We start from the raw sequence: 71,416 nt of genomic DNA on the forward strand, positions 1-71,416 counted from the left end.
AAAACCATTTGAATTTTATTTTTTTAAAAAACAAATTAAGTTTACACATAGCTGAATAGAGCATTTCAAAATCTATTGTTTTCTTGATGGATGAAATGCAGACTGCAAACATTCAAACATTCTTGTTATTCTGATACCATGATCTATGTGAAAAAATGTGCTACATTCATTTTTTAAACTGAAGCTGAGCATTTAGAGAGTTGAATTCACAATTAGTCTATGTCTTATCAGAGGGAAGTTATTTTCACTGTTCTGTGATATTTGTGAAGATTTCTTTATTGCTTTAATAGCAATATTTCTAAGACTATCTCATACTGTGTTTCTGTCTCATACTTTAATGTGGAACAATGATATTCTGAACACCGAAATCATACATGACTTATAACACTGCTGTGAGTCAAACAAAAAGATCACCTTTATTTAGTTTTAAGATTTAGATTTTAGATTTAGATTAAACATACATGTACTTTATCATATGTCATACATGTCAATGCTCTTCATCTTTTATGGGAGAGAGTTGATGTGTATAATGCCTACCTAATATAGAAGGGCCTTTCATAGGTTGGAGGTAGCAACAATTGATCACATGCTTTTACAAAAACAGTTGGAATAAAGAAATAAGAGTAATTTGAATTTAATTACATTAATATTTTTTCATGTAGTCTCAAATACTGTCATTATAAAAAAGTATACATTGATGGAGAGGTATAATCATATTCAATGTCTTTACTTCTTTCAAACATATAATTACCTAATTATTTTGAGTTTAGATTATTCTCTGTAATAACCACTCTGATTTAGAGTAATGTCTCAAAGTGTTATTACTTTAGTTCTTTCTAGGGTGATTCTTCTGATTTTAATTTAGACTTTAATTTTTTATTAAATATGTTCCTACATTTATTGAGCCTGTAGTTTCTTCCTAGCATAAACTCTGATGTTTTCTAGGGTATATATTTTGGATAAAGGTCTTTTTCACATTTATTACATTTATATGGGTTCTCTGCTATGGGAACTCTCTGTCAAGTAAGATTTATGCAACAGCTAAAGGCTTTGATAACTACTGTATATTTGTAAAAATGTTTTTTAACATAAATAATGTGGTGTTTTCTAAGGTATATATCTTGAGCAAATTTTTTTTCAAAATCATTACATGTATTAGATTTCTATCCAGTATTGATTTTCTAACGTTGAGTAGGGTGTGAGCACCAGTTTTGGGCATTGGCACATTCTTTATACTTGTGGGGTTTTTATCTGGGGTGAATTATCTGATACTAAGTAAGGTTTGAGCACCTGTTAAAGGCCTTGACACATTCTTTGCATTTGAAAGTTTTCACTCCAGTATGGAGTCTCTAATGTTGAGTAAGTTATGAGCCCCAGTTTAAAGCTTTGCCACATTCTCTACATTTAAAAAGTCTCTCTCCAGTATGAATTCTCTGATGTTGTGTAAAGTGTGCGTATTGGTTAAAGGCTTTGTGCGTTCTTTACATTTGAAGGGTTTCTCTCCAGTATGGATTTTCTGATGTTGTCTAAGATGTGAGTCCCAGGTAAAAGTTTTGCCACATTCTTTATATTTGAATGATTTCTCTCCAGTGTTGATTAGCTTATGTTTATTTAGATGTGATGATTGCCTAAAGATTATTATACATTTACTACATCTTTGTGAGTTCTCTCCAATGTTAATTATTTGATGTTGAGAAAGTTTTAAGAAGTGGCTAGAAGTTTTATTACCATATTCATTACAGTTGTCAGGCTTTTCTGGAATATGGATACTCTGATAAAAAATAAATTTTGAGGATCAATAAAATACTTTCTGACATTCATTACATTTATAATCATTTTCTAGAAAATAAGTACTCTGTTGCTTACTAATTTTTGAGTCATGGTTAAAGTTTTTCTGATTTTCATTACAAAAGATGGACTTCGAAAACTGATGTTGATATTTACTTACAGAAACACATGCTTCTGTAGAAGTAGCCAACATAAACTGAGCCTTCTTCTGTAATATTCTGTTTTTGATCTCCTCTCACAGTTAAAATTTTGTTATGAGTAGTTGTCTAATATTGGCTGTGTACATTATGACGTTCTTTTTGCCCTCCACCTTCACCCACACTTTCACAGTTTTCCCATAAGTGTTAATTTTTAAGGCCACAGCACCCATATCTTCCCAGTGTTGCTTTTTTAGAATGAATCTTCTATGCCTTGCTTGGATGAAAGTCCTTGGTTGTAGTAAGAATACATAGCCGGCCACGTGCAGTGGTGCACACCTGTAATCCCAGCACTTTGGGAGGCCGAGGCGGGTGGATCACCTGAGGTCAGGAGTTTGTGACCAACCTGACTAACATGATGAAACCCTATCTCTACTAAATACAAACAAATTTGCCAGGTATGGTGGCACATGCCTGTAATCCAAGCTACTTGGGAGGCTGAGACAGAAGAATTGCTTGTACCTGGGAGGCAAAGGTTGCAGTGAGCTGAGATCGTGCCATTGCACCCTAGCCTGGGCAACAAGAGTGAAACTCTGTCTCACAAAAAAAAAAAAAAAACAACACAACCAGGAAGGCCAGGTTTCTGTTGTTCTCTAACATCATATCCGTATACAAATTCCCTGGGCAGGGGCTAGGCATTTGCACTCTCTGGAGAGAATTCTACAGTCACATCTCTGAATATTGAGTCCCATGTCTCAGAGTCAGGGATGTCCTGGAGTCTTAGCTATATATCTTCCGATCCCAGCAGGTCACAAAACAATGGAGGCTGTGGCAGAATCACCTAGGCCTCCCAGAACAGTGAAGACCTAACCCCAAGCTCTGGCTGGAGCAAGAGGTGTGATCTTTTTAAAAATATGGCTTAAGTTATGGTATAGTGTCCTTTCATCCTGACGGCCTCTCTATTAACATTCCCTGTAGTACATGTCTACTAGTGAAAGACTTTCTCAGTTTTTATTTATCTGGGAATATCTTAATTTTTTCTTAATTTTGGGGCAATAGTTTTGCCAGATACAGAATTCATACTTGACTGTTTTTCCCCCACTGGACTTTAAATATTTTATCTTACTGCCTTGTAGCCTGCATGATTTCTGAAGAAAAATTGGCTGTTAATACTTTTGACTGTAACTGTCCTGTTCTTTGACTGTTACTACTGTTATATGTGATCAGATGCTTCTTTCTTTCTGCTTTCGAGATTTTCTCTTTTCTTTGGCTTTCAGCAATTTTATTATAGTGTGTCTTGATGTGTCTTACAATTCATCCTTCTTAGAGTTTGTTGATATTCTTGTATGTAGAGATTTGTGTCTTTCATCAAATTTGGGAAGCTTTTGGCTATTCTTTCTTCAAAAATTCTTTCTGTCCTTTTCTCCCTCTCCTATCCCTCTTGGAATCTCATTATGCATATGTTGGTATAGTTGGTATTGTCCTACTGGCTCTGCATATCTTTTTCACTTTTTTTGTTTTTACTCCTCAGATGAAATAATCTTAATTTGCCTATCTTCAGATAATACTGATACTTTCTTCTGTCTGACCAAATCTGTTGGTGAACACCTCTAGTGAAATTGCCTTTCTGTTATACTTTTTATCTCCAAAATTTCTATTTGGTTCTTTTTTAAAAATAATTTTTAATCACTTTATTGATATTTGCTGTTTGATGAGACATTGTTCTCCTGATTTCCATGAGTTCTTTTTCTACGAGTTCTTTTAGCCTTTTAGCATATTTAAGATAGTTCATTTAAAGTATTTTTCTCTTTCTTTCTTTCTTTCTTTCTTTCTTTCTTTCTTTCTTTCTTTCTTTCTTTCTTTCTTCCTTTCTTTCTTTCTTTTTTTTTTTTTGTGAGACAGGCCCTCCCTCAGTCACCCAGGCTGGAATGCAGTGGTGCCATCTCGACTTATCACAACTCTGCCTCCTGGGCTGAAGTGATGCTCCTGCCTCAGCCTCCTAAGTAGCTGGGACTACAAGCGTGAGCCACCATACCTGGCTAATTAGGTCTTTTTCTGATATGTCCAATGCCTAGGCTTTCTCAGGGAGGCTTCTACTAGTTTATTTTTTCCCCGTGAATGGCCAAACTTTCTTCTTCTTTTTTTTGTTTTTGCATGTCGCATAACTTTTTGTTATTAACTGGACATTTTGAACATTATAATGTAGTGACACTGGAAATCAGATTCCTCCCACCCCAGTATTGCTGTTGCTTATTGTGGGTTATTGTTATTTGTTTTATTATTAGTTTTCTGAACTATTTTTATAAAGTTCATATGTTATATGTGGTCAATGAAATCTATGTTCCATTAGCTTAGTGGTCAGCTAGTGTTGGAGTTTCATTAAATGACTTAGGCCAATAAAAGAAAAAACAAGAGAAAGATAGGACCACCATATCCTCCTAGTCTTTGCAGGTTGCCTCTGGGTTAGGTTACTCTTTGATGCTTGACTGGGCCATTTACAATTCTGCCTTAGCCTGTGAAAGGGAAATAAATCTTGGGGCCCCCAAATCACTAAGCTAAATGGGAAAGTCAAGCTGGGAACTGCTTAGGGCAAATCTGCCTCCCATTGTGTTCAAAGTCACCCCTCTGCTCACCGAAATAAATGCATATCTGATTGCCTCATTTGAAGAAGCTAATCAGAAACTCAAAAGAATACAACAATTTGTCCCTTATCTACCTATGCCCTGGAAGCCCCCTCACCGCTTTGAGGTGTCCCACCTTTCCTGACTGAACCAATGTACATCCTACACATATGGATTGATGTCTCATGTCTCCCTAAAATGTAGAAAACCAAGCTGTGCCCCTACCGTCTTGGACACATGTCATCAAGACCTCTTGAGGCTGTATCATGGGCACACGTCCTCAGCCTTGGGCACACGTCCTCAGCCTTGGGAAATTAACTTTCTAAATTAACTGAGACCTGTCTCAGATTTTCAGGGTTCACAGCCTTCACTTCCTATTTGCATAAAACCTGAAAACTCACCAGAGGTGAGAGCTTAAGGTCTTCTCAGGTCTTTTCAGAGCATGTGTGCAACCCTGGGCATCTACCTCTTCTCCTTGATCCCCCAGTATAGGTGGTAGCTTTTAAAATCCCTTATTCCCCCAGGCATCTCCTTTCCCAAGCCCTTCTTCCCTAAGTTTGGCCTGTTTATTGCTTGTCCTGAGTGTCATTCATTGCCCTAGTCTGCTGCAGCCAACACTTTTGCCTTCAAATGCTTTCAGCAGGCCACTACTTGGGAAGTTGCTCCAGTCCCGGGAAAGCTCTGAGTTGGGCAAAACAAAGGCAAGCCCTTGCACCAGTCCTTCAGGGAGCTACCAGACAGGCCGCTTGAAACCTACAACCACAGTTTTTTGAGAGTAAGGTTCATGTTTCTCCTTGTGGCATTAGCAATCTGAACTCAGGGTATGGGTTGCCATCTTCACAGTCATGTTGATCTGGAGAGTGGGATGTGGTAGGCAGGCAATTTAAATGCCATAGCACTCTCTTAAGGCAATTTAGCAGCTTATTTCTTTATTGAGCTTTTTGTAAGTAAGTTCTTGACTGGATTCCAGAGTTCTACAAAAGTTGATTTAGATAATTTTGCTTTATTCATGGATTTTGTGGAGAAATGGAGTCCTGGAATTCTCCACCATTTTCAGTAACATCACTTCTTTCTTTACCTTTTTGTATCCTTCATTGCATCTTTATAAATTCCTAAAGTTTTAAAAATTGTTTTATCTTTATCAGTAGGTTATTACATTGCATATTATTATTTGTTTTGTTTAAAAGCTGAATATTATGTAGCTACAGGTCGTCCCTGTCTTTGTATGTGATACTGTGCTTCGTATTTTGCCTGATGAAGGATATTCTGGAGTGGAAGTATTTTGGGGAGATTGATTTGGCCTTCACTATGTAAATATTGTTTGCATGCTTTAATTCAGGGTGAGTTAGCCTAGGGGATGCTCTTCTTTTTTTCTTTCTTTCTTTCTTTTTTTTTTTTTTTTGAGATGGAGTCTCACTCTGTTGCCCAGGCTGGAGTGCAGTGGTGCGATCTCGGCTTACCGCAACCTCTGCCTCCTTGGTTCAAGTGGTTCTCCTGCCTCAGCCTCCCGAGTAGTGGGGATTACAGGTGCCCGCCACCATGCCTGGCTAATTTTTGTATTTTTAGTGGAGACGAGGTTTTACCATGTTGGCCAGGCTGGTCTCGAACTCCTGACCTCAGTTGATCCACCTGCTTTGGCCTCCCAAAATGTTAGGATTACAGGTGTGAGCCACTGTGCCCAGCTGGGATGCTCATCTTTCTAGGTATGAATCAGCAGGTAGTTTTAAAACACCTGGTATGTGCAACATGGTGCCAACCCCCGAAGGGTATGTTGGTGTGGGAAGTTGGCCCCAGCTGATGCCTGTCTCAAATGTGAGATGATAAGGATGGGTGCAGAGGTAACTATCTGTGAACACAGAAATGGAGGGGAGAATTCCAATGCACTTTTGAAAGAGAATTAACAGACTATGGAAACTTGGATATGATGATAGACAATCAGGAATTGAAACCACCTCCCAGGATTTCAAGCCTCAAAAGTAGGGGGAAGAAGTGATTCTACTAAGAAAAACAATAGTTTTGAAAAATGACAATGCACAGCTGGATTTGCATTATATTACATGAACATCTCAGGGTCTGTTCTTCGTTAGGTTATTCCTCAATCAAGGCAAGAGTCTTAACTCTTCTCTCTGATTTTGGAGTCTTCCTCCTCAAATCTAGCTTGCATTCTACACTGTCAGAATGAAACCCATTTCGCTGCTTTTCTACAGGGCTACTTACTGCTTGGAGTACCTGGCTTCCCAGCCATTACCTCCCTGCCCAGTTATCTGCTCCCACCCTCCCCAGGTAGAGTCGGGGCAGTGTTCTTCTGCACTAACTTCACCAGCTATGGCTGGTGAAGTTTTCCTTTCCAGAGCCTCTCTGTCTCCCTGTTTCCTTTCTAAGTCCTGTAATTCCTTTGGGCCCTAGCTTGGGTCCTGCTTTTTCCATCAAGTCTCAACATTTCTATCTTCCTTTTCAGAATAGGAGTTGTATATGGGTGTGTAGGGGTGGAAAGGTGTTATACCTTTCCTTACCCATCATAAGGTTCACAGCTGATGGTCTTATAACAAAAGATGGATTAACAAGGGAAAAGCACAAAAAATTTATTTTATCAAAGTTCTTTTTGTTATTTTAGTATCTACTCTAAACGCTTTCATGTATTTGCTTCACTTGTCTATGCAGATATATTTTGTACGTAAGCAAAATTAAGATCTTTCTGTAAAATTTGTTTTGTAACCTGTTTTTGTTTTCCTTTTTTTTTTTTTTTGAACTTTTAGATTCAGTGGGTACATGTGGAGATGTATTACTAAGATATATTGCAGTGACGTTGAGGTATGGGGTGTGAATGATCCCATCAACCAGGTTTAATCAAAGTTTCATGTGACACAGGAGCCTTCAGAAACGAAGATCCAGAGACCCAGGGAAAACTGTCTACTTTTATGCTTAGGTTTGAAGAATGGATAGTCCTTGTAGGCATGTGATTGGACAATGGGTTTGACCTAATGGTAATAGACCTAGGTGAGGGATTAGGACCCAGCAAGGCCTGCCTGTTCAGATTCTTCTTGGCCTCTCTGTGCAGTATTCCTTCTTGCCAGGTATGAAGTAGGACCCTCTGGACTGAGGGTCTTCAAGGAAGAAGGGAAGAGTGGTCTTTCTACATCTTATGGCTTGCTCTCGGGGAGAGAAGTTTTAGTTTCTGCGACCTACCTTGGGGAGAGGAATTCTGGTTTCTATGACTTGCTTCAGGGAAGAAAGAGGGGTGGGAGACAGGAGGAGGGGAGAGAAGGTGAGAGCGACCTTGCTTCTGAAGCCCCTTCAGTCCCCTTCAGTTCAAAGTCCTCAGCATGCCAAGGTGACAGACTTTGCAGTGTTGTTTTCTGAGCTCCAACAAGTGCTTATTTGGAATTTTACCCATCAAAGGTCATATATTGTTGAAATTACCAGAATTTCAAAAATGTACAATCTGAATCAATTTCATCTTTCTTTCGTAAGTAACTTATTCATGCTCCAGAGTGGCATCTATAGGAAGAGTTTGTGCTTAAATTAATGAGGCAAAAGAAGTATATCCACTTGAAAATATTTCATGAAAATATTTCATTATTTAGCCATTTAAGTCAGAGGAGCTTCTAGCCAAAGTTTAGAAGTCTTTGCACTTAGACAACACCTGCACCCCCCACCTCTGCACCTAGGGCCCTCCCTGTGGTCTCCCCATCAGGCACGGCAGTGCAGAGCTAGCAAAGGGTACCATCTGGCAGGGCTTCTCCACCAGCCCTGCAGCCCTGTGGTGCTGCCTAGGGTCAGGTGCCCTCAAAGCTCCATCACTAAACTGCTCAGTGGGACTTACAGGCACTGCTTATGGGAAACAGTCTTCCACTGGATGTTTTATATTCAGAGATTCTTCAGGGGTAAATCTGACTGAAAGAGATATTTATTTTGAAAGCCAAGTTTCTCCAGAGGCTTGTCAGTGAAGCTTCAGAGTTCAAGGCTGCTGCATGTCAGTAAGATCAACTGTGTGCCTTTTGACACATTGGACTTAAGTAATCAGTCCACTGTGGAGTTTGGGGCTGGGAGTGGGCATTGGGACATTTCAAGCATAAGAGAGATGGGAACAGGCTGTGCGTAAGGGGGACTCAATTTGTGTTTATGATGGTAAATTAGGGCCAGGAAGTCCTTATGGGTTCAACTCTCAAAGTAATTATATCTTTGCTAAGATCTGCCAATTCTTTCTGAAGGGGGTAGATTGAAACTACAATTTTAACTCTTGATTGAATTGCTACTTCTTTTATCAGGTAAAATTCATTGCAAAAGTGAAGTCTTTTGGCTAGTTCTGCCCTGCCAGAGCCTTCCATTATTATCTTTTTCAGAAACATGCTGATGAATAAGGACCTTCACTGCAGCATAATAGTAATGTGAAATAACTGGAGAAGTTGAAAATATTTAACCACCGGGGAATGAATGGTTTAATAATTTATGGTACATCCTTATTATGAGATACTATTCAAGTATTAAAAAAATAAGGCCTGCTGGGCACAGTGGCTCACGCCTGTAATCCCAGCACTTTGGGAGACTGAGGTGGGCGGATCACGAGGTCAGGAGTTCAAGACCAGCCTGACCAACATGGTGAAACGCTGTCTCTACTAAAAATACAAAAATTAGCTGGTGTGGTGGCGCACACTTGTAATCCCAGCTACTTAGGAGGCTGAGGCAGGAGAATCGCTTGAACCCGGGAGGCAGAGGTTGCAGTGAGCTGAGATCACGCCATGGCACTCCAGCCTGGGTGATAGAGTGAGACTTCATCTCCAAAAAACAAAAAACAAAAAATCTATCTGTATTTAGGGATGTGAACAGAGGGCCATGATATATTATGGGGGGAAAAAAGCGAGATGCAAAATTATATGTGTATATGTATGTATATACCTGTATGTACCTATATATACATATGTATACATACCATAATCTATTTTTGTTTAGAAGAAAATCATATATGTGTAAATGGACTGCTTAATATTATTAACTAATATTTATTAAATTTGTATTGTGTGCTAACACTATGTCCAATACTTATCATACCTAAATGACCTCATTTAGTTCTCAAAATAACACTGTGAGGTAGGTAATTATTTAACCTGCTTTACAGCAGAAGAAACAGATTAGAGAGGTCGGGAGGCCTTCTCCAGGCTGCATGGGAGGTTACAGGCAAAAGTTGGACTCTAGTCCAGAAGCCTGCACTTCCATCCACCATGCTCTGTGCACTGCTTATTAACATTTACTTGCTAGAATATAAGGCATCCTAGTATTTTAGGTGGGGTCTTAAATGAAACTCATACTTGAGATGGGTTTTTAACGAGGTGCCTCTCAGATCCCTCCCTCACACCCTGAATTGGCATCCAGGCTGCCAAAGCCCCCTGCACACATATCTGTGTACAGGTCATCTCCCCACCCTGACGCCTTCCACCCCATGGTGCTGTTACTTATGGAATTCAGAAGGCAGCTACTGCTTTGTTTTCTGTCTTCCCGATAGCTCTAGGAACCTTGAAGAGTACCTACCTGCTACTTACACATCATCTTGTTCTCAAATCAAATGTGGAGCATAATTGTTATCATACAATTTTAACTGCTAGGGTCACCTAGTTCTACAGTTCAAATTAAACATTAGCTCATATTGCCTCTAGGTTTAAAACTAATGTACCCAGAAGAAATTTACTAAGGGCCAGCAATGTTGAAATAGCTTAAGTGCAAACAGAGGGGTCCTGTGTACTGGCAATGACAAGGCGATGTTGTCTAAAGTCCCTATTTGATTCCTCATTTGTCCATCCCTTCCCAGTGGCCTTTTCCTCTCTGAACTTTCAAGTCTTGTGCCTAAGCACTTCAGTTCACTCCTTGTTAAATGCCGTTGATTGGCTATGCATATGTAACATCCCTTGCTTCATTCCAGAAGAGGTTACTTCAATACTGTTTTAATTCTCTGAAGGGATGATGTTTGACTGGTCATCAGTTAGCAGAACTCAAGCTTTGGAGCACCAGAATGTGTGCCAGAAAAATTTTTTTGAAATGCTTGTATAATGAACTCAGAGAGGGGTTTGGTCACCAGAATTGTTAGGTGGGGCTATTGCCTCCTAACTTTTGCTTCCCACAGTCCAAGCTTTGATGCACAAGGTTATGGTTGATTACTTTTTATTGCATTCTAGTGGGAACTGGTTTCTCCACCCATCCTCATTCTCTGTGGTCTCAATTCCCCATTGTTCCTTGGGTCTGAGGATGCAGCTGGATCTGAGAGTGTGAGACGCTGTCATTTAGTACATGAACTAAAGATATAATCCTGTTTACTACTTTTTTTGGTCAAAGCAAAAATAATGCAAGAGTTATGTGAACACGATATTTATTACATGTATAGAACTGAATATGTAGATGTTTATCATCTGGAAGCTTTGGGAAACTGGACTTTGATAATTTCCATGTAATGAATCCATTTCTCAAAAGCATTTTTTTCTAAACACACACACACACACACACACACACACACACACACACACACACACACACTGTTCTCTGTAACCTCCCCAGATAGATACTTTTTAAAGACCTTGCTTGTTAAAATGCCTGCCAGCCTTTTAGAGAAGTTGACAGTTTAGGTGGTTTCTGTTAGCAGAAACACGTGGACTCAAAGCTTTTCCTCTAAAATGAATCTGTTGTGTAACACCACAGCTGGCTGAGAATACAGGTGCCTGCTCCTGCTCTCCCTGAGAAGGTAGAAGGGGAAGAGACCAATCCAGATGAGATGCAGGGGAGGAGGGGACACCCAACAGCAAAGGCACTGTTGCAATCTTAGCCTAAATCATATCTCTGAGACAGTTTCTTATTGCCTGCTTGTATCTCTGGGTGACCACAGACCCCCTGCTCTCCAAGGTGAGTTGTGAACTCTGGAGCACTACCGAGATTGGCTGAGAGCTGAAGGAGAGTCCCAAAGGAGCTTCAATTCTGCAGAACTCTACAGCCTTCTTTACCTTACCTTGACCAGGTGCTTAGAGTTTGGAAAGTCAGGGGTAAGAATTGGAATTCCTCCAGGTAAGAAGACCCCCCTTTTAGGAAATGGACTCCTCCAATTTTCTCACATGATTATTCAGGCACTTTCGCTTTTCCATATATAGGAGTCGCTCAGGAGCAAGCTGTGGCAAGCTGGAGGGTGGGACACATCCTGAGTTCCATCCGATCCCTCCCTTCTCAGCAGTCCTCGCCCGTTCTCACGTGCTCACAGGCAGTTAGGCAGAAGTGATCCCCGTGGCTCTGCCAAAGACAAGCCTGTTGAGTTGCAAGAAGAAGAAGAAGAAGAAGAAGAAAACTCAGGCAAAGTCACAGCCTTAAAATTGTTCCCTGGAAGAAGCGTGAGTGGAGAAGTGTGAGAAGATGAATGGACCAGTGGATGGCTTGTGTGACCACTCTCTAAGTGAAGAAGGAGCCTTCATGTTCACGTCGGAGTCTGTGGGAGAGGGACACCCAGGTAAGTAGGCTGTCCTGGAATGACTGGAAAACCATCATTCCAAGCCTATACTGAGGGAGTCGCTTACAAATGGTTTTAATTGACACATAATAATTGTGCATATTTATGGGGTACAGTGTGTTGTTTTGATCCATGAATATAACATGTAATGATGAAATTAGGGTAATGGGCATGCCCATTGCCACAGACATTGACTACTTCTTTGTGGTGAAAACATTCAAAATTCCCTCTTCTAGCCCTTCAGTCACCCTACTGCGCAATGGAATGCCAGAGCTCATTCCTCCTATCTGACTGTAACTTCGTACCTGTAGGAGTCACTTTTCCTAGAACTCTTCAGAGCAATGTGTGTGAGTTACCAGAAGGGATCTCTAGAGAAACAGCATGGAGTAGTTTCATAAAACATTCCCTCCTGATGAAGCCGTGCTGTGGCCCACCACCAGCATGCCAGCACAGTGGGGCCAAGACAGGGAGTAGCAGCTGGCTGGCTAAGAGTATGGCACATGCAAAATGTATGATCAGGTCTTAACTTTTTGTATGTATTTTTTTTTTTTTGAGCAAAGCTTTAATCTGTTATCAATGGCCAATTTAAGTCAACCGAGAATGTTCCTGAAACAAGACCATGGGTGACTAAGTTTTGCATGTAAAACATGTGCAACTTAGGCATGAAAGCCTGCACCCTGGTCACTGCAGGGATAGACCTCTAGGTGCTGGCGACTCAGTGACATTCTCTAAGAGCAGGATAGAAGACCTTCTAAACAGGAAGAAAATTTAGGCATTAGTTTTGGTCCCTGAAAAGTAGGTGGACTGTGATGTGGGGAAGTGAGAGAAACTTCCTTGATGACAGTGAGAACTAGGACCAGAACATTCAGAGCCTCGAGTGTAGGACAGTGGCTCTCAAACTTCAGGGTGCTTCAGAATCCCCCAGAGGGCTTGTTAAGACACAGAGGGCTACGCCCCACCCTCCAGAGTTTCCGATTCAGTAGGTCTTGGGAGAGGCTCCAGAATTTGCATTTTTGACAAGTTCCCAGGAGATGCTGATGCTCTTGGGTGAGAACCACACTGAGAACCACTGCTCTTGGAGACCCCTGGGGGATAGATGTGCAGACTTCTGTATTTAAGTACCTCTTCAAAATTCATTTGAGTGTTTGCTAACTTATTACGAAGTCTGCCCTTTTCTATCTTCCTTGCTCTTGTTCTTCCTCAAAGATATTTATCTTTCCTACCTTGTAACTTGGCTTTGGACACCTCAGTGCACTACTCCTTCCATGTACTTTAGCCAGTAGTTTTTGATGGGTGGTAGTTTTGCCCCACACCCCCCAAGAGCATTTTGTACTGTCTGGAGACATTTGTAGTTATCACAACTATAGGAGGTGGGGTAAGGTGCTATTTGCATCTGTTGAGTAGAGGTCAGGCACACTGCTAAGCATCCTGCAGTGCACAGGACAGCCTCTCAACAAAGAATTATCTGGCCCAAAATGTTAATAGTGCAGCTGTTGAAAAACCTTGAATTGAATTGAGTTTTTTATGTGACTTAGCTCAGTTCAATGTAAATAGCCTCTTTCATTGTGCATAACTGTATAAAGTATCTAGGTGTACTGTATTTTCAATCTCAGATACATTCTGATCAGCTCCATGGCTGTGAACCTCATGTATAGCTTAGGAGAAAGATTCACTCCACACGGAGGAAGTGGGTTTTTTGGCATGCAGTGGCCAGTGGTCCCAAGGATGGCCCATTGTGTGCAGCAGCCGTGTGCTCAGAGGACTGAGAATGAACATGCCAGCCAATCAGTTGATTGTTTTGTATACTTAATGACAGCCAATCAGTTTGTCTGATTGTCCCTTGTACTTGCCATTATAATTGTCCCGGTAAGTCAGTTTCCATAAAGGCTAGGTGACTTTGTGCTTGTCATTCCATTGCTGAATTCCTCTCTGCTAGAAAGATAAAGTTTTTCTTTTCCGGTTTTCAGAAAAAAAAAAAAACAAAAACAAAAAAAAAAAAACAACCAGCTATTGGCTATCTTAAGTCTACTAAGTGATATTGATAAAAATTTTGAAAGTCAGAAGCAACCTCCTTGGCTGTTGTCTGGGTGTGTGGTGCTATCTGGAAGTCCCTGCTGGACTCCAGCTTTGTTCCTCTTCATGTTGGATTTCCCTAGGCAGAGTGGGAGCCTGTGAGCTGTGTCTTTGCACAGGCAGAGACATCCACAATCAATGATCAGTCAACAAGCTTCTAGGAACCCTGATGGGTAGGCCTAAGGTGGCTAGCATGTATTTATTTTAGGATATTTTATCAGCGGGAGGCCTTCAGTGATAGAGGTGTGCAGAGGTGATGCGCTCAGACAAACCTAAAGGTGCTACCAGGGTCTGCCACTGGCAGGAGGCTAGATTTAAAAAAGAAAGAAAGAAACAAACAAACAAAACACAACCTCAAACGTATGTTTAGCAGTAGTTTCTAAAGGAAAGATTAGGGAGTTAGTGAATATCTTTAATTACAGAATGTAACATCTGCTTTTGAGAGCCAAATTGCTTGATTCTGGATCTGCATTCTTAACAAAAACATATTACTCTATTAAGAGGAGACTGTGGGTATTTCTAACACTGAATGAGCTAGAATATATGTAAGTAGATATCACTTTTATTTCTTAATTTGTAGATACTGACAGTTTGCATAACCCCAAAGCAAGAGTGGATTTTCCTACAAGCACCATTTAGTGCTTTACATTCTAGACCCTGCAGAGTCTTTAAGGCAAATAGTGGAGGAATAAAATCAAATTCCAGCTCATATTGAACTCTTGTCAGTCCCACCTTAATTGAAGAGGTCAAACTCAGCTCTAAGGACACCCGGCTTTCAGGAGGCTGAGTGACCATGTGGGAGGATCTGAGAGCTGCTTATGGAAGTATTCTGCAAACAGCAATGATGTATAGGGGATATCTTGTAGAATTCTTATGGGTGGAGTCATGTACTTGGGTGTGGTGTTTTATATACGGTGCATTGCATCTTGTGGAACCTGCCATGCAATGCAACTGTTTGAGCCGTCTGACTTTACCTCTTGGCAAAGAGGTAAAATTGACTTCTTAACTATTTTTAAGTTCATTTCCAGGACTTTTCTAGATGTTAGAAGTAAAGGGACCATGATGAGGAATGAGAGACTTTTTATTTAGAAGAACGTGTATGTGTTTGTATATGTGTGAGTTGCTTGAGACTCCTAGAAGAGCTGATTTTGACTGGGTGCAGTGGCTAACACCTGTAATCCCAGCACTTTCAGAGGCTGAGGCAGGGGGATCACTTGAGGCCAGGAGTTCAAGACCAGCCTGGCCAACGTGGTGAAATGCCATCTCTACTGAAAATGCAAAACAAATTAGCTGGGCATGGTAGTGCATGCCTCTAATCCTGGCCACTTGGGAGGCTGAGGTGGGAGGATTGCTTGGAACCCGGGAGGTGGAGAGTGCAGTGAACCGAGATCGCACCACTGCACTCCAGCCTGGGTGATAGACCGAGACTCCATTTCAAAAAAAAAAAAAGTTATTTCTTTTTTAGGGCATTCTGTGACTTTATATAATACATGCCATCCAAAATTAGGCAGGAATGGAAAGAAATAAAAATCTCAAAGTGTTTCTAATTTCTTATACTTTAAAAAAGTGTTTTCCCTCTGGTAGATAAGTTGATATGTAAACTGAAAAGATATCTAATTGTTTTAACATTTCAATTTGTTATCCCTAACATTTTTGTGATTCTGACCCATATTTGCTCTTGCCCAGATAAGATCTGTGACCAGATCAGTGACGCAGTGCTGGATGCCCACCTCAAGCAAGACCCCAATGCCAAGGTGGCCTGTGGTAAGAAACACCCGATCCCTTCCTGCTGGAGACCTAAGTAGCTAGACTGAGAAGTTAATCATGGGCATAAGACAAACGAGCCATACTCCTCAGTTCCAAAACCCATGTCCTCTGCTCTGCAGTAGATTTCTCAATTATGAGACCTCGCCTGTGTAATAACAGGGAGGAAAAACATTTCTAATGAAACAAATAGATAATTATTTTTAGCAAGAATCTGATGTTAGATGTCATAGCAACCATAAATAGCAGAGGGTTGGACCAGCACATGACCTTTCTAATGCTTGATCTCATTGGGAACAAGGAGTCTTTCAAAGTTCTTAGGTGAATCTTCCAGACGCGATGAAACAGCTGGAAACACAGGTAGCTGCCTACATGGTTGTAAGCTGTACCCTCATTCTAGGAGCCTCTGTTGGCTGCACAGATACCTGGCTTCTCTTGTTTTCTTTCCTAGTTTGTGGTACGATTTAGGTTTTAAAATAATTAGTGTCCCCCAATTAATAGCAACTGGAAGGTAGCATCTTCATCAATTGTTTTTCAATAAATCAATGGCTTTCCTAAGAGACATTAATGTTAAACTAAAGTACTGAAGCCCTGGCTCCCATCTGCATAATTTATTGTGTCTGAAGACTCATGTAGGCTGAAGATCTTCATCTTTATTTGTGGGATAAGTTGTTTGGCGAGAAAACTTTTGCCTGGCTTGAAGCCCATGGCACAGTGGCAGAGTCAGGGACTCTGGAGCCTGGAGGGCCCCCAGGGTGATCAGGTCCAGGCTGTTCATTTCAGAGACAGGATCACGGCGCCCTCTGCATCAGGGCCTGGCCAAGGCCATGGGGTAGAGCTCCCCAGTGTGAAGACCAGAGTCCTGCTCTCCTTACTGTCATTGTCATGTCCTGTCCACTGCACGGACCCATCCTTCTCTCTCTGGTTGTATTCTCGCCCCTGTATTGAATACTACAGGGATTCATCCCCTCTGAGGGTAGATTCTACCCTTATATTTTTGTAAATATCTGGAGAGAAGATTGGCCTGCTTTGATTTTTTTGGTCTGGATCCCACTCCCTAAAGCCTGCAGTGGAGGTTTAGCAATGTCGGGGATGGGGGGGGTCACATGTGTGGACTATGTTCTTTATGACAGCTCCATACAACCATCATCTCCCTTTAATCCACACAGCAGTCTTATAAACAGCTTTATTAAATAGAAGAGGGAACAGAGACTTAGAGGGGTTAAATAAGTTGTCCAGGATCACCACTTACGACTGACTCTTTCCAAGACAGCATTGAAAGATGCTCAGTGCTTGGTGCTAGGATTTTTTCTTTTTATTGGCATTTCTATTTTCCTTCTGGAATCCATTCCTCATGAGGCCCCTTGTGTGTCTTCTTTGTCTGCTCTGTGAGAGGTCTGGGAATATAAGCTTCCCTTTGCTGGCACTTGGCTGCTAACTCTCCCCACTCCCTTTCAGAGACGGTGTGCAAGACTGGCATGGTGCTGCTGTGTGGCGAGATCACTTCAATGGCCATGGTGGATTACCAGCGAGTGGTGAGGGACACCATCAAGCACATCGGCTATGATGACTCGGCCAAGGGTGAGGGCAGGCCTCCGGGTCTGAAATCCCTGTTACTCTCTGCTAATAGAGACCCCGATGCTGAGTCAAACCCATGCCTTTCAGCCTGATGGGAGTATCAACACTACCAGGAGGAAAACACTCCTACACTTGTCTGTCAGGTTTCAGAGGTCAAAGGCTCTGGCATAAGGATGGCCAACAGGTGACTATGCCCCGCAGGCCCAGCACATGCCCATCTGTTGTTGACTGGCCTTGTTTTGGTCCTGCCTTCTTGGCACTGGCAAAGGCTTTGGAGAGAAAGATGCACTGAATAAAGGGGGCTGCCCTTCTTTGGAGACATGCTCCCTGCTAGGCACTGGTGATAGTCTTTTGTGTTTTCCTAATCATTTATGTACTTATGCAGATGAGGAAATGGAGGGCTAGAGGAGTAAACAGTCTGTGTGAGATCACAGGGTAAGCAGCCACTAGGCTCGGGACTCCTGTGCTTCCACTAAACATACTTCTAATCATAGACATGGAGCAAGATGACTCAGTCCAGAACTGGTGCTGACAGCAGATGAGGCTGGTCCAGGTTAGCACCTGTGCCACGTAGTATAGGGCCACCACCCAGGGAAGGGGCACAGGCCCTAGCAGAGCCTTGAAGCAGATTCCAACATCTGAGGCTGGGCAGGCCAGGCAGCGGTACAGCCTGGAGGGCAGCAGAGGACCCAGAGAGCAAGCACCAGGTGCGGAGGGCCTGTGTGCGATCACATTCTGCAGGAGTTTCAGGGACCCTTTGTCCACGCTGGCTTCCTGGGCAGGGCTCTGGTCCCCATTGTTAGAGTCTCCACATTGGTCTCTGGCATTAGATGTTCAGGCAATTCCAATTTTTAAAGAAAAATCCATTTTGGCTCTCTGTTGGCTCTCTCCCTAATTCTCTGAAATCACTGTGAGAGATGTGGTGACCTCACACCATGGCAAAAAGACCCACTTCCAGGTCAACCTGCCTAGATAAACACCTGTAATCAAGAGGCACAGAGAGAAGCATGACTTTAAAGGTGTTCATTTCTGCCTGTGTCACATAATGGTTGCTTAGGGTGATGTGTGGCATCCTGTGGGTCAGGATATGTAAAGATGCCAGACACCCCCTTTGTAAGTGAGAGAGCCCACTCATGGTGTGATGGTGCAGACTCACAGAGGTTCAGTCCAGCCACGGCCTGGCGCAGCCCAAAGCGCTCATGAGCAATTACTGTTGGTTGAATAGATGACAGTGATTTTGAGACTCAGTGGGAAGAGAAGCGGTAAGAGCCGGTTAGTTCTCCTGGTCGGGACATGAGGGTATTCACAGAGGAAACACATTGTCCCAGAGCTGCAGCTTCCTGAGGCGTTACCACACGGAGCCTGTTCTACCAAGAAAAGCCAGTTTGTTTATGTACATTTAGACCTTATTCAAGTGCAAAACTTATTCCGCATTAGGTAGGAGGGAAATTTTCCAGGAGGCAATGTTCCCTAGGAAGGAGAAATGAGCGAGAGCCCAGCCATGGCTGAGTTGGGCTCAGCAGGCTGAGGTTCCCTGTGCCCAAGTTTGTCCATTTACCTGTGCTCGATGGACAGGAACAGCCTTAGGTCATGTGCAGTAACAGCTTTAGCAGGGTCTCAGGCCAATGGCTCCTCATTGCTCCTGGCTGTGGTGTTGCTGGCCTCATTGTCCTTTCCAAGCCCTGTACCTCTCCTCTTGGTCCCCTAAGTTCTGTTTTTCCAAATTCCTTGGAGCCCTTGCTTGATTTTTGAGCCCTGGGGAGATTTGTTATTTAGACAGACAGTGATTAGGTAAACTGTGAAATGTTCAGTGCAGAACAGGACAGCCTTTGGCAGTTCTTTAAAGACTGTTCATTGATTTGTGCATTCAAAAACATTCATTAGGAAACAGGAAGGTGTAAAGGGCAAAGGTGACCTGATACTCCTAGGGTATATGATGCAACATGAGGTGCCCGGGGTAAGTTCCTGGCATCATGTGTGATGAACTGCAGGCAGGTCCGGGGACATGCACTGAGGGTGGACATAGGGTTTGGACATGTGGGGTGGGAGCTGAAGGAAGAACGTTGTAGGCAGGGACCTAGTGGAGATGGAAAAGTATATCACGCTGATGGCTAAACCTGAGTTCATGTTGGCTCAAGGAGTCCTGGGAGCAAGGGCTGTGTCAGACTGAAAAGCTTCAGTTTTATTTCTTGGCAGTAGATCCCCACCTGAAGCTTGTACAGAAACAACAGCTTGGATCTGTGTGTTTTCTCTGTAAGTCCTTTCAGGCTGTGTGGGTAGGAGAATAGATGGGAAAGAACATGGCTGTGGGAGTTTGGAAAGTGAGTGTGTCACTATGCTTGACGTGGTGGGGGCATCCATGTATTCAGCCCCTTATTCTCACAGTCCCTGTGGCTGAGCCCAGCACAGCTATGAGGAGGTGTGCACAGTCTCGGTGCATAGCAGTTTCCTTATGGGGCTCCCAGGGCTGAGCTACTGCTAGTCCAGACTTTCCCAAATCAGTGCCCAGCGTGCCAGGGGTAGCAGGCCTATACCCCGTGCCTCAGCTTTGCAGGTGGGAAAGGGCAGGTGGCTTTTCCATTTGCCCCAGACTCTGTGTACCTCTCAGGGTCAGAGGACCCTGGCTCGGGGAGTCTGTCTGGGTAGTTCATGTACACTATATTTGTTCAGCATGTTTAGTAGTTGTCTCAGGCACACAGCTGGGCTTCTGAGTGACAGTGTCAAAAGGGCTCTTGATTTTCTCCTAGTGCAGTGATAGCAAACTGGGTTCTGAGAGGCACCTGTGGGAGAGCCTAAGGGGCAGGGTATGAGTCAGCCACCGTCCTCAGCCAGAGGAGCCTTGGCATCACCTTGTTTTAATCTGCAGGTCTCTGTAGGGTGTGTGTGTGTGTGTGTTAACCAAGTTCTAATTGGGCACAATAAAATACACCACGGAGAATTTTCATTGGCCAAAGAGTTCTACATGAAGGTGCAGGGCCTCTCCCATCCTGGGCCTCAGCTGTGGGCCTAGACAGACCCTGGTTAGTTAGGGACACCCCACCCTGACACCAAATGGCATGTCGGGAACTGAGCCATCCATCGGGAAGCTCATGGCCCCCTCCCTCTGACCTGTGCCCCACTTAGGCTCACTTTGCTTCCACCTAGGCTTTGACTTCAAGACTTGCAACGTGCTGGTGGCTTTGGAGCAGCAATCCCCGGATATTGCCCAGTGCGTCCATCTGGACAGAAACGAGGAGGATGTCGGGGCAGGAGATCAGGTAGCTCAGCACTGCATGTGGGAGCTGTGTGTTGAGCTGGCTGGGAAAGTTCATGAGCAGTGAGTTAACCATACTGAGGGGTGGATAACACAGAAATCACTCTCATCCTAGCACAAGAGCCAGGAATGAGTTGGGTACCTCAGCTTCACGGCCATGCTGTGGATGTCTGTGGTTGCTAACACTGGGTTTGGGCTTGTCTCCCCCTCCTAGAGTGTTGGGGATCAGGGATGACATCCTTCCCCTGCACGTGCCAGTGGAAAGCTCCATGGAGGAGGCACCCAATCAACGTGAACACACCAGGCAGATTTCAGGCTTGGAGAGAGCCGCGGTCCTCTTGGTCTAGGGTGGGCGCCACTCAGCCTGCTCTCTCACCACAGGGTTTGATGTTCGGCTACGCCACCGACGAGACAGAGGAGTGCATGCCCCTCACCATCATCCTTGCCCACAAGCTCAATGCCCGGATGGCGGACCTCAGGCGCTCCGGCCTCCTCCCCTGGCTGCGGCCTGACTCTAAGACTCAGGTGAGCAGCTGAATGACCCCCGGAGAGCCGTAGACAGAAGCTTTAACACCCCCAAATCCTCTTGATTCTGTCATTTTTAAGATCAAAATATTCAGTCTAGGCACTCAAAGAATGGTCAGTTTTGAAAAGAACTATTTATGTGAAAAATCTTCAGCTAGAGATGCTTCTCACATTCTATTATAAAAAGTTTCAAAAATACAGAAAAATGGAAAGGATAGTTCTGGGTTTTTTTGTTTGTTTGTTTGCTCATTAGCAAACATTGACTAATGAGTCCCCAAATCCTGCCACAAACATACTTCTTAACTGGCTTCCATATTTCCAGGCCTCTTTGTCCTGAACAGGCTGTCTGTGCTGTGTCTGTGCTGTGTCTGTGCCGTCTGTCTCATCATGGCCCTTTTTCTTATCTTTGTTTCTCATAAAAAGGCTTTACCTCTGTTGTTTCCACCTCCAACCCCATGGGCCCTGACCTCTCTTCTCTCTGCAGTGTTGAAATCAACCACAGGCCTATATTTGAAGGCTGGGGTGATGGAAGTGTTAGCGGAGACACAGGCCTCCTAGCACCTCACTCCTGTATCCCCTCCCTGCTTAACCCCAGTGACCCCTCTTGTGATTCCCAAGTTCCCAGCATTCGTCCTGCACAACCTCTCTCCCTGTATCCATGCTCATGGACCCCATTCTCACCTTCACATACTCAGCTCCCACATCTCCCGCCTGTGGGTTTCTCTGGTCACCCTCCAAGCAGATGGGCCCTGAGAGCCTGCTGTGTGCAGCACCCTGCCACCTCCTGCCTGCCCTTCCCCAATCCTGTTCAGTGCCATCTCTCTCCACCTACCCATGTCCCCAGTTTGCCCCAGTTTGCCCCATCAAGCACTCCTCTCATTCCAGTCCAGCCTTCCCCAGGGCTTCTATCATCCCAGCCAGGCCAGGATCAGTGCCCTACCCTCCCAAAGGTTCTCCCTGCTTGGAAATTCCAGTTAATTCCCTTTAGGCTTCATTTTTAACTTCCTAACATCTGTTCAGTGTTTTCTACAACTTTTGGCTTCCTACAAGGGGACAGGGGAAATCCACTTGTTATTCTGGCATTCAGAACCTTTTATGGTCTTCCAACTTTACCTGCCTCTGCCTGCCCCACCCCATCTTTGCTTCATTGACATCATTTCAATCATGGTCCCCTTGTTTCTTAGGGCTTTGCTTTACCTGAGCTCCCTCTCTGGTCCTCACCTGTCCTTGAGTGGCCAGCAAAGTTCTACCTCTTCTGGGATGCCATCCCTGGCCACTAGCAGACAGCGCCTTCTCTTGTCCTGCACTTGGAATCTGGCAGCCATGGTGCTATAGCTCAGCGTGCTGTGTGTGGCTCCATGTACAACTCCAGCTGTACAGAGATGGAGTTCCTTCTTGTGCAAGTGTCAGACCATGCACAGGGTAGAGGTTGCATACTGGCTGTACTCGGGCAGGGAAGCATGCTTATGCCCAAAGGAAACCTTTCCTTGGGACTTCCTGTGTTATCCACGTGACCCCCCCCAAGGGGGGATGGGAACCATCAGCATTCATTGGGTGTTCTTGGAGGTCGTGGGTTAGGAGAGCTAAAGCACGTAGACTGTGATGGCACCTAAAGAAAGGGACCCATGATGTCGGCCTGCCTGTCCTGTCCTGGATTGGAATGGTGCTGCAACATAGAAGCAGGGTGAAGATTCACAGAAGGGGAAATCTTAGAACAGGGAGGGGAGGCAGCCAATGGCGCTGACTGTTTTTCTCTTCGTTGTGCAAGAGAGAGGAACACAGGGACCACCTACTGGACCTGCTGAAGCAGGTTCATTGTGCTTAGATATGAAATAGAGGGTTTCTAGGTTTACGGGTCAGCAAGGAAGGGAGGGTAGGATGGGCTCTTTTAGGGCTTCCCTTCCTTTGAAGAATTGTCTTGAAAATGCCAATACGGATACCAGAGTCAGCCTCGCTCCCCTGCCACAGGCAGGACCGCGGACCAGCTCCAGTTGCAGGGGGTGCAGGCTTGCTGTGGGGCCCCAGGAGGCCCCTCGCCTGCTGGCCTCCAAACAGCCTGGCTTGCTTGACTCACTCCCTCCATGAGAGAGGCCCTGGGCCAGGCACGGCTTGTCTAGGTCCCCTGCTCCGCACCCTGTTTGTGAAGCAGTGTTTTTATCCAGCCGGAGTGCTGGCTGTGAGCAGGATGGGTCCTTCCACCTGAACAAATCCCTGCTGCTGATAGTGAGGCCTGGGTGGCGGTGCAGATGGCTATTTTTGTACCTGGTCAGAGCTGTGTTTTCCATGGTGTGTTTTTCCCCACATCTTGCTGACGTGATGAGATAAGCGCTGTGCTCAGGGCCCTTTGCTCTGCCACCCTGTTCTGCAGTTCTGCAAGGCCACTGCGTGGAGTCTAGCGGGTGGGGGTGGAGTCACCCAGGGGAACAGTGGAGACGGCCTGAGCACCCTTTCCGGCTGTGCGCCTTTTCCTGAGGCTCCATGCAGCAGACCCAGTCCTAGAGTCTGTCACAGACAGTGCCTATCTTCCTGGGAGTGTCCTACCCCAGATTCCAGCCCCTCTCCCAGGACCCTATGTATGCACAGCCTGGCATTTGAGGGCTGCTCTCAGCTCGCGAGATCTGTGTGCATCGGGCCATCTCATGCAGATCTCACATGGCCAGGGCTCTTTCTTCTGCTTCTTCTGGACCTTCCCTGTTGCTCCTTAGACCAGGCAGAACACAGAGTAGGAGTTTGTTACAGATCCAGGGTTTGATGGATACCTGAGTAGCCTTGGGGAGGTAGAGAGCTTGCTGCAGGCACAGTCCCAGGGAGCCACTGTTTGCTGCCCCATGGTTCTGTCCAGGCCCTGGGATGGGAGCAGTCCCATGCCCACTGGCCAGTGTTCCTCCCAGGGTCCTCTGGCAGAGCTGCACCCCTGCAGGCACCACATGTTCCTAAGATCCTCTGAGCCCTGCTCTTGTGGGTCCATGCTGCTTTCAGCAGTATTGGGCCTGTGGCCGGCACAGGGTCTTGAGCAGCAACCAACCTTCTTCTTGGAAGAGCCCTGTCTACCAGCCTGTGCAGCTCCAGGTCAGGTCCCAACTCTTCCAGCTGTGTGATCTTGACCAAGACATTTACATTTTGGATCCTTGACTTTCTTATGTGCATCATTGGCAGGAGGAGAGATACCTCCTGGGCTATAGAGGGTCAAGAAAGGGCTTTGGCCATGGGGACATTTGCTGGCACCTGGAAACATCTGAGACAGAAGAGGGGGGTCATAAGTTGAGAGGAAACTCAAGTCTCCAAGCAGTGCTAATTGTGGTCCCATGTGGGAACAACTGGGCCTTACACCCAGTCCCCCCACAGCACCAGGCAATTTTTTGAATGTAAGAATGTGTCAGATTAACTCCCCCAACACCCTTTGAAGACAGGAGGCCCCACTTGGCTTCTGGGAGCCCTGCCCACCTCCTCCTGGGTGTCTGTGCCTGGCCACCTTGTGCCATTCGCTCAGTCTCAGCCTCACAGTGTCTCTCCCACCCTTCTGATGGACAGGTGACAGTTCAGTACATGCAGGACAATGGCGCAGTCATCCCCGTGCGCATCCACACCATCGTCATCTCCGTGCAGCACAACGAAGACATCACGCTGGAGGAGATGCGCAGGGCCCTGAAGGAGCAGGTCATCAGGGCCGTAGTGCCGGCCAAGTACCTGGACAAAGACACCATCTACCACCTGCAGCCCAGTGGGCGGTTTGTCATTGGAGGTCCCCAGGTGCATCTTTGTCTCTGAACGAAGCCCTGGTTTGTCTTTGTTACTGGGGTTGCTTATGTCTCAGAGCAGGAAAACCGCAAGTTAGCTTGGAGTGGGTCAGCTGGCTCTGACCGTGGACTAAATGTAAAGTCGGTGAATTTTAGCCTCTGTACATTTAGTGCGGTTTCTGGGGAGGTCTGCTATGTGTCTGACAGTGTGTGGGAAACTGGGGACATATCCCTAGGATTCCTCCACTTAGCACTGCCGGGCCCTCCCACTGCTGCCATCTCAAGTGACCACAACCTTACCCATGGCCACTGCGCCTCGCCCTGCTCTGGTGCACTTTCCCCGCTGCAGCATTTGCACGTGGCCAGCTGTTCCCAGGTGGCTGTTTCCAGATCTTCACCACAGGCTGCCTCTGGCTGTTGTGGGCGCCCGGGTGCGGCAGGGTGTTTTAGACAGGGCGCCGCTGGCCCCTCTTCTGTACTGCAAGTGTGAGGAGTGGAGGCTGCAGAGCACCGCTGCCAGGCTGCTGCCCACTGCCCGGGCCCTCAGCTTGCGTGCTTTGCCACAGTGCTGAGCCCCATCCTGGGTTCCAGGAGCAAGTGGAATGTAGAAATACAGGGTAGAAGGAGGTCACAGTTAATTGTTTTTTTTTTGCAGGACTTCTCAAAGCCTAGACATACTAGTGTGAACTGTGGATCTCTAAAAGGGGGGGTAGAGTAGGCAGACTTCCCCAAATCATATAACATAGAACTCCCACCCTTTTAAAGACATGACTATTGACTGGTGTTGCCCAGAGCACACTTGGGAAGTGGACAACATGGCATTTGCTAGGTGGCACCAGCCAGGGTTGTGTTTTTGACAGTGCAATTCCTGCCTGCAGTTGGATCTCTGCATTGTGATGGACTCAGTAACAAAGGCATTAGGGAGTGGCTGTGACCCCAGAGAACCCCTGGCCCACCTTCTGTACTTTCTAATGAAGCTTTGGCAGGTTACCTGATTTCAGTATGTGGGCAATGACTGAGCTGGGAGTGGGGTCCAGAGTTTTGGGCAAAGGAGTCTTACGAAAATGTCTGTGGGCAGCCCCAGGACATCGTTCCTGAGTTGCAGTTCAGCTGCCATCAGAGTGCTTCAGCCCCCTCTAGCATCTAGGGGCTGGCTCTGCTTCTTATCTTGATTTCTCTCCCTCCGCAGGGGGATGCGGGTGTCACTGGCCGTAAGATTATTGTGGACACCTATGGTGGCTGGGGGGCTCATGGTGGTGGGGCCTTCTCTGGGAAGGACTACACCAAGGTGGACCGCTCAGCTGCATACGCTGCCCGCTGGGTGGCCAAGTCTCTGGTGAAGGCGGGGCTCTGCCGGAGAGTGCTCGTCCAGGTAAGCCCCTCCACCCACCACCGTCCTGTTGCAGCGGAAGACCCCTGCCCAGCTTTGCCCTGAGTAAGGGGATATTGACCCGGTGGGAAAGCTGCACGCTTTGCCAAAGGTTGTGATTGCGTGATTGTGTGATTGTGTTGGGCACTGTGGCCAGGGCTCTGAAAACCTGGGGGAGGGAAAACCAAAATCTTCAGGGAGAGGGGCATGTAGAATAACTGTCCTCGGTGAAGATAGCAGGAAAATTGCAGGGGAACATGCTGGGCAAGAGATGTGTGGTCCCCGCTGGTCCCTTCAGAAGAAGGGCAAAGCTGCTGAGAGGGGCAGGGCCCACACAGAGGCTTCAGTCCCTGACGCTGCACCTTGCTGGAAGGTTTCCTATGCCATTGGTGTGGCCGAGCCGCTGTCCATTTCCATCTTCACCTATGGAACCTCTCAGAAGACAGAGCAAGAGCTGCTGGATGTGGTGCGTAAGAACTTCGACCTCCGGCCGGGTGTCATTGTCAGGTAAAGTGCCATGCTCCGCTATTACACAGGACCTTGCTCCCTCCTTGCCCAGTTGCTCACCTCACCTGAAAGGGAGGCAGAAAGGAGGATGTTTCTGCCTCTCAGAAGTGGTAGGGTCTGTGAGCTCCTGGTACAGCACACTGCATCCCCAGGGCAGAAAGCCTGGCTGTCAGGTTGAAGGAGGCCGCCCCAGGTTCCTGCTGGCCAAGCCAACACCAACTCCGGTGGGGCCATCTCTGAGCAGCTGGGAGGCAGGCGAGGATCTTAGGAAAATAATTATTAATATAAGGCCAAATGGCTCAAATGACTGGGAATCAAGTCAGCAAGTCTATTCCCTGTTTCCAGAGCTTGGTGGTGTCAACACTGGCCTGGGCCAGGTAAGTGGAGTGGGAGGAGAAAGGCATCCGAAGGCTGGAGTTAGGTCCTGGTCCCTGAACCTCTGAGCATCCGTGGGGCTATAAAACGAGACCGTGGTATGGCACAGATAGGATGTGTGTGTGCAACTGCTGGGGGGAGGTGTAGTGCCACGTGAGGAGGGCTGTGCTACAGTTCGTTGCTCCCTCCTGTCCTTGAAATGGAGAAAGAAACCCTGCACCTGTTCCATCTTCCAATGCCCTTCCCTTCTGCTGGACATGCAGGGATTTGGACTTGAAGAAGCCCATCTACCAGAAGACAGCATGCTACGGCCATTTCGGAAGAAGCGAGTTCCCGTGGGAGGTTCCCAAGAAGCTTGTGTTTTAGAGCCAGGGGGAGCTGGGCCTGGTCTCACCCTGGAGGCGCCTGGTGGCCGTGCTTCTCTTCCCTAGAGCCCTGGCTGCTGATCGCCTTCCCCACCCACCAACCCTCGGGGCAAAGCCAGGTTCCTCTCATTTAGCCTGTTCTGTCATCATCATGGCCGGCTGGAGGCAGGGGCTTCCTGGTGCAGGAGGTTGGCTCTTGATGTGAGGATGGGCATGGTGTTCTGCTGCTCCATCAGACTGGGGCAATGTTAATTTAGTGGAAAAGGCACCCCATCAAGAGTGAATTCCCTCACTCGCCTTCCCCAACAGCTGGACCCTGACCAGCTCCCCCTCTCTCCCGTTGTCTGTGCCAGGTGAGGTCAGCACATCTCACAGACCTCAGGGCTCCTTGTGGACCTGGGCTCCTGGGCCTCCCTTTCACAGGCAGCCAGCGCCCTGAGCCAGGGTCTCCAGAAAGCCCCTTCCAGGCCAGGCATGTGGCAGGGGTTAGAGCAGGACTAATGTCTCCTAAGCACCTGTAGTGTGCAAGGGACCCAGCTAATGACTGGGTCATTTTTTCTTCACTGCAACATGATGAGGTAGTACCTTTTATTATCCCATTTATAGATGGGGGAGAGCAAAACACAGAGAGTCTGGATAACTTCCACAGGGCCCCACAGCCACGTGTTTAGGCCTAGATGTGTAACTAGGAGCTTTGACTCAGGAGCCTGTAACACACCCCCTCCCCCACCGTTGTCACATGCCAGTAACAGGCTTGAACAATGACAAAGCAGATTCAGAAATGAGGCCATGGACTCTGTCCTGAAGGCCCAAGGTTACTGGAAATGAGGGGATTAACCCACCAGCTCTTGTTCAGCCCTGGGCAATTGTCTGAAAAATGAAGACGGAACCATAGGGCTATTTTGTTTGCTTCATGTGTCCCAGAAGATGGCTGAGGGTAAGCTGGATACCTGGACCATCAGCATGGGCTGGAGTTTGGGATTAACCAGCAGCTCTAGAATCCCAGCCCCCTGACCTCTCAGAGACATACAGAGATTGGGTTTTTGGACTTCTGGGGTAAGTGGTCTGAGTCCAGTCCAGTTCTATCTGGGCTTCCTGTAGCAGAAGCAGCAACTTGTCCTAGCACAGATGGCCAGCCCCTTATACAGAGGCCCTCAGGTCTTTCTTTTTCCCTGGTCCCTTGTATCCTCTGCAGGCTGAGTGCATTTGGAGGGAGGGAGGGGCCCTTCGGATGCCCCATCCAGGGAGGCAGGTCCTAAGGCCTCACGTTAAATAGGCGGGGCTTGCCTTCTGATGTTGGACAAGCTTCTGAGATGTCACGAGGAGATTCTGCCTTTGCCAGGTGACTCTCTGGGGAACAGGTCTGCTCCCAAGGGGCCTGAGCAGTCCTTGGCCCGCTAGGGTCTTGGAACTCACCTGCCTTTCTATCCATGGCCAGCAGCACCTGCCCCACCTGCCCCACTTGTCCTTAGCCTGGACCTCTGATAGCAGCATCTCTACCTTCTCCCCAGCTCCCAGGACCACAGGCTCAGGCAGGGGCTTCCATGGGCCCCAGGGAAACAGTGGGGACTCGGCCTCTCTCTAGGGTGCATGGTGCTGGTTCAGGCTGGGAGAGGCAGCCCAGGAAGTCTCATCTGGGGAGCAGGCAGCCTGCATCTGGGTCTTGGCTTGGAGCACAAAGACCCTGGCTTTCATTTTCTCTCAGATGAACGGAAATTAAGGCAACAAAAGAAGCCCAGCTCCTGGTCACCTAAGAAGCCTCAAATTCCTTCCCGTGGAGGGAGGGAGAGGTTTGCAGGTGACCGAGTTCCTCTAACTTGGATCATACTCGACATGAAAATTCAGAATTTTATACTTTCCCTGCCCTCTAGAGAAATAAGATATTTTTTGTCAATTTGTTTGTTTGAAACTAAAGCCTTTATTTGTTAATAGTTCCTGCTAAAACAGTGAATAAAAACTCCAGGAGCAACTACCCTATGTTTGGTTTTTCTCTGCAAAACCCCAGAGACATGACACCTGCTCTGTGTAGCATTCCCTGGTTGCCCATCCCCACCAACAGAGGGAGTTAGTATCCTCCCCTCGGGGTCACCCCATCCTGTCCACATGGAGCAGATGTCTCATGGACTAGGTTTTTCTTGTTACTAGCAGCTGTGTTAAGCCACACCATGCCATGTTCATTCCTCACCACATCTCACCAGGGTTGATATTCTTAGGAAGCCCGTTTTTACATGCAGGGCCCTGAGGCCCAAAAAGGGTTAAGACCAAGGGCAGTGGTCCCCCTGAATTCTGTGTGCTCTCCTTACGCATTGCTGCCCTTAGGCTGCCTATGCCTTATCCTGTGCCCTTCCTGCATGGTGTCTCTGTGAGGCAGGCTTGAAGGCATGCTCAGGCCATGTCTGGAGTGTGGATAAGTGACTGAACTTGAACAAAGTGAGGGAGTGGAGGGGCTTCTGCAGAGAGAAGAGCCAAACTTTTAAGTGGGTGCACATCTCCCTTCACTCATGTTCAGCTGTGAAGAGAACAAGCAAATGGTTCTTTTTCATTAGAAGATCATCCCTGCCATGGCCCCTGGTGATATGGTTCTTGGGGTTTGATCAGAGCAGGAGGAAGATGGGTCCTGCATGGTTTCCGGCAAGCAGGCTGTGTGGACAGGACTCAGCTCTGAGGAATGTCCTGGTGCAGCCTGAGGCAACGCCTGTGTGGCTCCCCTGTCTCACGTGCGGACAAGGCTGATCTGGGGTGCCAGGAAGACCCAGAACATGGCAGGGAGGGGAGAGGAGGATGAGGCCAAAGGGCCTCACAGTCCTGTTTGAGACAGAACCTATAGCCCGAGAAGACACTAGGTGGGCAATACAATGAAACATGACACATTACAGAGAAAAGCACGTTTCTCAAGTGCATACAAACAGACACACTTACGAAACACACTGAAATACTTGCCTGGGGTAGGGGAAGGACTCTAGGTATAACATGCAAAATAATTAGTGAAAGCAAGCAAGAACCAACTTTTGAGCCACAAAGCCAAGTGTCACAGTGTTAGGGAAATGTGGAAGGAGCAAAGGAGGTTGGCAGGGAGCGGCCAGTGGAGTTTGAGGAAACTCAGGAGGGCAGGGTCCCTGGAAGTCAGGTGAAGACTGTTTCTAGAGCAGGGGAGCCACCAACTATGCAAAATGGTTTTGATGGGTTGCATGATGGGAGGCCCAGGACTGTCCAGTGAATTCAGCCTCATGGAGGTTGATGATGTGGGAAATATGTAAATATGACTCCATCTCTCACCCCAGTCATCCTCCCCGGGCCATCTTGTGACATTTAGAGTGCGTGCTGGGTTGCACTGCCCTACATGTCTACGCAGTGCCCGCCCCTGCCCTCATCCTGGACTCTGCTCCCCCGCCACACACATTCCGGACTCCCTGGCTCTTTAGCTTCCCCCGACAGGCCAAGCTCGTTCCTGCTCAGGGTCTTTGCACCTGTCATTCGTCATGGGTGTGGGTGTCGTTCTGCCATGGGTGTGGGGTGTGCTGCAGGCTTCTGATGAAATTTTTGTGTTTCCAAAAAGCCCCTTCCTTGATAGCCTCTCTTTCTACTCCATTCCATTTTTAGTTTCTTGTTCAGTGTTTAACATGATGTTCCTTGGAGCCTTTCACTTGAATCCTTCCACACCCATTCACTCTCCCTTCCACACCCATTCACTCTCCCTCCCACACCCATTCACTCTCCCTTCCACACCCACTCACTCTCCCACACCCATTCACTCTCCCTTCCACACCCACTCACTCTCCCACACCCATTCACTCTCCCTTCCTTCTCCACATGGGGGTCCTCCGAATCCCTGCAGTCTCCGCTGACAAGCCACCCTCCATGGTGCTCCCAGCCTCCCAGGAAGATGCTCCCAAGCACCATCCATAAATCACACCCAACGCCATCTCCATCTGGTACCAGGCTATCAAAGGTTGTGTTCTTTAAATGACTACATATTTTCATTAATTATTAATAATGATGTTATGGCAATAATTCTATTGCTCACACTCTGAAGATGATGTATCAACCCAAGTAAGAAAACTTCTTTCCCCAGCTTCATTAAGGTATAATTGACAAATAAAAATTGTATGTATTCAAGGTATACAATGTGATTTGCTATATGTATATACTGTGTAATAATTTCCACAATCAAAATTATAAACACATCCATCATCACACACAGTTACCCTGAAAGGTTGAAATTCTTTATCGATGTCAGTGCTTGTTTATTTATATTTCTTGCCCCCATAGGACTTGGGGCTTCCAAGGTCATCTGGCCTTGTCTGCCGTCTCACACCTGCCTTCAATGCAGGGCTTGGCACAGAGTAGGTGCTTGGTGTAGCATGGGTCATATCAGAGAATGAATTTGAGGTGTGTCCATCTGTTCTACCTCCTGAGCTCCTCTTAGCAAAGATAATTCTGCAAGACACAAGGATCCTGCTTGCCCTTTGGTAGGTCTTGCCAGGCTCAGCTGCTCAGAGATGTAAATGTCAATCATTCCACAGAGCTGTTTTTTTTAAAGCACCTGTTAAGAGCATAGCACTGTGACTATAGGGATTTATGCTGTTGCAGGTCACAGAGGACTAGAGAGACCAGTATGGGTAAATACAGGAAGGTATTTATTTTAAGGTGCACACCAGCTCAGTGGATGCACATCCAAAAAGCTGAGCCTTGAACAAAGACTGAGCAGGGTTTTTATAAGCAAACTTACAGAAGCAAAACAAAGGCAGTTAATCATATACTGACAGGTCATGTAATCTATAGCATAACTGATGACTTGGCATAACTTGTGGCCTTGCATAGCTGGTGGCCTTCTAGCTGCATTGAAAGAAAAAACAAGAACTGACTAAATATTTGTCCTTTTTTTTTTTTTTCTTTTCCTTCATCCTTGCTCCTGAGGTGGGGTGTCTGGAGCCTATTCCATTGGTTTCAACTTCTCGAACAGCGTTATCTTATAACTGTCCTTCAAGTGAGCTTGCTAGGCAGAGGAAAACTTGTTTATCTTTTCATTTTAACCCTTGCCTTGCCACACTCTGGGCCTTGGCTTTTACTTTTCTTGGAGTGAATGCAGTACTTATTATTTTTAAATGTTTGCCTCCGTACAATTGATCACTCTCCATTTTAGTTGCTTCAACCCTAGAAGTAACCATGGCATGCCAATGAGGGAGACACCTCGTGCCAGAGGTCCCAGAGAAAGGCAACATCCAATGAGGGGCAGACACACAGGAGGGATGAAGGGGCTCAGGAGGTGGGAACTTGGTCTGAAAAGTACAGGAGGTGCTTTGGAGTTGGCAGTGGATGGAGGAATGGGGGATGAGAGGAGAGTCAGGGAAAAGAATTAGCTCAGCAGGGGTTTGGTTGGGATGAAGGGCATGGGGTGGGAACTTTAGAATAACTTCATGCCTGTGGCAAATTCCCTAGAGTAAGTATGACTCAGGCACAGCGTAAGAGGCAATGTGACAGACACGTGGTCCCTGGCCTATGAGGTCTTCTTCCTTCCTACCATAATGCCTCCATGAGGAACATTTGGAGAAAGAAGGAACAAGGACTGTGTTCTGAGTTTGGTTCATTTCGGCTCAGATACAGAACGGTGTGGGTAAATTAATAATTCAATGGGAAGAAGAAACCAACCCAAGGGAACAGGAGAGTTTACAACCTCAACAGGGGAGTCCCTATGATATGGGAGGTTTGTCAGACCCTTTCATGTGACTCTCATGGGACAGGATGAAAATCAGAAGCCAAATAATTTGCTGTCTTAGTCTTTTCAGGCTGCTATAACAAAATAACATAAACGGGGTGGCCTACAAATTAGAGAAATTTGTTTCTCACAGTTCTGTAACTGGAAGTTTGAGAGCTGGGTGCCAGCATGGTTGGTTCTGGAGAGGTCCCACTTCCTGGGTACAAATGGCCAACTTCTCAATGCATCCTCACACGGCAGAAAGAAGGTGAGAGAGTTGGGGTGCATGTGATAAGGGCACCAATCCCATTCATGAGGGCCCTGCCTCTGAAAGGCTCCACCTCCTAATATCACATTGGAGGTTAGGATTTCAACATCTGAATTTGGCGGGGACACAAACACTGACTCCATAACACTTGCCGAATCTGATTTCTTAAAAATGAAATTCTTGTGCATTAGGAAAAAGCCACAAGTAAGGGTAAAAGATAAGTGACAGAGTAGAAAATATTTGCAATCAGTGTAACGAACTGCAGCTCAGTAAGAAAGCAATACAAGCCCCAGTAGGAAATGGAAAAAACTAGATGGATAGGAATAAGTAAATATAATCAAAGAAATGGAGAAAGTCAAGAGAAAGGTTGCTCAATTGTACCTGTTTCAAAAAAATAAACACTTTAAAAAATGCAACATTGCTGGGCGCAGTGGCTCACACCTGTAATCCCAGCACTTTGGGAGGCCGAGGCGGGCGGATCACAAGGTCAGGAGATCGAGACCACGGTGAAACCCCATCTCTACTAAAAATACAAAAAATTAGCCGGGCACGGTGGCGGGCGCCTGTAGTCCAGCTACTCAGGAGGCTGAGGCAGGAGAATGGCGTAAACCCGGGAGGCGGAGCTTGCAGTGAGCTTGCAGTGAGCTTGCAGTGAGCCTGGGGGACAAAGCGAGACTCTGTCTCAAAAAAAAAATAAAAAATAAAAAAATGCAACCTTGTATTTTGGCAAACAGATGGCAAAAAAAAAAAAAAAAAAAGAGAGGGAGAAAGGAAAGGTTTGTTAAATCCAGGGCTGGCAAATATATAAGGAAATAGACATCCCCAAACACAGTTGATGGGTATAACTTGGTACAAACTTTCCGGGTGAAAATGTGGTTCTTCTTGAAATGTAAATGTCATGTTTGCCTAGTTTGACCTTGGGGTCAGAGGTGGCATCAAGACAGAGACAAGCACTTTGCTCCTAGGCCTAGGGGATAGGACCCCAGGAGGGCAAGGTCAGTGTGTGCTGAATGGACTGGGGGATGGGGTGGGTGGATCTTAGGAAAGCATCCATTCTGGGCCACCAAAGCAGGGCTTCTCTCCTGCCCCAGGGTTGAGGTGGCTGCCTCTAGAGTGTTTTCAGGAGTGCCCACAGAAAGGCCCTGGGACACAGGGTCTGGCTGGGAGGAGCCCTCTCCTTCACAGGCCAAGGCTGCAACTGCAGAGCCAATTGCAGCAGCCTGAGAGGACAGGAATTCCCTTCCTCGGAGTCTGTCAGAATCCCAAGTGACCAGGAGGAAACTGAGGCTCTGGCAGGGGAAAACACTTTGGAGGACCACCCACTCAGAGAGCAGATTGTATCTGTGGGCAGGATGGGAGCTAAGAGTGGGAGCCAGCTGGATCTCCCTCCACTTCCTCGAGATCTGCCTGGGACACTGCCTGGTTCCCGCTGCTCTGGAGGGACTGTTCCTGAGCTGTGAAGTCCTGGGATCCTGGGCTGTGAAGTCCTGGGATCCTGGGCTGTGAAGTTCTGCGATTCCTTCAGTTCTGAACTGTGTGTATTCTCCAGCAGGAGGGGCAGCCCTGGACTCCCGGGCTCTGCCCAGGCTTCCCAGAAGCCTCTCTGGGAAGAGTGGGGGCCACTGCCTTTCCACTTCCCATGGCAGTCCCTGGCCCTGGCCTCCTCCAGGGCTCTGCAACCCTCTCCAGGCCCCCTGGCATGGTACCCATGCCCTCCTCGGGAGAATAGGTGGGGTGGGGTGGGGTGGAGGGCTCGACCTGTATAGATGACCCAGGGCTGTTCCATCTTCATCCTTGGGCTAAAAGTAACCCAAGCTTCAGGGACCCACCTCCCAACCGCCACCAGGCTGACCCCACTCCCATTTCCTGGGCTTGCCTGGCCCCTCCCAGCAGGCACCTCCAGCTCTCTCCACCTCCAGCACTGAGCTCTACAAAGCAGCTCTGAACTTAGTTCTCTTCTATGTCTTTGGTTTTCTGTTTGTTTTCATCTTTAATTGTATATTTCTTCTCCTCTCTTAAAAGAAAGGAAAGAAGCCATTTTTTAAATTGTTTTTGGATTTTTACATCAAAGCCTTCACAGTTTGAGATATTTTCATTCGTTTTGATCTCATTTCTATTTCTCTGCTTTCCTTGTGTTTCTTTTCCATTTTTAACTTTCTGAGCTGCATGTTCGTTTTGGTGGCTTTTTGATCCAAAATGGCTTATGGAGAAGGTGGCAGATGTACTACAGGAGACCCTGGTGGAGGAGGTGGCTGAAGTCCCAGGGCCCACGAGTGGAGATTATTGAAGCAGCTGAGGAGATTCATGTGAAGGTGGTTATTGAGGGGCCAGACGCCACCCAGAAGGGGTGGCTGAGGATCCAGAGGTTACTAAGTGGAGATGTAGTCGGAGGTCCCAGAGGCCTCACAGAACAAAAAGGTGAATGATGTCCCAGAAGAAGGCAGCTACAAAAGATGGATGAGGTCCTGGAGGGAAGACACATGCTGGACGTGGATGAGGTCTGGGAGGACCAAGAGCTGCAGGAGGTGGATGAGTTCCCGGAATACAGACACATGTAGCATGTTGATGAGGTCCCAGAAGACTTACAAGTCCAGGAGGTACATGAGGTCCTGGAGGACCAACAGCTGCAGGAGGTGGATAAGGTCCCAGAAGACCTACAGCTGCAGGAGGTGGATGAGGTCCGAGATGACCACCAGCTGCAGGAGATGGGTGAGGTCCCAGAATACCTACAGCTGCAGGGAGTGGATGAGGTCCCAGAGGACCAACAGCTGCAGGAGGTGGATGAGGTTCCAGAGGACTGACAGCTGCAGGCAGTGGATTAAGTCCCGAAGCACAGACGCATGCCACGGGTCAATGAGGTCTCAGAGGACCAACAGGTGCAGCAGGTGATTGAGGTCCCGGAGGATTGACAGCCGCAGGTGGTGGATGAGATCTGGAAAGACAGGCAGCTGCAGCAGGTGGATGAGGTCCTGGAGGACTGACAGCTGCAGGAGCTGGATGAGGGCCCGGAGAACACTCAAGTGGAGGAGGTGGTTGAGTTTTCAGGGGACTCTCTAGTGCAGGACGTGGTTGAGTTCCCAGAGGACACTCCAGTGGAGGAGTTTGTTGAGGTCCCAGAAAACCTCCAGATGGAGGGAGTGGTTGAGTTCCCAGATGACACCCAGGTGGAGGAGGCGGCTGGCAGCCCATCAGTGATCCTGAAGGGCCAGCTATGAGATCGGGCAACTAGGGCTGTTCTGAGAAAGGATGAGGCTTCCCTGCAGCCTCATTGACCTGCAAGTCAGGAGGAGAAAATGTTTTGAAATATATGAATATGATGGACAAAAACACCAAAACCAACACAAGTTGCACCTTATGCCGCAGGTGATAGTCCCTTGCACCTTTCCCTCCTCCAGGTTTCAAAATGCCCCAGCATCAATGCCCCCCCACCCAAAAAAAAAAAAACAAAAAAGAAAACAAACAAACAACTCCCCTCAACCGAGTCCTGCCAATGGCAGGGGAGTGAAGAAAAGTCATGGGGACAAACTGCTATCCCCACACACTACTCTGTCTGCAAATGTAGGCAGGCTGGGGGCCTGTCCCTGGGAAGACAGAGTCATAACCCAGTAACAAAGAAGCATGTTTCTGACACAGGGGTGTCTATGTCTATCCTCATTCCTCCCTCACCACCATCACCAGAGCATGTTCCTTGCATCAGATAAACAGAGAGAAAGGGAAATATGAAAAGCCCATTGTCCACATATGAGTTGCGGCTACTCTTAAGAGAATGGCCTCCAGGCTTTTCATGTGCGGTCTCTGATTCTCAGAAATCTGCAAGGTCAGTGTGACCACCCTGCTGCAAATCTAAGAAAACAGAGGCTCCCAAAGGAAGGAGAAATTTCACCCAGCATCACACAGCTGGCAAGAAGCAGAGTGGAAGTCCATTCCAGCTCTGCCTGCAAGACCCTCTCGTCCCCCTTCTGCTTCCCTTTTTGACAAAGGGTCTTCCGCATTTTGGAGGTGCCATCCATGGGCACAAAGAGCTCTGGGGAGATGGGGATTCCTGAAGAGCTGCAGGGGAACTGGGAGAGGGTTTTCTGACAGAATAATCCTACATACAGATATCAGTTTGGCACGGCTATCATATTTCTTTAACTTCTAGGTAATACCAAATTTTAAGTGCACTATGACATAAAGGATAATTTTGTCCATAGAAAAATGAGGTGGGAATTCTCAACAACAGAAACAGTTTAAAAATGTGTTTGATTTCAAGTGTATGAGTCCCATGGTGTGTGATCAGAGGATTCAGCAGCTGTCGGAGACACAGAAGCCACACGAGAACCAGCTCGGCTGAGCATCAGTTAAGGCCTTCGTTGGGAATTGTGCCTGTAGGCAATGAGTGACGTCCACTCTCCACCACCTCACAGCCGGGGCACATTTTCTATTAAAATATGGAACCTCTGACACTTAGAATATTAGATCAAGGGCAACACTGGGTGAGGGTGGGGCCGTTCTTGCTCAACACAGTTAAGAACAGACGGGACTGTGATGAACTATGGAATTGACTTTGCCAAAGAACATTCAAAATTGCACAAAGCACATATTAACGTTGGATCGATGAGTTTTCACTTCTGGGATTATGGCGGATATTCTGAAGGTTAATTACCTACCTTATTGCAGAAAAGAAAATCCCAGCAACAAAAAGAAACCCCGCATATTTTGGGAAGGGGACTCCACACCATCGTGAGTAAAAGGGATCAGCAGGGTCTACTGGGCCATAAGACCGACCGCAGTGGAGCTCAACGGCATCCTCTCGTTATTTCTGGAAACAGAACTGTGACAGCCCTGCAGCCCTTGGCCCTTAAGCCTTTATGGCTTCCTGACTCATGTGTCTCTCTGGAACTCCCTGCTTTTCCATCATTTCCCATCTTGAAGATAGAGAAAAAGAATTGACCTAAAGAATTAAAACACCATGTTTTTTACTAGACACTCAAAAGTTCATCTTAAAACAAAAACATCCTTAAAATTTGTCCATCACAGTTACCTACCTGTGCTGCTTGCAGGCAGCCTTCCTCTCTGCTGTCTCCCTCTGCAAGGCTTGGGCACAGAGCTGTGGGGAGAAAAATACATCCATGTCCTGACTTGGCAGACTATGCCCAAAAGCAAAGAGGGGGAAAAAAACCCCAAAAACTTACCCAGTTGTTGAGGGCCTTTCTTGCAGCAGAAGGGGTGATCTGGAAAAGCCAACACCTGAGAAAGTGTGTGTTGAGAGAGTCTAGGGGCTGTGGCATCATCTTCATGAGCGCTTAAGGATCCTGCAACTGCGGGGAGGAAGGCTCCTTACCTCGCATCTGTACGAGTCCTCTACCCACCGCCGCAGCTCTTGTCTGTCTTGAATCGTTTTCCTATGGTTTAGAATCACTTTCGTCAGACAAAGCATCATCTTCAGTACGATTTTAAATAATCTGCCATGTTCCTGACGTCCTCACAACTGACCCCTTACACAATCTATCTGTACATAGAAAACGTATTTCACATGGTTATAAAAGCACAGTATGATCAAAACTGTTGCTGTAATGCTTCCTCCTCTTTTACTTAATGCCTGCTGGGTTGTGAGTTGACAATTTCCTTACCCATTTTCAGTATGTCCCTAATTCATCCTTCACTGGGCATCTTTTATCATGAAGCTCCATTCTCCTGGAATTAATATCCTTGCCATATTTCACAGGGCAGACACAGCTGAGCTGATGAACAGGCACAGTCCTTTTGAAGAATGGGTTGATCCTACAACAACACGCTTTCCTAAGGATGATGACAACTCACACCACCCCTAGAACGGCTGGTATGAACCGAGTTTCCACACAGTCGGGCCGGCATTGCAGTCGAGATATTTAGCTACTTCACATGTTTTGATCACTGGTAAATCTTAAGGTACTTTGTGTTCTCTTGTGTGAATTCTCTCCCTCTGGATCTCTTCTGACCATTTGTTTCCATTTTTGTGTTAATTGGGTCTAAACATTGTACAAAAATTTAAAGCAAAACACCGCAGCGGGGCTTTCCCAAGAGGCTGGTGTGGGTTTCTGAACTCACTCGCAGATGGGTATTTTTTCTAGAGCCAATTTCCTGGTTTCTTCCACCTCTGACAGCCGCCTCTCCCTTTCTGCTCGCTCACGTTCTTTCATTCTCAGTTTCCTGAGTCGAGAAGGGAGAGAGATGCACGCACATGATCCACTGGCCTGTGTGGGATTCCTTCTTCCCTTCCGGCATCTGAAGGCCGTGATTCAAAGGCCCCCTGACAACCTTCCCATAAATGAACCAAGTGATCCTCACAACTGGAGGGAGAGTTAACACCTTCCATGGAGGGACAAAGAAAAAGCACACTCTGGCCTGCTGGAAAGTCACCTGTCATTTCCAGCTCATCTTCATCGCTCTGTATTCCTACTCTTTAGTAAATATCAACTATTAAAAGCTTCTGTGAGATGCGCTATGTGTGCTTCTAGGGTCAGTCTTGTGCCTGGCACAGCGAAAGCTCATTTTAGTTCAGTGTGGAAAACCAGACCTCACCAGCTCATCACAACTAAACCCGTAAGGACAGAGCAGGGGATCGCTCCTCGTCTGACTCCTCCCATAGGGAGACCTGATTCTCCATCAGAAGCTGATGCCAGAACCCAGACAATCAGCCTCAGAGAGACCCGTCCAGGACATGCTGTCCTTAGCCCTGCGGTTCACTGCTGCACATGTCCATGATTCAGGACTGGAACTCTTCTCATGGACTTTAAAGATCCTGGTTGAGAGAAAAGGCCAATCTGAGTGCTGGGTGCATCTACTGAATTGGAAATGATCGAATGGCTCTTTAGTCAGGGTGTCCTGAAAATAGATGACAAACTGCAAACCATCCTCTGGTGCTGAGTGACTTTAACAAGGTTTGGTTCACAGAGAGTGAGGGCAGAAAAAGGAAATGGTTGAAAAGGTAGGTTTGCTGTGTTGCCCTCACACTACTTGATTCATGGTTCTGATTCTAAAAATCTCACTTGATACTTGATTTCATATGAAGGAGTGTAAAATGTCAAGAACTCTAGGAAACGGGAGCAAAAACACTTCAAAGAGAAAGTTCATGCACCTGTTTCTGAGCGCCCAGGGCACCCTTCAGCACATGCTGTCTGGAGTGGCCTGAAGCAAGGATGTGTTGTGAGGTGCAGAGGATGCAATGGGAGCAGGGTCCCGTCCCCACCCTAAAGGAGCTCACAGTTTAATGCAAATGAGAAGCCAGTGAGGACATCACTACTCCTGCTGTGCACTTGGGAACTGGAAACACAATACCTGAGTCTGGAGGGAAGCTAAGGAAGCATTCTATTCCGGAGCAGACATGAGTGCATGTGAAGCTTCTGATCTCCCATGAGAACAATGGGGACGTGGAGCAGAATCTAAAACCCATGACTGAAAGCATCAAATTGCTAACCTGGCAGTAAAGAGACATGAGGCCAAGATGGAGAAGAAGGACACCCAGGACAAAGGTCAGCCTCACATTTGGGGCTCATTTCTCTGAGTTTCATCACTGAATTCCAGAAGGCACTAACTGAGATGCAAAGAAGCAAAGCAGCTTTTGCACCATGTGGAGGATTGAAAAAAAGCAGATTGAGGGTCTGTCAGTGAAGGTGATCCCTACTGAAGTCCACTGGTTCTGGATGGGACCCGGAAGAGTCACATGCCAGGAAAAGAGGTGGACAGGAAATACCCTGACCTTTGCAGGGACTGAACCTGCACCGATAACCTGAATTGCTGACGATATAGAGGGTGTGTAGGTGTGCTAGGACCCCTGACCATCCCCCAGAAATAGACGCCCATCTTTTCTGCAGCAAGATAACATGCTAGTAGGCCTCAATTCATTGCTAAATATTTTTTAACCAGTGACTGACATTCAGCAAAAAAGACTAGTCATGTGGCAGAAAAAATGCAATGTCATATGACCAAAAGCCAAAAGGCTGTGAAAATGAATCCAGAGGTGACGCAAGCATTGAATTTAACAATGCCAGTACTTGGACCACCTCCTCCCACTGAAACATTACAATCAAGTATGTAGGAAGGGAAAGGAAACACAAAGATTAATCAAGCAGGAAGGACAAGCTCAATTTTGCACCCACTGAATTTGCCACAAATATTGTGGAAAATATTCTCAAGGCCATTGCAGTTGTCTACTTTGGTTGGCACATGGTTCATACAACAGTATTTGTGTCGGTGAACATCTTACTCTTCCTCGACAGTCTTTCTTTGCCCAAAGATTTCGCAATGACTGTTGACCTTCATCGTCACCTCTTGGACTTCAGCTTGCACTTTAGCTTCCGTAGATCTCCATGACGTGGAAAAGTATTTTAGGTCCGTTTTAATTCCTGGAAATGATAAAATCCTTTTATTTGTGTGCATACAAAGCATACAAGTGGACCTGAGCCCTTGGTTAGTGTGTAGAGAGGAGAAGGGGAGAAACCTGAGGGCCAGAAGCTGTTCTTTCCCTTAACAGGGCAAATTTATGTCCACAGTATGGGGACTCCCACAGATAGCATACTTTCCTGGCTACGGCTGTTGGACCTCCAGGCTTTCCCCTGTCAATCCATGGATCTGTCATTGACATTTCGTGACTTTAAGACAGACTTGAGAAAAGATATCTAGGAAAAAATAATGGAACAAGGATGTGAATATACTTCACACAACTGAACTGTACATTTCAACAAGGTTAAGATGGTAATTATCATGTTATACATATTTTACCACAAGTTAAAATGTTTCATAATTTGAAAAGAAAGCAACTACCTTCCCTTCAGTTCTCTGAGTTCTAGAATTCGTAACATTTCACTCCCTGCTCCTTCCTGATCTTCTGCAGAGCATCTACTCAGAGTCCCTGCTCTGCTCAGAGTCCACTTTCCCGTCCCTGACACCAGCTTCACTGAGGCGGGTTGGAACCTAACGCAAAACATTCTCAGTAATGCCTCAATTCCCACAAAGAATTCCATGTAGACGGCATATGAGTTGAATCTTCTAAGACATGAAATATTTGTTCTCTTCTTGGCTAATATGCAATGCAAATCCTGTTGTAGATGTGCGTCATATACCTCTGAAATTCCTTATGTATTCAATGAAATAACATCTTTAAAGTTCTTTATAGAATGTTTTTTCTGATTTCTTCATATGGGATAGAAAAAAAAGAACATGTACTAGGAGTTCGATAGAAGCAAAGAGTGATCTACAAAGATGGAAGAGCAGCAACCGCGTGCGGCCCACAGCTACTGCTAGATTTTATGGGGAAAGCAGCTGGCCCAGTTTGGAGCTAGGAGAAATGTCAAACACATGAAGAAATGAGAAGCAAAGAAACACCGTGAGGCATGAACGTTTCATGGCACCCACGATGTCCCTGCTTGTGAGATAATGAGACAGAGGAGTAGATAACCAGGAGAAAGATGAGAAGGTGCAAAGTGGTTCAAGTCAAACAGCTCAACTGAACTTTCCTTAATGGAATATTTAAAAAGTGGTACATTAAAAAACTTCCCCAATTCACATCAAAAAATTCTCTCTTCAGGACTAAGTTGGGTAGAGACTGTTCAATGTGCCTAGATATCTTCATAACTCATATATTTTCTGTTTTCTGCGTATCTTGAAGGGCAGTGCCAAATGATGTGTAATTATCTGGATTGTAAAAATAAAACATACTTCCTCTTGCCTTGAGGATAAAAAAGCATTGTGGTATTAGCACTTTTTTCTTGGATCATTGTTCAGAAGATGTTTAAGCCCCTAGACACCCACATTTTTACTGTCATGAACAGCAAGAGAAAACGTAGAGCTCAATTTACTCAATGGACAAAAATGCTCAAAAGCCAAATTATGGCACAATTTAGCAGCCACATTCTTACCCAGTACAGACTTTTGACATACTGATCCCTCTCCAGTGGCGACCGGGAACATGGGCTTTGAATGATGCCATTTGAAATGACCACTCATTACCCTGCCCAGACACACTTTTCATTGATTCTTCAGAGGGCAGTTCCAAGAGATTCTCTGGGGCTTTCTCTGCATCATGAGAGGCAGTGCAGTTCTGTCCTTCACCTTCCTGCAGTTTGTCGCCTCTTCCTCACGATCTCAGAGGAACTTTGTCTCAGGCAACTGTTTGTTCCTTGGGCTCTTTCATTTCCCCTGAAAATCATTTGCAGCCCTGCCTACATCTCCATCTCCCTTTTCTCTGAGAAGAGGGTGCTCTTTAAGCATCAATCATCTGGCCCTTCTGGCCATCTCATTTTTTGACTGGCTCCCATGTTTATGCCTGTTAATGAGGTTCCATGTTTTCCTTCTCCTGTTAAGCTGTCTGTTGTTAGTACACTGCTGCAGTGAACCTTTAGAGAGGAGAGTGGAAGCTTTCCTTCCACCCGCACAATAGAACTATAAAGCAGAAAAGTTTAGAAAGAATTTCCTATTTAAGTGCTGAAACTTTAAAAAAAAATTTTTTTTAATCTGCCATAATTTAAATGGCAGATTTTTCATAATTCTTATGTTAATAAATCATTTTCCTGATTTTAAAAATAAAACCCAGTATTCGTAATGAAGTCCAGAACCACAAATTGTTTTAAATAATTTCTTACTTATGATTATAAGCCCACCTCTAGGGGAAGTTAGTGTACTCACACCAAGGCTAGTTTTCCTGAAGAAAATGGCAAGTGTAGAAATTCCCAGGGACACAACAATAATAATAAGCATCCAAGGAATTCCAAAAAAGTCAGGCCCAGGAAGAAAATGCCCAGGCAGAAAATTGATGGCATGGAATAATACTAGTTGACATAATGATAAGGCTCAATGACATTTACAATATTTCAATTACAAGGAATCATCCTTAGAAACCCTCAACCTCCTCCAAGAGTTAACCACACCCCTCAGATATCCCCAGGCGATTCCACTGCTTCAGGAAAGATTGGAAGTTTCCAGTCTCACGTTCCTTGCATGGCTGGTTGCGTTTTTAGGCATGCAAATGTGGGGTGTCTGTTTTCTTGGTCTGAAGCAGGGATGTCCAATCTTTTGGCTTCTCTAGGCTATATTAAAAGAATGAGAATTGTTTTGTGTCACACATAAAATACACTAACAATAGCTGATGAGCTAACAAAAAAAAAAATCACAAAGGAAAACTCAGAATGTTTTAAGAAAGCTTACTAATTTTTGTTGGGCTGCATTCAAAGCTGTCCTGGGTTGAATGCACTCTGTCACCCATGGGTTGGACAAGCTAGGTATAAAGTAATTATATTTTCTTTAAAGTCATTTACTTTTTTTTTAAATTGACATATAATATTGAATGTATTTATCATGTATCACATGATAAAAGAATCTCTCTGGATTCTACTTCTCTCTTGAATTACAAGAATCTTTGCAATTTAAAGAACATAAGTAAAAACAAAAATACAATTAAGAGATGACTTCATTCAGAAATAAGTATCAAATTTTAGTGCTTAAAAATAACCAAGGTGGAGGGTGGGTGCGGTGGCTCATGCTTGTAATCTCAACACTGGGGGCGGCTGAGGTGGGTGGATCACCTGAGGTCAAGAGTTTGTGACCAGCCTGGCCAACATGGAGAAACCCCATCTCTACTAAAACATACAAAAATTCTCTGGGCATGGTGGCAGGTGTCTGTAATCCCAGCTAATTGGGAGGCTGAGGCAGAAGAATCGCCTGAACCCAGGAGGCACAGGTTGTGGTGAGCCAAGAGGACACCACTGCACTTCAGCCTGGGCAACAAGAGGAAACTCCATCTCAAAACAACAAATACATAAATAAATATTTAGAAATTTGTGTTACATTGGCAGGGCATGGTGGCTCATGCCTGTAATCCCAGCACTTTGGGAGGCCAAGGCGGGCGGATCATGAGGTCAAAAGATCGAGACCATCCTGGCTAACTTGGTGAAACCCCATCTCTACTAAAAATACAAAAAATTAGCTGAGGCCAGGCACGGTGGCTCAAGCCTGTGATCCCAGCACTTTGGGAGACTGAGGCACGTGGATCACGAGGTCAGGAGATTGAGACCATCCTGGCTAACATGGTGAAACCCCGTCTCTACTAAACATATAAAAAAAATTAGCGAGGCGTGGTGGCGGGCGCCTGTAGTCCCAGCTACTCGGGAGGCTGAGATAGGAGAATGGCGTGAACCCGGGAGGCGGAGCTTGTAGTGAGCCGAGATCGCGCTGCTGCACTCCAGCCTGGGCGATGAGCAAGACTCCATCTCAAAAAAAAAAAAAAAAAAAAAAAATTAGCTGGGCGTGGTGGCAGGCGCCTGTAGTCCCAGGTACTCGGGAGGCTGAGGCAGGACAATGGCATGAACTTGGGAGGCGGAGCTTGCAGTGAGCTGAGATCTCGCCACTGCACTCCAGCCTGGGCAACAGAGTGAGACTTCGTCTCAAAAAAAAAAAAAAAGAAAAAAGAAATTTGTGTTACATTATTTATAATATATCAAAAAATATGTCCACATTGTATGGTGGAACAATGAGAAAAATATAAGAAAAAAAGTCTTAAAGTTATAGGTGGCAGTCTTACACTGCTGGGGTCATCAGAAAGGAACCGCAAGGAAAATAGAAGGGAACCGTCAAGCAGATATTGAAGTCAAAAGAGCTGCAAGGCAGGACCCTCTATTAGAAATGCTTATAGAAGGACCCCTAGTATGGGGTAATCCTCTACAGGAAACCAAGCCCCAGTACTCAGAAGAATAAATAGAATGGGGAACCTCATGAGGACATAGTTTCTCCCCTCAGGATGGCTAGCCACCAAAGAAGGAAAAATACTTTTGCCTGCAGCTAACCAATGGAAATTACTTAAAATCTTTCACCAAACTTTTCACTTAGCCATTGCAAGCACCCATCTGATGGCCAAATTATTATTTACTGGACCAGGCCTTTTCAAAACTATCAAGCAGATAGTTAGGGCCTATAGTGTGCCAAAGAAATAACCCCTGCACTGCAGGCCATACATTTCAATCCCTGTATCTTTAACCTCCTTGTTAAGTTTGTCTCTTCCAGAATCAAAGCTGTAATACTACAAATTGTTCTTCAAATGGAGCCCAGATGCAGTCCATGACTAAGATCTACCGCAGACCCCTGGACCGGCCTGCTAGCCCGTGCTCCGATGTTAATGACATCGAAGGCACCCCTCCCAAGGAAATCTCAACTGCACAGCTCCTACTACACCCTAATTCAGCAGGAAGCAGTTAGGGTGGTTGTTGGCCAACCTCTCCAACAGCACTTGGGTTTCCCTGTTGAGAGGGGGGACTGAGAGACAGGACTAGCTGGATTTCCTAGGCCGACTAAGAATCCCTAAGCCTAGCTGAGAAGGTGACAGCATCCACCTTTAAACATGGGGCTTGCAACTTAGCTCACACCTGACCAATCAGAGAGCTCACTAAACTGCTAATTAGGCAAAAACAGGAGGTAAGGAAATAGACAATCATCTATTGCCTAAGAGCACAGTGGGAGGGACAAGGATCGGGATATAAATCCAGGCATTCAAGCTGGCAACGGCAACCCCCTTTGGGTCCCCTCCCTTTGTATGGGAGCTCTGTTTTCACTCTATTTCAATCTATTAATCTTGCAACTGCAAAAAAAAAAAAAAAAAAAAAGAAGAAGAAGAAAAAAGAAAAAAGAAAAGAAAAGAAAATATGACATAAAGTTATGCTTACATCTACACAAAACTGAGAGTGGACTGCTGCTATAATAATACCTGGGTTATATTCCAACAAAAATAATCAAAGATTGTTGTTTAGCCCAAGTTTCTAAAAACATTAACTTTTGAAAGTCAGTGTTCACTTTGCTGCTGACACAGTGCACATCATGTCAGATTTTCAAAGCCAAAAAGAATTTGCATAACAAAGTCTTTTAGGAATCATTATTAAAAATGTGAGAATTGAATTTAATTAAAAATACAACACTGGCTGGGCACGGTGGCTCACGCCTCTAATCCCAGCACTTCGGGAGGCCGAGGCGGGTGGATCACGAGGTCAAGTGATCGAGACTATCCTGGCCAACATGGTGAAAACCCATCTCGACTAAAAATACAAAAATTAGCTGGGCATGATGGCGCACACCTGTAGCCCCAGCTACTAGGGAGGCTGAGGCAGGAGAATCACCCGAACCCGGGAAGTGGAAGTTGCAATGAGCCGAGATCGCACCACTACACTCCAGCCTGGCGACAGAGCAAGACTGTCTCAAACAAAACAAAACAAAACAAAACAAAACAAAACAAAAAACATGAAGTAATCAATAACAAGAGTTCACCTTCATATTTTAGAGCATTGCACCTAAAGCAATCAGTAGCAACCTTGGAAATCTACATGGAAAACAATATAAATGTTCTGGAATGTATGGCCACCACCACAAAAGGCACACACACTATTTTACAAGTACTAGATTTACAAGTATTGGGGGAGAAAGTAAATTCAAAATGTAATTCAGACCAATCCACACACCAAGACTCAGTTTCGTGCAAATAAAACCTCTCTGGAAAGCAGCCTTTGACCTCTGTAGCACTTTTGTCTCCAGCCTCACAGTGGAGGTGAGTACAGCCTGGGCTCCTGGGAGGGATGCGCTGTCCCTGAGGAGCCTCCGTCCGAATTGGAGTAGGAGCTCTGCGCACAGTGGTTAAAGATGTGGATCAAATGCGCAAGAAGGATAAAGGCCATCTTGTCATTGACCAGGAATTCATCCCCTCTTGGGCACTCTTGTCACACCTGACAACTATCTGGTTGCAGGTTATCAGTAGTGGGCTCCTACCTAGATTAGGTCCAATGGGGCCAATAAGAGCTTAGGTTCTGACAGTCCATGGCCATGAGCAAGGGTGAAAGTAGAAAATGCAATGAGGAAAATGTATCCAGGTCTTCAAAGGTGAGGTAGGGAAAGAGAGTTAAACTGATCTAAGAAAATGCAGCCAGGTAAATGGGAAAAAATCCAACAAAGATTCTCAACACATTTCCTCCTTCATAGCCTCAAAAGAAACAATAGATTCTTTGATTGGAGGCATTCATGTGGGGTGATTCTGCCTCGATGCAGTGGTTGCTACCCATCACTAGACTTCCAAATCCCTCCCTAAGAATCTGGGGCATGCCAGTCAGAACAAGTATTCTCGTCTCCGTAAAGCGCCCTCTCCTGAGTGTAGTGGAGAGGTTTTATAATGCCAGGGTGAAAACTTTCAAAGTAGAAACCTGTCATTTCTTTATATTTGGACAATCATAAGCACTTTAAGACCCTTTCTGGTTTGGGTAAATCAAAGGTCTACACAGGACACATTTTACAAAACAAAGGACAATACAGTCCTCATTCACATCCTGGTCTTGTCACTCCTAGTGACTCCTGCATTGCAAACATCCCAGCAGGGTGCAGCCCTTTATTCTTTCATCTGAGGGGCTTCTTGGGCTCCCATACTCTGATTGGACACAGACTCCCTGGAGGCAGCTCCCAAGAGCAGAAGACACGGATGACTCAGAAGTTCCTAAAAAGTCATCAAACCAGATGACATAAAACTCAGATTACATTTCACTTTTGTTTTGTTTTGTTTGACACAAAGGTCTCACTGTCACCCAGGCTGGAGTGCAGTAGGGCGATCTCGGCCCACTGCAATCTCCACCTCCTGGGCCCAAGCGATCCTCCCACCTCCGCCTCTCCACTAGCTGGGACTACAGGCAGCGCCACCAGGTCCGCCGAATTTTTTTTTTTTTTTTTTTTTTTTTTAATTTCTGGTAGAGACGGGTTTCTCTATGATGCCCAGGCTGGTCTCAAACTCCCAGACTCAAGCAATCTGCCCCTCTCGGCCCCCCCAAAATTCTGGGATTACATGGGTGAGCTGTGTAATTTCACGCCGCGTGACACAGCCCAAGGGAAAGGAAGAAACCCCGCGGGTCCAGCGTCTACTCATAAGGCTGGATTGGTGGTTGGGAAACCCCAGCAGGAGAAGCGTTAAGAGCAGTCACCTCACTCGCAAGGCGTCCTCTCAGGGCGCCCTGAGGCGGCCAGGACAGAGGTGGGGCGGCTTAGGGTTGGGGGAGGGAAGGGGAAGGGGATGGGGTGGGATCAAAGCTGGGGAGTAGGAGGGAAGGATGGGGAGGGGAGGGGAGACAGGAGGGGAGGGGAGGGAAGAAGGGCTGTTTGGCACCTGAAGGAGGAGGAGAAAGGTGTCTGGGAAAGGATCCGGTTCAAACTAAATCCTCAAGCGTTGGTGGGAGGCTCAGCTACAGGTCAGGGGGAAAGTCGATCAGCGGAGCAGCAGGAGGCGCGGGGCAGAAGAGCAGGAGGCTCAGGAGCAGCTGGAGGGGCACCAGGGCTCTGGTTTCCGCCAACCCTTCTCCTGTCTGGGCGCTGCCTAAGCAACCCTGGGGCTTTATATTCCCTCTCCACCAATCCCCTCCCTTGGTACGTGGTGCCTCACAGTGGACATTTCAGGTGTAGGCGTGTTCTTCCAACGCCCCCTTCCCCACCTGAGCCCCACAACCGGCATCCCAAGGACAGGTCCTCTCTGGAACCTTTGCAGACCTTCTGATTTCTGGTCTTCCCCAACCCAGCTTCCTGTCCCTGCTTCTAGGCAGCTCTTTCCTTCCTGAGCTCTCAGGGTTCCTCGTGGTCAATCCTGGCTGCAAAACATGAAAAATGAATGATGGCAGGAACGCAGGAAGAAACTCATAGACAAGCAGCGTAGGAGGCTCCACAGCCCCCTCTCAGCAATGCATGTACCAAGCAACAAAACACCAGTAGGATGTAGAAGGTCCAAATAGTAAACCATTTCCATCACATCCATGTAGCCATCCATCCCTGTATATTGGGAATGAATGTTGGAGATACATTCATTTACATACATGGTACATTTACAAAAATTAACCCTACTTACTTTGTTCATCAAGCAAATCTCAATCTATTTCAGAGAAATCAAATCACATAGCATGTTTCTGATCATATAATTGTGCTGGAAGTGAATGATAAAAAGCTAACCACAAATTCTCACATGCCTTGGAAATTCAAAGTGTCCTTAAAAGTAAAAGGTGAAGCCAGCTGGACTTCCTGGGTTAGTGGGGACTTGGAGAGCTTCTGTGCCCAGCTAGAGGATTGTAAATGCACCAATCAGTACTCTGTAAAAATGCACCAATCAGCGCTGTGTGTCTAGCTAAAGGATTGTAAATGCACCAATCAGCATGCTGTAAGAATGCACCAATCAGTGCTGTGTGTCTAGCTAAAGGATTATAAATGCACCAATCAGTACTCTGTAAAAATGCACCAATCAGTGCTCTGTGTCTGGCCAGAGGATTGTAAATGCACCAATCAACACTCTGTAAAATGGACCAACCAGCACTCTATAAAATGGACCAATCAGAGCTTTGTAAAATGGACCAATCAGCAGGAAGTGGGTGGGGACAAATAAGGGAATAAAAGCTGGCTAGCCCCCAGCCACCAGCTGCAATACCCTTCCACCCTTTGGAAGCCTTGTTCTTTTGCTTTTCACAATAAATCTTGCTGCTGCTCACTCTTTGGGTCCACACCACCTTTATGAGCTGTAACTCTCACCACGAAGGTCTGCAGCTTCATTCCTGAAGTCAGTGAGACCAGGAACCCACTGGGTGGAACAAACAACTCCGGACGCACCACCGTTAAGAGCTGTAACACTCTCTGTGAAGGTGTGCGGCTTCACTCCTGAAGTCAGCAGGACCATGAACCCACCGGAAGGAAGAAACTCCAGACACATTTGAGCATCTGAAGGAACAAACTCCAGACACGCCATCCGAAATTCCCAGTTCTACTTTGTGGCACAAGGTTGTGTGGTCTTAAATCATCCCTAATCTACCTAGGCATTTTAACATCTGAAACGGGGTAATGTTGTCACTTATCTATGTCATCTTACTGTCTGTGAGCGTGGACTTTAATTTTTAAACCCTAATGTGGGGAAGAAAACAAGATGACTCTCATGATTGACCTCCCGGGGATGTCCAAGGAATCTGTGTATTTCAAGAGACAAAGTTCATCAGCTTCTCTCCTGGGGGATTTGGCCACAATACCCAGAGGGCTTGGCAGCACCAGGAGTGATGGGTGGGGAGTGTCAAGCAGGTGGGCAGGACCCAGGGGCCTGGTGACCAGGAGAGACACCCCGACTGGCCATCAGCTTTCCTAGCCTTGTCCTCAGCTAAACTTCCTAAAGGCCTTCTTCTGCCTAATCACACAGAGTGCGACCAAACTCACTCAGGCCTCTGGCAGCCTAAAACCACTGCTCTAAATCCCTTCACCATTTGTGATGACACGAAGTTATTGTAAACAGGAAATATTCTAACACTGTTGTAAATGGAAAGCCAGTGCCTTTACCATAAATAAACAGAAACCCTAAGAAACAAGCAAAACAAAACAAAAACAGGGACAACAAAACAATGGAATTAAATTCTATTTGTGTGCTGTCACCTGCATAAAGAGCCCTGGATTTGAGTTGTCTCGGTTGTAAAAGGAAAGACCAAGTAAGGGGAGTTGAAGTCAGATTAGCCCAAAAGTGAAGGGGAGACCCGTGATGTCCATGAAGTGTTGCGGGGTCACCTTGATTATAGCCCAAACAGAGAGAGGGAAGGGAAGAAGTGAACGGTTTGGACCTTCAGACAAGGAGAAGCCATTCATGTAGCTCAGGAAACACCTCCTCAAAGCCAAAGTCAACCTCCCTTGCAGGTGGGCCCTTCTTGGTCCGTTGGAGGCTTGACCAGGAGCCCTTGGCAGGATGAGGCACCTTGGTTGTGAGATCAGCTTTGCTGGTGACCAGCTGTGCAACCTTGGGCTGGATTCCTTCTGTACAACTGGAGAGCTAATGGCTGTGTGCAAAGACTGTCAGAAGACAGCAGGAAGTGGTTGAGCAGCTGTGTACCTGAGCATTGTAACCTCCCAGGGGCATCTTTCTTCCCAGAACTGGCACCCTGGGAGGCCCTTGGCCACTAAAGGCAGTGATGATGATAACCACAGCCCCTCTTGTCACCACTGTGCTAAACACAGCACTTTGCAGGTGTTATCTCCTGAGATCCTGAAGTACCATCACTGTCCCCTTGCACAGATGGGGATCTAGGTTCAGAGTGGCTGGTGGGGGGTGTATCCAGGCAGAGAAACAGATCTGGGGGAAGTTGATTCTCGGACGGGACATTAGGAGAAGGGGAAGCTGGGGCTGGAGACTCCCCAGGAAGATGGAGCCACAGAGATGCTTTGCCCAGGACCCAGCGTTGCCCTGGTCAGCCCTGCTCAGATGAGGCCCAACCAGCTGGCTGTGTTCCCAGTCCAGTGCCTCCACCTGTGAGTGAGCGTCAGTCATTGCGGTGATGATGGTGATATAGAATGTTCATCATAGCATTATTGTGAGGCAGAGAGCACCAGCCCACTCAGGCACAGGACATGGTCCTGGGGGCACATCTGTCTTTCTCTCTTGACCTCTAGATCTACTAAGCACCATGCAACACCCCCACTCTTAGCATACCCAGACAGGGTCCCCGGCCCAACCTTGTGCCCCTATTCCCAGAGTCACCCAACCCTGGCCTCTCTCTGGCATCTCAGCGCCCCGGCACAGCCCTTCTGTAGGCCCTGGAGGGGGCACATCCCCAGCCCTGGGTTTGAAACCTGGAAAATACCTTCTTCCAAGAGAGCTCAGAAGGGCCAGGTCATGCCTGGATCTGTTCTCTCCACTGGCCCCAGGAGTGCCCTCCGGAGTGCCACGTCTGGTTGTACTGTGGGCTGGGGTCTGGGAGTGTGTGCATGTTTGGGTGTGTAAATCTGCATGTAAGCATCTGTGCGTCTGAGTGCCTATGTCTGTGATTACGTCTCTGTGTAGCTGTCTCTGGGTGGCCCTGTGTTTTTCTCTATCTTTGTATGCATTTGGGTGTCCTTTTTTCTTGAGTGTGTGTTGGTTGTGCAAATCTGTTTGTGTTTCTGATTGTGTAATGTGTGTGTCTCTGGCATGTGTGCCCCCTGTGGGAGTGTCTGTGTATGTCTAGCTTTTGTGTCTTTATGTGTTGAGGTGTGTGCATGTGAATTTGCTTCTCCTTTGGGTGCCCCTGATTGTGTCTGTATTTGCGTGTTTATTTTTCTCATAGTGTCTGTGTTCTATGTCTGATTCTCTGCCTGTAGGTCTGTGCCAGTGTGTGTGCGTGTGTGTGTGCACGTGCGCACGTGGGTGTCCATTGTGTGTAGAGTCAGCCCTGTGGGGCTGTGTCTCATGGTTCTGTGCCTGTATCTGTGTCCTCCTGGTGTGTGTGTGTGTGCCTGTCCATGGGCCATACTCCTGAGTGCCCAGGTGAAGCTGGGGCGGTTCTGTGCCTCTGTGCCTCTGTGTTTGTAGTATCTGTTTATTTCCCTGTGAGTTCCTGGTTGTGCACCTTGGAAGTTGGCAGTCACAGAGAGGCCTCTGCAATGCTGACCTCCAGAGGTGGGTGAGAAGTGGCCAGTATGTGCTTCTCTCATCCCCAGGCTGGGCCTTCTCTGCCTCCTGCTTTTCTGAGCCTCTGGTGGCCCCCTGGTGGTCCCCCGTAGGCCCCAAGGAGGGATGGCATGAAAGAGTCAGGTCACAGGACTGTGACCAGGAGTGTGAGGAGGACTCTGGGTCCCCAGAGAGGGTTATGTTGAAAGAAGGAAGATTGTCTGTGGTGGGGGGATTCTGAGTTGGAGGGAGCCTGGGCCCTGGGAGGGTGAATAAGTGGGGTCCTCTAGGAAGGGCTCAGGGACAGAGCTCCTGGGTCACTGGGAAGGTCTGATGTGTAGGTGCCTATAGGGGATAGCTAGGGGCAGGGCTCCTAGGCCCCAGGAAGGGCTAGAGGAGTGCTGGGTGCCCAGAGGCTGGGGCCCTCACTCACACATGCCAGGTTTAGGCTGGGGCACATGTGCACATGGGCATCATTGGGGGACACAAAGGACCATTGGGTGGGGAAGGCAGAGGTGGTCTGGCAGGCAAGTATAGTCCCCAGGCCAAGGCTGACCACCCTGGACATCTGGCTGCCCTGGCCTTGTGGGGGCCTCGCGGCCAGGGCACAGGCACGTGCCTGGAGCCACATGGGGTGCACCTCCTGGACCCCTGTGTCCCGGCCATTGAAGGGTGCTTAGGGCTACCCTGAGAAGCTGGTGCCAGGAGGGAGAATCTGGTCCCAAGATATTTCAGGTTGTGGATTAGGGAGAATTACAGGGGGAGGGCATTTAACACAGGTTCATTCCCAGAATAAATGCTCCACACAGGGTATTGTCGAAATTAGTATTTTATTACCTGCAACTCCAATCTGAGTACTCACCTGGGAAATTCTAAAGACACAGAGAGGACTAGGAGGAAGCAGAGTAACTGAATGTAATTTAAAAGAACAAAAACAGGCCGGGTGCGGTGGCTCACGCCTGAAATCCCAGCATTTTGGAAGGCTGAGGCGGGTGGATCACCTGAGGCCAGGAGTTCAAGACCAGTCGGGCCAACATGGTGAAACTCTATTTCTACTAAAAATACAATAATTAGCTGGGCTTGGTGATGGGCACCTGTAGTCCCAGCTACTCAGGAGGCTGAGATGGGAGAATGGCTTGAACCCAGGAGGCGGAGGTTGCAGTGAGCCAAGATCACGCCACTGCAGTCCAGCTTAGGCAACAAGAATGAAACTCTGTCTAAAAAAAAAAAAAGAAGAAGAAAAAGAAAAGAAAAACATTGGAATTGTGGCACTCCTGATACTTTTCCAAATCAATTCTCTCAATGTCCCATCATCACCCCGCCCTAGTGGGGAGACTGAAGTGGTCAGGGATTTGCTCAAGGTGCACAGTGGGTTCTGAGTTCACTGCTGATTACATCTGACCAAGCTCCCTTTCCGAAGTTCACGTTGTTTAATCTTTCCAGTGACGGTTTTCAGCAGCTCCAGGATAAACTCCACCTGGTTAAGTATAAGGGAAATCCACAGTGACTTAGTCCTGTTGTCATTTCCTACCAATTCCCTACCCTCCTCCTCTGCCCCTCTACAGTCTCCCACACAGGCTGACACCATATGGTGGCCTTAATGGAAGCCACCAGCTGTGTCAGGTTCTCCCCTTGGCCCTCTGAAGGTGGATGTAGCCATGTGCTGTGACTCAGGAGCTGTGATTGGAAGTGAAGCGTGTCACCTCAAGACAGAAGAGTTGGGAACCACTGAGACTGGCCACCCTCTCCTCCATCTCTTAGAGCAGCTGACAGATTCTGCATGGAGGCTGCTCCTTTATCCTGTTGGTGGATGAGGGGATGTGAAGCACAAGGCCCAGCAGAGCCATGGTGGACGTGCAGCATGAGCAGGACAAGAACCTTCAGTGTTGTAAATTTCCATTGTCTGGGGCTGTTTGTTACTTACAGTGATATCTAGCCCATTGTACCAGGCATGCACCATCTATTTCATGGTCTGTGAAGCAGACTAGCCTACCCTGCAAACATGACTGGTTGTCAGACACGTAGGTTTCAGTTTCAGCTCTTCCTCTTATTGACTGCAACCTCGGGCATTTGACTTTGAGTCTCTGAGCCTCAGTTTTGTTTTTGTAAAATGGTTTGCTATGCTATCTCAGGTTGAGGAGAGGATTTAATGAAATAAAAATGCATGTAAAGCATTGAGCCCAGGGCCTGGCACACACAGTGAGTACTCAATCAATGTTAGCCATATAGTTTCATAATGTGTATTCACTGTCAGTACTCAGACAATGTAGCAAAGTATTACAAAGAAGTAAGTGTTCACTTTTTGGTGTATGTATCTCTTTGCACTTTATTTTCAAACAGATAATGCCACGTATACTTTTTCAAAGTATGATTTTTTTTATCTTAATATGTATTGAGATGTATGTTAAATATAAAAAAATCTGAATCATTATTTTAAATTGCAGGATTATATTCAATTTTATGAAAACTTTATTTCTCTACTGTTTGACTTTTTGTAGGTTGCACAAGGCATTGAATTAAAATAAACATATCAGAATGCATTGTATTTATAAAGATAAATATCATTCTATTAATTTTTGTTTGTTATATGTATGTATATATTTTTTCAGTTGCAAAACAGAACATATTTCTTCCTATGAATCGTATTAGAAAAAGTTTGGAAGCTGCTGATTTGGATTTCTTTTTTAATGTTTACAGGATTATAAATAACCTTTTAAAAAATATCCTTGGGCACTTGACTGATTTTTGCCTTTAGGTTAATATGCCAGCAATGATTCCTTTTGGGTTTCTGACACAAGATAGCGATTTCCATCCAAATAAATCAACCATGCCATCCCATCCCTAAGCCAAACTACTTCTTCTGCAGAAGAAAAAGCCAGTACTGTGACTGCCTAAGCTTCCCCCTTGACAACCACCCTATGAGACATGGGGCAGGAGCACTGGGAGCTGTTCAGGGGCACCAGACCCCTTCCATCTGCCCTCACTCACCTTCCTTGGGGACTTGCATGAGACTGTCACTGACTTTACATGCTGCTGCAACTCCTTGGTCAGCTGGTCCTTGTCACGGGACAGAAACTGTGGTGTCAGGACAATAAACACCTTCACCACCTGCAGAACGAGGGTAGAGGCTTACAGTGAGCGCCAACCTATTACACAGCTTAAAAAGTCAATATTGGTCCGGTGCAGTGGCTCACACCTGTAATCCCAGCACTTTGGGAAGCTGAGGCAGGCAGATCACTGGAAGTCAGGAGTTCAAGACCAGCTTGGCTAACATGGTAAAACCCCATCTCTATCCAAACTACAAAAATTGACTGGGTGTGGTGGTGCACACCTGTAGTCCCAGTTACTTGGGAGGCTAAGGTGGGAGAACTGCTTGAGCCCAGGAGGCAGAGGTTGCATGAGCTGAGATTGTACCATTGTACTCCATCCTGGGCTACAAGAGTGAAACTCTGTCTCAAAAAAATAAAATAACAAGAAAATATAGAGAATTTCACCAAATACCTGGACTTTATTTTTTAAGGATTAAAAAGATGTATAGAATTGAGAAAAATAACAGAAATTTAAAGTCCAGTAGGTGGATATAACAGCAAATTAGACAAAACAGAAGAGAGGATTAGAGAAGTGGAAGTTAGGTTAGTAGAAAACACTGAAATTGAAGGTTAGAGAGAGAGAAAAAGATGGGAAACATAGGAAAGTTAACAAGAGACATGGAACATATCAGACAGGTCTAACTTGTGAGGAATTAGAGTGCCAGAACCAGGAAAGGAAGTGGAACAGTACTTCTATTTAAAGAGAAAATGGGGTTGGGTGCAGTGGCTCACCCCTGTAATCCCAGCACTTTGGGAGGCCAAGGTGGGCAGATCACTTGAGGTCAGGAGTTTGAGACCAGACTGGACCAGACTGAGACCAGTCTCTATCTTCTCCATAACAGGAGGTAGAGAGCGCTTCTACTAAAAATACAAAAATTATCCGGGCATGGTGGTGGGCACCTATAGTCCCAGCTACCCTGGAGGCTGAGGCAGAAGAATTGCTTGAACCTGGGAGGGGATGGTTGCGGTGAGCCAAGATCGCACCACTGCACTCCAGTCTGGAGCACAGAGTGAGACTGTCTCAAAAAACATAAATAAATAGGCCGGGCACTGTGGCTCAGGCCTGTAATCCCAGCACTTTGGGAGGCCAAGACGGGTGGATCACGAGGTCAGGAGATCAAGACCATCCTGGCTAATATGGTGAAACCCCGTCTCTACTAAAAATACAAAAAATTAGCTAGGCATGGTTGTGGGCACCTGTAGTCCCAACTACTAGGGAGGCTGAAGCAGGAGAACGGCGTGAACCCGGAAGGCAGAGCTTGCAGTGAGCCGAGATCAGGCCACTGCACTCCAACCTGGGTGACAGAGCAAGACTCCGTCTTTGAAAAATAAACAAACACACGGTGCGGTGGCTCACACCCGTAATCCCAGCACTTTGGGAGGCCGAGGCGGGTGGATCACAAGGTCAGGAGATCCAGACCATCCTGGCTAACATGGTAAAACCTCGTCTCTACTAAAAATACAAAAAATTTGCCGGGTGTGGTGGTGGACGCCTCTAGTCCCAGCTACTTGGGAGGCTGAGGCAGGAGAATGGCGTGAATCCGGAAGGCAGAGCTTGCAATGAGCCGAGATCACATCACCGCACTCCAGCCTGGGGGACAGAGCGAGACTCCCTCTCAAAAAAAATAAAATAGGCCGGACGCAGTGGCTCACGTCTGTAATCCCAGCACTTTGGGAGGCCCAGGGGGGCGGATCACGAGGTCAAGAGATGGAGACCATCCTAGCCAACATAGTGAAACCCCGTCTCTACTAAAAATACAAAAAAATAGCTGGGCGTGGTGGTGGGCACCTGTAGTCCCAGCTCCTTGGGAGGCTGACGCAGGAGAATGGCGTGAACCCAGGAGGCGGAGCTTGCAGTGAGCCAAGATTGCACCACTGCACTCCAGCCTGGGAGACAGAGCGAGACTCCGCCTCAGAAAAAAAATAAATAAATAAAATAAAATAAATAAGTAAATTTTAAAAAAGCAAAAATGGTCCCCCACAAATCTCAAAGCAAATAAAAGACATTAATTTACAGAGAGGAATCTCTACAAATCCTAAGCAGGCAAATAGAAAAAAAACATGATTAAAAAGATAAAAGGAAACATTCAAAAGCAGCCAGAGGAGAAAAAAAGACATATTACTTTCAAAGAAACAACAATAAGTGGGAGAAGGACTTTTCATCAGAAACTACAGAAGCCAGAACCCCATGGAATGACATTTTTCATGTTGAAATGAAAAAAATCTGCCAACATAGAATTCTACCTACTGAAATATACTTCAAAAATAAAAGTTTAGGGTTCTAGAAAATGGCAGCAATGGCGATGATGTCATTTTTAAATCTTCCCGCATCATCACATACCAACGGAGCAAGTAGGTAACAAAACCAAAAACTCATGGGCAATAACACAACTACATGATAAAATCCTAGCAGAGACAAAACAAGACTTCCAGCAAGACTCCTCAGGAAAAAAGACATAACGTCCTATTTTGAGACCAAAAAGAAGATATCAATTAAATCCTACAGATATTAAAAATAAAATAATATTATAAACAACTTTATGTCAATAAAGTTAACAGCTAGATGAAACTGACAAATTTCCTCAAAAGACACAAATTACAAAAATCCAAATTATCCTATATCTATTAAAGAAATTAAGGCAAAGAGAATCTACAGCTAAGTTATTAGAATGGATAAGAAGATTTAGGCCTTGTGCAGTGGCTCATGCCTGTAATGCCAGCATTTTGGTATTCCGAGGTGGGACGATCGCTTGAGTTTAGGAGTTTGAGACCAGCCTGGGCAACATGGTGAAAGCCCATCTCAAAATTTTTTTTTTAAAAAAAGAATGGATAAGAATATTCAGCAAGAATGTGGGATAAAAATATAAAAATCATTCTCATTTCTAGCAGCCACAAACAGAAAAGACAAATTTTGAAAAGATACCATTTATGGTTGCAATAAAGGATACAAAATGCCTAAAAATAAATTTAACAAAATATGTGTAAGTGGAAAAAATTATATATCTTTATGAAAGTTATTAAAGAGGCCAGGCATGGTGACTCACACCTATAATCCCAGCACTTTGGGAGGCCGAGGCAGGTGGATCACCTGAGGTCAAGAATTCGTGTCCAGCGTGGCCAACTTGGGGAAACCCTGTATCCACTAAAAACACAAACTTAGATGGGCATGGTGGCATGTGCCTGTAATCTAAGCTACTGGAGAGGCTGAGGCAGGAGAATCTCTTAGAACCTGGGAGGCGGAGGTTGCAGTGAGCCAAGGTCGTGCCATTGCACTTTAGCCTAGGCGACAGAATGAGACTCTGTCTCAAAAACAAAACAAAAACCAAAACGACAAGAAAAAGAGAAAAAACATTAAAGAAGTCTTAGGCAAAAGAGACACAGGCCATATTCTAGCTTTTATTTGACGTTCAAGAGTACATGTGCAGGCTTACTATATAGGAAAACTCGTGTCATGGGAGTTTGTTGTACAGATTATTTCATCACCCAGGTATTAATCCCAGTACCCACTGGTTATTTGTTCTGCTCCTCTCCCTCCTCCCACCCTCCATCTTCCCATAGGCCCCAGTGTCTGTTGTTCCCCTCTATGCATCCATGTGTGCTCATTATTTATCTCCCACTTCTACATGAGAACATGTAGCATTTGGTTTTCTGTTCCTGCATTAGTTTGAAAAGGATAGGGCCATATTCATAGATTGGGATATTCAGTCCATTGAAGATGTCAGTCTCCCAACTGATTTATAGCTATAATGTGTACTATAATTCAAACAAATACTAAGGGTTTGTTTTTTGTTTTTTTGTTTTGTTTTGTTTTTTGAGATGGAATCTGGCTCTGTCGCCCAGGCTGTAGTGCAAAGGCGTGATCTCAGCTCACTGCAACCTCCGCCTTCCAGGTTCAAGTGATTCTCCTGTCTCTTACCTCAGTCTCCCTAGTAGCTGGGATTACAGGCTCATGCCACCATGCCTGGCCAATTTTTGTATTTTTAGTAGAGACAGGGTTTCCCCCTGTTGGCCAGGCTGCTCTCAAACTCCTGACCTCAGGTGATCCACCCGCCTCGGCCTCCCAAAGTGCTGGGATTACAGGAGTAAGCCTGTAATGAAATTTGATAATCTATTTTAAATCTTATTTGAAAGAGCCAAAAGCCAAGATACTCTTGAAGAACAAGATGGGTAAGTTACTTTAGCAGACGTCTAGCAGATAACTAGAAAGCTATAGTAATTAAGACAGACTGGTTTACACAATTACACCGTGATAGACAAATTAAATAATGACACAAAATAAAGAGGCCAGAAACCAACTCTCCTTTACATGGAAATTGGATTCATGACTGAATTGTAACTGCAGATCTGTGAAGAAATGATGGGCTCTTCAGTAAATAGTACAGGAAAAATTGTTATCCTTATGGGGGAAAAAGGAAGTCAGAGCTCTACCTCATACCATAGAAAAAATTTGATTTTGAATACTTAAATGTGAAAAAATAAAACTGTAAAAATTTTTAGAAGAAAATATCAATCACGAGAATGATTTTTTTTTTGAGACGGAGTCTCCCTCTGTCACCCAAGCTGGGGTGCAGTGGTGCGATCTCGGCTCACTGCAACCTCTGCCTCCTGGGTTTAAGTGATTTTCCTGCCTAGGCCTCCCAAGTAACTGGGATTACAGGCACACACCACCACACCTGGCCAATTTTTGTATTTTTAGTGGAGATGGGGTTTCACCATGTTGGCCATGCTGGTCTTGAATTCCTGACCTCAAGTGATCCACCCATCAGCCTCCCAAAGTGGTGGGATTACAGGCGTGAGCCACCATACCTGGCCTTCCAAGAATGATTTTTTAAGCTCAGAAGGTGAAATAAATACAGAAAAATGCTGATGAATATAACTACTGCATTTGTTTGCTAGTGCTGCATAACCAATCCTAATTTAGCAGCTTAAAGTCATCTGTTAGCTTGTGGATCTGTAGGCCAGAGGCCCAGGTGTGGTGTGGTTGGGCTTTCCACTTGGGGTCTTGCCAGCTTCAATCAAGGTGTCGGCAGGGCTATGTTCTCACCTGAAGCCCTGAGTCCTCTTTCATGCTCACATGCTCGTGGCAGGTTCATCTCCCTGAAGTTGTGAGATGGGGTCCTTGTCTGGGTCCTTGTCAGCTATCAGGCAGGACCTGCTCTTAATTCCTGGAGGGCATCTGCACGTAACCGCCTCCATCTTCAAAGTCAGCCTTGGCCAGGCACAGTGACTCACTCACAGCCTATAATCTCAGCACTTTGGGAGGCCAAGGCATGCGGATCACTTGAGGTCAGGAGTTCGAGACCAGCCTAGCCAACATGGCGAAACCCTGTCTCTACAAAAAAAAAAAAAAAAAAAAAAAATACAAAAATTAGCTGGGCTTGGTGGTATGTGCCTGTAGTCCCAGCTACTCAGAAGGCTGAGGCATGAGAATCACTTGAACCTGGGAGGCAGAGGTTGCAGACAGTGGAGATTGCACCAGTGCACTCCAACCTGGGCCACAGAGTTAGACCCTGTCTCAAAAAAACAAAAAACAAACACACACACACATACACACACACACACACCAGCCAGATTTGCTTGCCAAGTTTTCCTGCAATTTGAAACTCTGAAGTTTTCTGTCTCTGGTCCCTAGACGCCAGATTGAAGGGATCATGTGATGAGTTTGGGCCCACCTAGATAATCTCCCTCTTGATTAACTCATATACAACCAATTAGTAATCCTAGTTACACCTGCAAAATTTATTTTGCCATATATGCAGCATGATTACGGAAGTGACATCCTGCTATATTCACAGGTTTTGTCCACTCTTCAGGGGGACATCATAAAAGGACGAGGGGTAGTGAGAATTCTGCCTACCACAGTTACATTATAATTAAAAACTTCTATTCTTCAAATGACACAATAAGGAACTAAAAGGGCAAGCTACAGAATGGGATGTAAGATTTACAAAACACATAATTGATAAAGGAGTTGTTTCTACAATACACATTTAATTTACTTATTTAGAGAGGATGTCTGCCTCTGTCACTCATGCTGGACTGCAGTCGTGCAATCATAGCTCACTGCGATTTTCACCTCCTAGGCTCAAGTGATCCTCCAACCTCAGCCTCCCAAAGTAGCTGGGACTACAGGCTCATGACACCATGCGCAGTTACTTTTTATATTTTTTGTAGAGACGTGGGTCCCAGTATGTTGCCCAGGCTAGTCTCGGACTCTTGGGTTCAAATAATCCTCTCGCCTCAGCCTTGCAAAGTGCTGGGATTACAGGTATGAGCCACTGCATCTGGCAAAGAATATATATTTTAAATCTTACATGTTAATAAGAAAAAAGACAACAATAGAAAAAGAGACAAATGAAATAAACATATTTTCACAGAAAAAACTCAAAATATCAATAAATGTATGAAGACATGTGTATTTTTTCTTTATTTTATTTATTTTTTTTTTTTTTGAGATGGAGTCTTGCTCTGTGGCCCAGGCTGGAGAGCGCAGTGGCATGATCTTGACTCTCTGCAACCTCTGCTTCCTGGGTTCAAGCAACTCTCTTCCCTCAGCCTCCCAAGTAGCTGAGATTACAGGCGTGTGCTACCACACCCAGCTAATTTTTATATTTTTAATAGAGTAGGGTTTCACTATGTTGGAAGGCTGGTCTCGAACTCCTGACCTCAGGTGATCCGCCCATCTTGGCCTCCCAAAGTGTTGGGATTACGGGTATGAGCCACCACACCCGGCCATGTGTACTTTTAATTGTGGAAAAATTGGGTGTCCAGTGCTTGGTCTTCCCTGCTCTGGGAGGCCCAGGTGACTCTGCCACAGCCTGTGTTACTCTGTGACCTGCAGGTACTGGGGGATCCACAGGGAAGACACTGGGACATCCTAGAAGCTGGGAAATCAAAAGAAGAGTGAAGAATGCAACCACACATGGATGGATGGTCTTTTCCATAATACAGTGCCTGCCTCTCAGGCTTCAATTCCAAAGAGAATCATTTACAAGTTAATTTCTGTCTCCCGGGTTGATCATTGTTCCTAACCATCACTTGCTGCCCCTCAAAGGAATTGTCTACATTCCCTATCTCCTCCTTACCCTATGAAAAAGGGTATGTCAGCTTCTGTAGCCCATTGGGAGGCTGGGAAATCACTGACTGTCCCCTGCCCCAGACATTAATACATCTGTATGCCTTTTCTTCTATTAAAAATAAGTGAAAACTGACTCACGCCTGTAATCCCAGCACTTTGGGAGGCTGAGGCGGGCGGAGCACAAGGTCAGGAGATCGAGACCATCCTCACGAACATGGTGAAACCCTGTCTCTACTAAAAATACAAAAAAATTAGCCGGGCGTGGTGGCGGGCGCCTGTAGTCCCAGCTGCTCGGGAGGCTGAGGCAGCAGAATGGTGTGAGCCTGGGAGGTAGAGCTTGCAGTGAGCCGAGATCGCGCCACTGCACTCCAGCCTGGGTGACAGAGCGAGACTCTGTCTCAAAATAAATAAATAAATAAATAAGCAAAAACTCAGTAAGACACCATTTTACCCCACTGTATTAGCAAACCTTTAAAAATCTGACAATTTCAAGCCTTTCCAGTGAATCATAGTGTTACTGGTGGTGAATCCATAGGAGGCTGCAGTAACCTCAATTCTTTTCTTTTTTTTTTTCAAATGGAGTTTCGCTCTTTTTGCCCAGGCTGGAGTGCAATGGAGGGATCTTGGCTCACTGCAACCTCCGCCTCCTGGGTTCAAGCGATTCTCCTGCCTCAGCCTCCCACATGGCTGGGATTACAGATATGCACTGCCACTCCCGGCTAATTTTGCATTTTTTTTAGTAGAGATGGGGTTTCTCCATGTTGAGGCTGGTCTCAAACTCCTGAACTCAGGTGATCCGCCTGCCTCGGCCTCCCAAAGTGCTGGGATTACAGGCATGAGCCACCGAGCCCGGCCAGCAACCTCAATTCTTGCCTCCTCAGCAGAAATAATTTGACCAAGGGCATAATAAGGCAGAGTGAGAGCCCGAGGCCAGTTTTACAGCAGGAGTGAAAGTTTATTAAAAAACTAGTCCGGGCTCAGTGGCACATGCCTATAATCCTAGCACTTTGGGAGGCCAAGGTGGGCGGATCACTTGAGGTCAGGAGTTTGAGACCAATCTGGCCAAAATGGTGAAACCCCGTCAAACTAAAAATACAACAACAACAAAAATTAGCTGGGTGTGGCGGCGGGTGTCGGTAATCCCAGCTACTCATGAGGCTGAGGCAGGAGAATCACTTCAACACGGGAGGCGGAGGTTGCAGTGAGCTGAGATCGAGGGGCTGCACTCCAGCCTGGGCGACAGAGCAAGACTCCCTATCAAAACAACAACAACAACAACAACAACAACAATAACAAACTTTGGATCGAGACCAAAAGGAAGTAAAGTACACTTGGAAGAGGGCCAGGGGGCGACTTGAGAGATGAGGTGCACTGTTTGACCTTTGAGTTGGGGTTTTATCTGTTTATCTGTATCTGTTGACACAGTTCCAGGGTTTTACATCCCTTCTCCCCTGATTCTTCCCTGGGGGTGACTGTCCACATGTGCAGTGGTCTGCTAGCAGTTGGGCGGTGAGCATGCAGTGTGTTTACTGGAGTTGTGCGCATGCTCCCTTGAGGCATTCTTCCCCTACCAGGTGAATGTCCCCAGAAGTTAAACTCCACCGTTTTGCCTCTTAGTGTGCATGCTTGAGCCCACTCTCCCAACTCCTGAGATCTTACTGGGAAGCTGCTGATCACCAGTTTCAAGTTTTTTCTATTAGGAGACTGCCTTTCCCTGGTGCAGACTATGACCCATTATTAGAGACAGTTTAACAATTGCCTGATAGTTGGTGACATTACTGGTGGGGTGGGGGTGGGGGTCGAGCCCTCTCCTGCCCTGCTCATGCCTGACTAGCTACCTGTAACAATAGGAACTCACATACTTGTGACACAAGTTTAAATTAGTGCAACCTCTTTGGATAACAAATTGTGATGATCTATAAAGTTGGAAATGTACACCCTCTACAATCCAAGAGTTTCATCCCTGGGTATGTAATTGATAGAAATGCATGCATGGCTGGTTATAGTGGTTCATGCCTGTAATCTCAGAACTTTAGGAGTCTGAGGCAGGAGGATTGCTTGATCCCAGGAATTCGAAACCAGCCTGGGCAACATGGCAAAATCTCCCCTCTACAAAAAATTACAAAAATTAGTCAGGCATGGTGGTGCGTGCCTGTAGTCTCAGCTGCTCAAGAGGCTGAGTGGGGAGGAGCAATTGAACCCAGAAGGTCAAGGTTGCAAGGAGCTGTGATCATGCCACTGCACCCTTGCCTGGGTGACAGAGTAAGACTCTGTCTCAAAAAAAAAAAAAAAGAAGAAGAAGAATAAGAAGAAATGCATGCACATGGATGTCCAAGCCAGAAAAACAAACCTGGAGATAATGGGAAATAATTTAAATGTCCATCAACAGTAGAATGTCGTAAATAAATTATGTAATAATGTGTAAATAAATTATAGAATACTTTAAAGGTAATCACATGGTTCTATTTCCTAAAGTTGGTGGATCCTACAACACAGGTGTTTGTTTCACTCTTCCTTCAAGAAGTCTTTCCAATTCCTCTGTCCCTTCCCTTGACCAGAAGTCAGAGGTGGACAAGCGCTTAAAGATCAGGAACTCACCCCTCGGCTTCACAAACAAGGGGATGAGGTAAGGAGACACATGTCAGGGCTTCCCTTGACACCCTCCTCTTTGTCTGCATAGGATGCCCTCCTCTTTTCCTTCTCAGTACCCATCTGTCAACATCCTCTTCATCTTCTAAGGCCCTTCCTCTGGATCCTTAGAGATCACCCTGGTCAATTTACCTTTTGAGAAAACAGAAGTTCAGAGAGGTTGAAGGATGAGCTTAAGGCATACAGTCACTGAGAGGCAGCCTTGGCTTTCTGGAATCTGTGCTCTCTTTATCAGCAACATCCAGGGCTAATTTATGTCTGTAGCCATAGCACACTTGAAGACAGTTACTTATAAACAGGAGGTGCTCAGTAAATGCCACCTCCTCCCTCCGGGTCTTTACTGAGTTTAAACAAGAGCTTTACAAAACTATGGCTACTTTGATGCTGCTAACATAGAAAATGACCGGCAGATGGCAGCATTTAGCTTTCCCAGCTCTCAACTTTGCAATTGCCAGTTTAAGGCGAGAAAAGTTGGTTTTTCTTTTCCGTTCTCCAGACTCTGCTTGTTGTAAGTACATGCCAAATGCCCACTGCTCCCATTGGAAGCTTCATCCTACTACCCACTTGCTGAAAAAGCATCTTGAGCATCTGCAGAAGCTCTGGTTTGAGACCTGGTGACAGGAGGGGATACATGGACATGCAATGAGAACATGAACGCGGTTTTTTTTTTTTTTTTTTTTTGAGATGGAGTCTCACTCTGTCACCCAGACTGCAGTAGAGTGGCGCAATCTCAGCTCACTGCAACCTACGCCTTGTGAGTTCAAGAGATTCTTCTGCCTCAGCCTCCTGCGTAGCTGAGATTACAGGCGCCTGACACCATGCCTGGCTAATTTTTTGTATTTTTAGTAGAGATGAGGTTTCACCACGTTGGTCAGACTGGTCTTGAACTCCTGACCCTCAGGTGATCCGCCTACCTTGGCCTCCCAAAGTACTGGGATTACAGGCATGAGCGACCGTGCCTGGCCAAACATGAAAGCTTTTCCTCTCCATAGAGCCCAGTGAAATGCTGATTCGCACTACAGCCCTGGGATACCATGGGCTGCAAAGGCATCTTAGGGCTCTGCTTTTCAGCTGGGGAAACAGACTCCAAAAGGCAAGGTGATGAGCTCAAATTCACAGCAAGTTCAGATTTTCTGACTGGCAACCCTGTGCACTTTCCTGTGTTAGTTTTCTAAGGTGAAATCTACCCTGAAGGCATGTGCCACCTATAATATGTGCAGAAAGGGGGCCAGAAAGTGTTTTAAAAACCAAATGCTTCATCATAAATAATAAAGGAAAAGCAGAGAAAAGAGTGTTGGGGCTCAGAGGAGCAGACTGCACAATTTTCAGGGCTGGGGTGTGTGAGAAATTACGGAGTCAGAAAAGAACTGTTGAAAACAGGGGAGCTCCACCCTTAAAAACAGTCAAGATATGCACAAGAAAAGGAGCAATGGTGGAAATTCTAGATCAAGATGACAAACGTATGGCTTGGGGCTGCTACTCTCTTTCACCTTCCCCTGTCGCCCGGCCCCCATGCCCATGACAGACATCAGTAATCAATCATGGGATTCTTTTCCCTTGAGCTCAGGGCCTGACCAGAATCCACTGTGCACAGTGCTCCTACCAACTCGTAGGAGATGGCACCAGAGGAAGCCTGTTGCTCCTCCTCACTCTGCCCTATTGCCTCCCTGGTGGCCACAATTTATTGTGCACTTACTGTGTGCCAGGAGTTGTGCTGAGCTCTTTACACACACTTTCCATTTAATTCACTTACCACATTCTCAGGAGTTAGGCATCTTTCTGGTTTTACACATAAGGAAAATGGGGCACAGAGGTCTTAAAAGCCTCATAATGGCAGTACCAGGATTCAAATCCAAGCCTACCTGTCTCCAAAGCCCAGCCTGGGAAACTGCTAGATAGGTGGGATAAGCCAGTATGGACGAAGACCTGTGGTTTGGGCCTTGTTTAGACCTGAAGATCAAGACTAACTAGACCGCAGTGGAGCCTGAGGTCCAGAGAACGGAGGACACTAAAGATGCTTTTGTTTGTTCATTCATTCTTCAACACAGGTTTATTAAGTCCCTGCTACATGCCAGACACCTTGTAGATCCTGGGGGGATAGTGGTCAAACAAGAGAGACAGAACACCGTACCCTCAATCCAGGGAGACTAACAAGCCAGTCAAATGTATGATATATCAGGTGATGTATGTGCTAAGGGGAAAAATGCAGGCTGGGGAGTGGTGGAGAGAGTCACGTAGAGCTATATGCGGACTCAGGCCTAGGAGATAAGGGAAGGGATGACTCAGAGGCCTGAGCTTCTTGGAGTGACAGATGTATGTCGAGATAAAGGCCCTAAGGAGATGGGTCCTGATGCTCTCAGGGAAAATAATGATGCTGGGGGTTGTCTGTGGTGGGGGAAGAAGGAAGGATTGCCAGGAACAGAAGGAGTTCCGAGGCCTTCTTCACTCTGACAACAACGTGGCCGAGGGAGAGGGAGTGTTACCCAGAATACCCCCAGCTGCTGGGCTCTCTCCTTGCTCTGGCAGATGTGGGATGGAGGCAGAAAGTCCCACTCATGCGTCGTACATTTTTTGAACATCTAATGAAATACATTTCCCCAGGTGCAGTGACTCAAGCCTATAATCCCAGCACTTTGGGAGGCTGAGGCAGGTGGGTCACCTGAGGTCAGGAGTTTGAGGCCAACCTGGCCAACATGGTGAAACCCCATCTCTACTAAAAATACAAAAATTAGCTGGGTGTGGTGGCATGAGCCTGTAGTCCTAGTTACTTGGGAGCCTGAGGCAGGAGAATTGCTTGACTCTGGGAGGTGGAGGTTTCAGTAAGCCAAGATCACTCCACTTCACTCCAGCCTGGGCAACAGAGTGAGACTCGGTCCTAAAATAAAATAAAATAAAATAAAATAAAATAAAAAGACTGGGCATGGTGGCTCATGCCTGTCATCTTAGCACTTTGGAAGGCCGAGGCAGGTGGATCACCTGAGGTCAGGAGTTCGAGACCAGCCTGACCTACATGGTGAAACCTCATCTCTACTAAAAATATAAAAATTAGCTGGGTGTGGTGGCAGACACCTGTAATCCCAGCTACTCAGGAGGCTGAGGCAAGAGAATTGCTTGAACCCAGGAGGCGGAGGTTGCAGTGAGCTGAGATGTTGCCATTGTACTTCAGCCTAGGCAACAAGAGTGAAACTCCATCGCAAAAATAAATTTTAAAAATAAATAAATAAATAAATTTCATTCCTCTGCCCACTGCCAGTATCCAGCCCCACTGATGAGGTTGGGGTGAGGTGGGAAGTAACTTTTTAGCACCTGGGCCCTTATGTCCAGTAGGACCATGAACAGGGACTTTCTGTGCCAGGAACAATAGAAAATATGGCAACTGGTGTTTGCCACTATCAACGAGGAACTTGGAGTTTCGCTGAAGGAGGAAGATTGTAACCGCCCAAGGGCTTTACCTTGCCCGCTGCTTCGACAGAGCTGATTGATCAAGACAGGGAATTGCAGTAGAAAAGGAGTAATTCACGCAGAGCCGGCTGTGCGGGAGACTAGAGTCTTATTATCACTCAAATCAGTCTCCTCGAGAATTCAGGGAGCCGAATTTTTAAGCATAACTTGGTGGAGGGAAGCCAGTGAGCCAGGGGTATTGATTGGTCAGGGATGAAATCATAGGGAGTCGAAGCTGTCTTCTTGCACTGAGTCAGCTCCTGGATGGGGGCTGCAAGATCAGACGAGCCAGTTTCTCCATCTGGATGGTACCAGCTGATCCATCAAGTGCAGGGTCTGCAAAATGTCTCAAACACTGATCTCAGGAGCGGTTGAGGGAGGGTCAGAATCTTGCAGCCTCCAGCTGTGTGACTCCTAAACCATAATTTCTAATCCTGTGCCTAATGTTAGTCTAGTCCCCAGACAACAAGCAGGTCTGCTTTGGGAAAGGGCTGTTACCATCTTTATTTAAACTATAACTACAAACTAAGTTTCTCCCAAAGTTAGTTCAGCCTATGCCCAGGAATGAACAAAGACAGCTTGGAGGTTAGAAGCAAGATGGAGTCGGTCAAGTTAGCTTTCTTTCACTGTCTCAGTCCTAATTTTGCAAAGGTGAATGCGGTTTCAAAATAACTATCCATGAGTTTGTAAAATAATCCAGGATGCCTGTTGTTCATAGCACATAGCCTACTGTGTGTCTAAGCTGATAATCAGCTAGACTTTGGAGAGAAAAAATGCCAAAAGAAAATGGCCGAGGATTGCTGCTGGAGGTGTCATGGACGTTAATACTGCTTTACAAGAAGTGCTGAAGACCACCCTCAGCCACGATGGCCTAGCATGTGGAATTCACGAAGCTTCCAAAGCCTTAGACAAGTGCCAAGCCCACCTTTGTGTGCTTGCATCCAACTGTAATAAGCCTATGTATGTCAAGTTGGTGGAGGCCCTTTGTACTGAACACCAAATCAACCTAATCAAGGGTGACGACAACAAGAAACTAGGGGAATGGGAAGGTCCCTGTACAACTGACAGAGAGGGGAAATCCTGTAAAGTGGTTGGTTGCAGTTGTGTACTAGTTAAGGACTATGGAAGGAGTCTCAGGCCAAGGATGTCATCGAAGAGTACTTCAAATGCAAGAAATGAAGAAATAAATCTTTGCCTCACACATGGAAAGAAAAGAAAAAAGGAAGGAA

At 46.2% G+C, this 71,416-nt stretch overlaps 1 protein-coding gene and 2 pseudogenes across 1 annotated transcript; 2 read left to right on the forward strand and 1 right to left on the reverse strand.

The window, feature by feature from the left end:
* Positions 1-11,817: 11,817 nt before the first annotated feature.
* Positions 11,818-29,608, forward strand: MAT1A (methionine adenosyltransferase 1A). Its single transcript, XM_007962780.3, has 9 exons — positions 11,818-12,023; positions 15,783-15,860; positions 17,319-17,441; positions 20,583-20,695; positions 21,073-21,216; positions 24,748-24,966; positions 26,143-26,325; positions 26,696-26,829; positions 27,468-29,608. Exons 1-9 carry the CDS (start codon positions 11,930-11,932, stop codon positions 27,568-27,570), a joined length of 1,191 nt encoding a protein of 396 aa, XP_007960971.1. The 5' UTR covers positions 11,818-11,929; the 3' UTR covers positions 27,571-29,608.
* A 6,125-nt stretch (positions 29,609-35,733) lies between these two features.
* Positions 35,734-38,954, reverse strand: LOC119627890 (uncharacterized; annotated as a pseudogene).
* Positions 38,955-68,660: 29,706 nt separating this feature from the next.
* The window catches only part of LOC103215921 (small ribosomal subunit protein eS12-like), a 3,021-nt pseudogene continuing 265 nt past the window's right edge, over positions 68,661-71,416 (forward strand).

Source organism: Chlorocebus sabaeus, chromosome 9 (assembly GCF_047675955.1).
Source record: "Chlorocebus sabaeus isolate Y175 chromosome 9, mChlSab1.0.hap1, whole genome shotgun sequence".
NCBI lineage: Eukaryota > Metazoa > Chordata > Mammalia > Primates > Cercopithecidae > Chlorocebus > Chlorocebus sabaeus.

Excerpts from the sequence above, each read along its gene's own strand:
- MAT1A (XM_007962780.3), top strand. The coding sequence starts at position 11,930 with ATGAATGGACCAGTGGATGGCTTGTGTGACCACTCTCTAAGTGAAGAA. Across the intron at positions 15,861-17,318 it reads CAATGCCAAGGTGGCCTGTG|AGACGGTGTGCAAGACTGGC; the intron begins GTAAGAAACACC and ends ACTCCCTTTCAG. Across the intron at positions 21,217-24,747 it reads GGCCTGACTCTAAGACTCAG|GTGACAGTTCAGTACATGCA; the intron begins GTGAGCAGCTGA and ends TCTGATGGACAG.